Consider the following 72,089-nt stretch of genomic DNA (forward strand, 5'->3'; position numbering starts at 1 on the left):
CAAGGTTGCATTCAACTCAACGATTGCTCAGAGCTTGCGACCGACAGCGTGGAACGGCATTCAGCCGAAGGCAGAAGATCCTGATCCATAGGTTGTTCGGCAGCAGCTCCTGGCACCAGCGACCGGCCAGTTGATCGTCCACCAGCAGTGAGCCTCGCCAACACAGAAGACGGCCGAGGGTGGTTACCGCCTGGCAGTGCTGTAGAGGAGACACGCCGTGGCGGAGAAGGAGAGGAACTGGGTTTCTTATTAGCCTACTTGGAAACAATGTTTAGATGAAGGAGGAACTGATGGTTGTGAAGTTGGGGTATGTAAAATATCTTCACGAGTAGGCTCTTTTTTTTGGAAGTCCGGGTGTCTGTTTTTGGGGCTCGGGATTTAGCAGAACGCGATGACAAGTGAGCCATAGAGTGAGCAGGTGAGAGTGGGGAGGTTGAATGGGCGATCTTTGCGCTGGCTGGTTGACGGTCGTGGCACTACAGGTGAGATCACAAGTCTGCATGGCTGCCTCCCTTGTTGGCGGAGGAGAGGCAAGGACAGTGGTGTATTTACCTGTGTGAGGCACAGTGGGCTTTCAACTGGCGAATAACTTTCGAGCAGCAAAGGTCGACACCTTTTCCTTCACTCTGATTTCCTGAATGAGCCGCTCATCTTTAAAAATTGGGCAATCTCTAGAGGAAGCAGCATTGTCACCCATACGGTTGATGCAACGAGGGGATGGAGGTGAATAAGCACTCTCATGGGCATCCTTGCCACACGTAACTCATTTGGCTGGATTGGAACAGGACTGGCTGGTATGACAGAACCGCTAGCAACGTGTAGGGTCTGGAATGTAAGGGCGAACCGAAATTCTCATAGCCCACATTGATGTTCGATGGGAGTTGAACTGTCAAATGTCAAGAAGACAGTACAGGTTGGAACGATGTTTGTGTCAACCCTTTTCATGACTGAACAGCCGTGACGCCATGGTCAGACAGGTAGTTTTGAATTTCCTCGTCGGACAATCCGTCGAGGGGCGTGTATAAACGACCCCACGTGATGAATTTAAGGTGTGGTGCGCTTCCACCTAGACAGAGAAGTCGTGTAGCAGTGCAGTATACAGCAAGTTTTGTGCCTGGAGGGCACTGACTTTCTAACAAGGTGCCATTTCGTTATCTGGAACAAGACTTTACAGGACCTGCAGTTGCGTCGACACCTTTCTGAATAATGAGAGGGTTGACCGTGGAGAAGTCGTGACCTTCGTCAGACCGCAAACCAACAAGGAACTGTGGCAACAATGGAAAAAACTGTCTGTGGCTGAGATTCATTGAACTTATGGTTGTGAGCAGACATAGTAGATGAGGAAACCATTGCAGAAGTATCCCCCATGATTACCAGTGTCTCCAATGGCGCACTCCTCCCTTGTGGGGGCCCTCTCTGAGGGCACTCCCGCCTTAGGTGATTGTTCACACCTCAGGTCACACCTCAGGTCACACCTCCCGAGAAACGGTTGTAGAGACAAATCTGCAGTTTCGGAAGGTATCAGCTCCTCCCTGGGCCTGGCCATTTCCAGGGGGTATGTACGTGTCCTACCTGTCTACCCGGGGCATGGAATTGTGTGTTACCCCGTCACCGGCTACGCATGGAAATGCGTGTGTCGGCCTTCAGACATGCACAGGGGGGAAAAAAGGGGAAACAAAGAAAGGGAAAGGAAAGGAGAGTTCTGAAACGCCGCAGCGGAGAAAAGGGTAAAGAGAAGAGGTAAGGAAAAGAGAACGGCAAAGGAAGGACAAAGACTTGCCAGCAGAGAAAGCGAAGAAGATACTTACATTTTCGAGCATCCATCTCCGGATGTAGGCACAAAACATACTCCCAGAGGGGGAGATAGGTAAGATAGGTAAGGAAAGAGGTGGAGGTGAGGGGGGGGCGAAGATGGGGGATGGGGAAGGATGCAGAAAAGGAAGGTATGCAGCCCAGAAAGGAGGGAGGGCCACATTAGCTCGGGGTCCCGTGCTCGCTACGCACATATCCACATAGAGTTGTGTAACCCCTGAGGGGGGGGGGGGGGGAGATCAGGAGGGGGAACACAGAGGCTCCCTCATGTAGTGGACGCCCAGTCACAACAGAGTTGCCTGCAAACAGCGGGAAGACAGACGTGTGTCCAAAACACCTCATAGAAGGTGGGATGTACAGCTTCACATCACATCGATAAACCATAATCTTTACTTTCTCAGGAAGGGTATCCCCTTCAAAGGCCAGGATAGAGGGACCAGTATCAATGCGATTGTCCTTAGGACCATTATGAATACGCCGAACAAACTGAACACCCCGCCGTCCGAGATTATGCCGAAGTTCCTCATCGCTTAGAAGGATGAGGTCTCTGTGAAAAATCGCACCTTGAACCGTATTTAGAGACTGGTGGGGGGTAATGGACAAAGGAATTGTGCCAAGATGGATACAGGCACGAAGGGCCGCAGACTGGGCAGCTGAAACAGTTTTGATCAGCAACAAACCCGACGACATCTTGCTCAGGGAGTCCACCTCACCAAACTTGTCTTCAATGTGTTCCACAAAGAATGAAGGTTTGGTATTGGTGAAAGTATCTCCATCAGTCCTGGTGCAAACCAGAGAGCGGGGGAAAGGCTTTCTTCATAGCCAACGGGCCTGACCCTCTTCCCACAGCGTAGCCACGGAAGGGAAGGCTGAAGGGACAGAAGAAGCAGCACTAGAACAATCAGTTCCACGCAGAGATTTTTTTGGTGGGGTTTAAGGGCGCTCAACTACTGAGGCCATTAGCGCCCAGTCACTGTTAGAGCACATGGAATCTAGTAAAACTCAAGGGGATGGGGGGACACCAGAAGGACCTGACAAAGATGCAGATAAAATAAGTAAAAAGGTTAGATGTCTTTGGACAAGCCAGTCAAAGTTATAAAACGCAGAATACGAGCAGCTGCTCGAGCGTCATCATCTCAAACATCTGGTAAAGTAGATGGCAGGGACAGGACAACACGAAATTGACTAAAACGGGGACACGACAATAAAACATGGCGCACTGTTAATGCCTGACCACAAGGGCACTGCGGGGCTGGGTCACCGGAGAGCAGGTAGCGGTGGCTAAACCAGCAATGCCCAATCCGCAACCTGGTCAGAAGGACCTCCTCTCGTCGAGATGGTCGGGAGGAGGTTGTCCAAGCAGTTGGGAGCGGTTTTACTGCCCGGAGCTTGTTTCCTTGGAGGGATGACCAAGCATCCCACCACAACGACACAAGCCTCTTACATACATCCCCACGAACGTCAGATGACGAGACACAATGGGAGGCTGGCTGAGGCAGGAGGACTGCAGCCTTGGCTGCAGCATCCACAGCCTCATTCCCAGGCACTCCTACATGTCCGGGTACCCACAGAAAGCTGACAGGAGAACCATTATCAGCGAAAGAATGGAGGGACTGCTGTATCCGTTGAATCAAGGGATGGACCGGATGGGGAGCTCCAAGGCTCTGAAGAGCAGTGAGTGAATCAGAGCAGAGGACATACTATGAATGGCGGTGGCGGCGGGCATACTGAACGGCCTGATGGAGAGCAAAAAGCTCAAACATTGGTCGAGGAGCCAGTATTTAAAGGTGGCGGCCCCTACGACAAAGGCACAGCCGACACCCTCGTCAGTTTTGGAGCCATCGGTGTAAATAAAGGTGTGACCGGCAAGTCGAGCACGAAGTTCGACAAACTGTGAGCAATACACTGCAGCCGGTGTACCCTCCTTCGGGAGTGAGCTGAGGTCGAAATAAATATGAACCGGAGCCTGGAGCCAAGGTGGTGTCGGGCTCTCACCCTCTCTGAAGGTGGTAGGGAGGGCAAAGTCCAATTGTCGAAGCAGGCGACAGAAGCGGACTCCAGGGGGCAGCAGGGCACACACATACAACCCGTACTGACGGTCGAGAGAATCGGCGAAGAAGGACTGATAAGAGGGGTGGTCGGGCATTGACAACAGCCGCCAGGCATACCGACACAGCAGTACGTCGCGCCGGTAGGTCAATGGTAATTCGTCAGCTTCAGCATAAAGACTCGACAGGACTAGTGTAGAAGGCTCCAGTCGCAAGACGGATCCCCCGATGGCGGATGGAGTTGAGCCAGCGTAAGAGGGACGCCGAGCGGACGAGTAGACGAAGCTCCCATAATCCAGCTTCTATCGGAAAATGGATCGATACAAGCGAAGCAGGACAGTGCGATCCGCTCCCCAAGATGAACCGCTAAGAACTGTGAGGACATTAAGGGAACGTGTACAACGGGCCGCCAAATAAGAGACATGTGGAGACCAACACAGTTTCCTGTCCAACGTGAGCCCTAGAAACTTAGTTGTTTCCACGAATGGGAGAACAACGGGACCGAGATGTAAGGATGGCGGAAGGAACGCTTTATATAGCCAAAAGTTGATACAAACCATCTTCTCTTCAGAGAACCGGAAGCCATTTGCCATGCTCCATGAGTATAGGCTGTCTAGACAACGCTGAAGGCAGCGCTCCAGGAGGCATGTTCTCTGGGCACTGCAGTAGATCGCGAAGTCATTGACAAAGAGAGAGCCTGAGACATTAGGTGGAATACAAACCATAATTGGATTGATCGCGATGGCAAAAAGGGCTAACGCTCAAAACGGAGTCCTGAGGCACTCCATTCTCCTGGAGGAAGACGTCGGACAATACGGAACCCACACGTACCCTAAACTTCCGATCCGTTAAAAAGGAATCAATAAAAAGGGGCAGGCGACCGCGTAGGCCCCACCTGTGCATAGTGCGGAGGATACCTCCTCTCCAACAGGTATCATAAGCCTTCTCCAAGTAGAAGAACACGGCTACCGTTTGGCGCCTTCGCAAAAAGTTGTTCATGATGAATGTCGACAAGGTCACAAGGTGGTCAACAGCGGAGCGGCGGCGACGAAAGCCGCATTGGACATTAGTAAGTAGCCGTCGAGATTCAAGAATCCAGACTAAACGAGCATTAACCATGCACTCCATCACCTTACAGACACAGCTTGTAAGAGAAATGGGGCGGTAACTAGAAGGAAGGTGTCTATCCTTCCCGGGTTTGGGTATAGGAACCACGACGGCGTCACGCCAACGCATGGGGACCTGACCTTCGGTTCAGATGCGATTGTAGGTACAAAGAAGGAAGCTTTTGCCCGCCGGAGAAAGGTGTGCCAGCATCTCAACGTGAATGGCATCTGGCCCCAGAGCAGAGGACCGGGACAGTGCAAGCGCACGTTCGAGTTCCCGCATAGTAAACGGGGCATTATGGGTTTCCAGATTCAGCGAGTGGAAGGAAGGTCGCCGAGCCTCTTCTCCCTCTTTCCTGGGAAGGAAGGCAGGGTGGTAATGGGCGGAGCTTGAAACCTCCGCGAAAAAGCGGCCAAAGGCGTTGGAGACAGCCACAGGATCAACAAGGACCTCATTACCTGAGGTCAGGCCAGGTACCGAGGAGTGGGCCTTAATGCCCGACAGCCGGCGCAGGCCACCCCAAACGACGGAAGAGGGAGTAAAACTGTTAAAGGAGCTGGTGAAAGAGGCCCAACAAGCTTTTTTGCTGTCTTTAATGACTAAGGCATTGCGCTCGGAGTCGTTTGTATTCAATGCAATTCGCCAACGTAGGATGGCGGCGAAAGGTGCGTAAAGCACGTCGTCGAGCACGGATAGCGTCCCTACAAGTCTCGTTCCACCAGGGGACGGAAACGCGATGTGAAGAAGAGGTAGTACGAGGAATGGAATGTTCGGCAGCATTGACGGTAACAGCCATGAGGTATTCGACCTGACTGTCACAACTGAGATAATCGTGGTCCGGAAAGGTCGCCAGGGAAGAGTAAAGCCCCCAGTCAGCTTTCGGTATGTCTCAGCGCGAAGGACGTGGGGATGGGGTGTGGTGCAGGAGACGAACGACACAGGGGAAGTGGTCGCTCGAATAGGTGTCAGAAAGGACATACCACTCGAAACGACGGGCAAGAGTGGTAGAACAGATCGAGAGGTCCAAGTGGGAGTAGGTATGAGTAGAGTCCGAGAGGAAAGTCAGGGCGCCAGTGTTGAGGCAGACAGGATTGAGATGGTTGAAGACATCCGCCAAGAGGGAGCCTCTGACAGGATGCAGGAGAGCCTCAAAGGAAATGATGGGCATTGAAGTCGCCAAACAATAAAAATGGCAGGGGAAGCTGAACAATCAGGTGCATCATGTCAGCCCGACTAACAGCAGATGACAGAGTGTAGATGGTACAAACTGAAAAAGTAAAAGCAGAAAGAGTAATACGGACAGCTATTACTTTGAGTGGGGTGGTCAATGGGGTGGGATGGTAATAGACATCGTCCCGAACGAGCAACATGACCCCACCATGAGCTGGGATACCGTCCACAGGGGTGAGGTCATACCGCTCCGAGGTGTAGTGGGTAAAGGCAATATGGTCAGTCGGGCGCAACTTGGTTTCCTGGAGACCAAGGACAAGCGGACAGTGCAGGTGGAGGAGCAGTTGTAATTCCTCCCGATTAGATTGAATACCTCTTATGTTCCAATGTAACAAGGCCATCGCTAGTCAAAAGGTTGGGGGAACGAGACGGGGGAAGAGCTCGTCACCTCGACGGCCGCGGAGGGCCAGGTTGCGAGGGAACAACGCTACAACCGGCGGGAGGCGGATCCGGTTCCATCGAGTCGTCGCCAGCTGCGGCCGCTGTCCCTGGTTGTGTAGGAGGGGCAGCATCATTTGCAGACGAGGCCAGCTGAGCGCCTGGCAGCAGAGCATCCCGGCGAAACTGAGGATGGCCGAGAGCAGCTACTCACGGATGGAGCGTCAGATGAAACGCGCCGGGGTGGAGAGGGGGACAGAGACTACTTCTTGGAAGGCCGAGGAGGCCGAGGAGGCACAGGGATGGTGGGCTGGACCCGAAGAAGGTCCTCACGCGTGGGGTCCGTTTTGGAATGCCGGACCTTGGAAGCTGGGGTCCAGAACGTTTCCCCGATGGACTCCTGAGAAGAGGATCGCTTCAGGTGGCGGGGGGAGAGGAGGAGGAGGAGGAGGAGGAGGAGGAAGGGTGGCCCCTGGGGCAGAGGGGGTGGGGGCCACGGAGAGGATGATTTAGAAGGGAGGGATTTGGGAGGCGGAGGCAGAGCCCCCTGATGGGCGGAGGAGGCAGAGGGGGGACAGGATAGGGGTGAAGATACCACAGAAGGAGTGGACACAACCGAGGCAAACGAAGGGGTCAACGGCACGGGATGGAGGTGGTCATACTTCTTCCTGGCCTCAGAATAAGAGAGCCGATCCAAAGTTTTGAGTTCTTGTCTCTTCTTATCCTTCTGATATGCGGGGCAGTCTGAAGATCTAGGCGAGTGGATGCCAGAACAATTAATGCACCGAGGTGGTGGGGTGCATGTATGTTCCTCACGAAGAGGACGTCCACAATCGCCACAAAGGGGCTCAGCCTCACACCGTGACGACATGTGCCCAAAGCGCAAACACCTAAAACAGCGCATAGGAGGCGGGACGTAAGGTCGCACGTCGCACCGGTAGCACATCACCTTTACCTTCTCCGGGAGAACGTCCCCCTCGAAGGCGAGGATAAAGGCCCTGGTGTCGATGCGACGGTCTTTGGGGCCACGCTGGACTCCCCGGACGAAATGCACGCCTCGGCGCTCCAGGTTGGCCCTGAGCTCATCATCAGATTGTAGCAGGAGGTCACGATGAAAAATAACCCCTGCGACCTATTTAGTGCCAGATGCGGGACAATGGACACTGGGATGTCCCCTAGGCGGTCGCACGCATGGAGCGCCGCCGACTGTGTGGCAGAGGTGGTCTTGATAAGAACGGACCCTGAACGCATCTTGCTGAGAGCCTTGATTTCCCCGAAGATGTCCTCAATGTGCTGAACAAAGAACATGGGCTTGGAGGTGGCGAACGTCCCCCCATCGGTTCGAGAACAGACCAAATAGCGGGGGAAGTACTTCGGCCCAAGCCGGCGGGCCTGTCCCTCCTCCCAGGGAGTGGCCAAGGGGGAAAGGGCAGGAGAACCAGAACTAGAAACGGTACCTGTTCTTTTGAAAGACTCGCCCGCAGAGCGACCTGATACGTGTTGACGTTTCATCTGCGAAACGTCTGCCCCGATACCACCCACTCCGACCAGGGGCTCTCCCCACGGGCGCCACCCAGCCTCAGCAAGGGCAACCTGGCAGGAGTCCTGATGCCCCAAGGAGACGGGCATCTACTCCTTGGTCGACGTGGGGAGGGTGCAGCTCAGGAATCGGCAGTACGATCCCTGTGTTGTCAGGGTGCTACAACCTAGAGGGTACATGACGACCCCACCACAACGGGCTGGCTACCGTGCTGGATTTCTGGTGCCATGGAAAGTCCATCATGATCGCTGGTGCAGATGGGGATGCACTATGGGCGTAACTTGTACAACCCATCAGGCATTTAGGCCCAATTTGAGGAATAGTGGGTATGGTTACAACGCCGGTACAATGCTGAGTGCCAAGGTCTTAGTGCACTTAGGACCAGTGGTACACCACGTAAGGTGTCCTTCCCCAGAAGGCTCGTACTTCTGTAGAATTTTGAAAAATGGAGGTCAAACCCCAAGAGGAACCATCACATGGAAGGCCAAAACGGTTGAAATTCCTTTTAGTCGCCTCTTACGACAGGCAGGAATACCTCGGGCCTATTCTTACCCCAGACCCGCAGGGGGATCCACGCAGAGAGATGGCCGCAGAAGAACAGCCAGAGTTCTGGACCTGTATGCGTTTCATTTGCATAGTGTCCGCCCTGATACCACCCACTCCGATTAGGGGCTCTCCTCATTGGCACCGCCCAGCCACAGCAAGGGCCGTCTGGCACAGTGGCCATTGCCGGGAGTTCCGATGCTCCAGGATGACGAGCAAAAGTTCAGGGGGCTCAAAAGTGTACATAGCGATCTCACCACACGGGCTCGCTACCATGCTGGCTATGCACCCTAGCATCAGATGTGAAAGAAAAGGTGGAATGAACTAGAAAGGCACATGTCAGACACTAGATAAGGTGCTCTTCCCCAAATGGCTCCCACTACGGAAGAGAAATTTAGTAATGGAGATCAAACCCCAGAGGGGGACAAGGGAGTGACAAAAGGAGGTGGTGATTACGCAACAAAGCAAAATAGCAAAACCAACATAACCAGGAGGATAGCGAGGGCCAACATAAACAAGGACACCAAGAGAGGGTTGGTTGGTTGTTTGAGGTTTAAGGGACCAAACAGCAAGGTCATCAGTCCCTTGTTTCACATGTGGACATTCCGCTAATGTGACATCTCAGAAAAGTCAGAACAATAAAAGGGAAAAGGCTAAAAACGTAATGGGGCAGTCATGTTGTCAATGGTAAAAACAAAACGAGGGAAGTCAGCAAGAGAACGAACCCAACGCTGTGCTGAAGCAGTATAGGCAAGACCACCAGTGACTTAAAAGGTACAACCGCTAGAATGTAGGAAGTACGTATGGGAAAAGGGGACTAACCAAGCCTTAAAGGGTAAAAACAGTAAAAGTGGAAGAAAATAGGTTTTCGGTCAGGGAGGTGAATCGGGAATCTCCAAACACTGCTTACAGTGGGAGACACCCAAACACTCATCGCCCTGCCCCAATACCAGAGAGATTAAAAACCTTAAAACTGAGAATAAAAACCACTTTCCCAGAGGAAACTGAGAACCGGAGAGACCATCCGGGAATCGTTAGCCAACATCAAAGGTAAAGTGTGGGGGAGTCTGTACTTAGCATGCAGATCCGAAAGAGGGGTGCATTCAACCAAAATGTGGGCTACCGACTGGAAGGCTCCACAACCACAAATTGGGGGTGGCTCATCACGCAAAAGAAAACCATCGGTCAGCCTGGTATGGCCAGTGCGGAGACGACACAGTGTGGTCGAGTCCTTTCGGGAGAGGCGGAAGGAAGAACGCCACGGGTCTGGTGTCACCTTAATCGCACGAAGTTTAGACAGGAAAATAGCTTCCCATGTGTTGGCCCATGATTGTGCGAAGTGGGATTTGATGTGAAGCCGTAAATCCGCTGCAGGAGGGGTTACAGAAAACAGGGGCTAAGTGACTGCTGCCCCAGCCAAACGGTCAGCAAGCTCATTACTCGGGATACCCACATGGCCAGGGACCCAAAGGAAGTCAATGGAACAAGCAGCACGGTGAGTATCAGCGAGATGGTCATGGATGGCAGAGACCAAGGGATGGCGCAAAAACACCGGTCAATAGCAAGAAGGCCACTCATCGAGTCCATACATAACAAAACGCGGTTGTGTTGGGACTGTTTAATAAAGGTAAGGGCCCGGGAAATTGCCATCAATTCCGCAATAAACACCCCACACGTAGGTGGCAGATGATTTTCCGTTCCGACAGAGGATGTGAAGGCATACCCCACGTGAGCAGCAGATTTAGAGCCATCAGTGTAAAAAACAACAGCATCTCTAAACTTCCATAAAATTTGGCGGAAAAAGGAACAGAACACCACCGGGGGGATGGAATCTTTTGGACATCGGCGGAGATTCATCCGAATTCGAGGCCGAGGAACTAACCAAGGGGTGGTGGAAGGGAGGGAGCGAGGAAGGCAGGACAAAGAAGGAAGCTGAAAATCACAGCAAAGAGACGCAAGGTGGTGCCAACCGGTAAACCCGCCCAAGGGCGGAGGTCGGGTGGGCGACGTCCATGGTCTTGGAACAGGGTAGAATAGGAAGGATGAGTGGGAGAGGAACGGATAGTGAGTGCGTAAGACACCAGAAGCTGGGACCGCCGAACAGAAAGGGGGGGGGATCCCAGCTTCAACCAGGAGACTATCAACAGGGCTAGTAGGGAACGCACCGGTGGCCAAACGGATACCACGATGGTGGACTGGATCCAGCACGTGCAGTGTGGAAGGAGCAGCTGAACCATAAACTTGACAACCATAGTCCAAGCGAGACTGAACTAGAGCACGATAAAGACGGAGGAGGGAACGGTCCACACCCCAAGAGGCGTGGGCAAGGAAGCGAAGGATATTGAGTTCACAGAAAAATCCTACCTTCAGATGTCTGATATGGGGCAGCCAATTGAGCTTGTTGCGGAAAACAAGACCCAGGAAATGAAACTGTGGGACCACAGGCAATCGGTGGGCATCGAGATAGAGCTCTGGATCAGTGTGGATCGTAGTACAGCGACAGAAGTGGACCACCCGCGATTTTAGAGGAGAATTGGAACCCGTGTGAGAGGATCCATGCAGAGGCACGTCATATAGCTCCCTGGAGCTGCCGCTCTGCAGATGCCATCGAAGAGACACTGACCCAAGTGCAGAAATCATCCACATACAGGGCAGGGGTGACCAAAGGACCGACAGAGGCCACAAGTCTATTGATAGCAGTGAGGAAAAGAAGTACACTCAAGACAGAACCCTGTGGGATGCCCATCTCCTGGGTCTGTGGAGAACTAAATACAGTACCAACTAGAACTCAATGACCGATAGAACAGGAACTGGCAGATAAAAATCGGGAGTGGGCCACGAAGACCCCACTGATGAAGGGTAAGTAAGATGTGATGGCGCCAGGTCGTGTCAAAGGCCTTGCGAAGGTCAAAAACCACTGCAACCAAATGGCGGCACTGGGAAAAAGCCTGCCGAACTGCGGATTCCAAGCGAAGCAAATGATCGATGGGAGATCGTCCCTCTCGAAAGCCACACTGGTAAGGGGACAATAGATCCCCAGATTCGAGGACCCAATTGAGCCGACGTGCTACCATCTGTTCAAGTAACTTACGAACAACATTGGTCAAACTAATTGGCCAATAGCTGTCAGACAGGAGGTTCTTACCAGGCTTAAGGACAAGAACCACGATGCTATCCCTCAACTGAGAAGGGAAGTCACCCTGGAGCCAGATACGGTTAAGCACCTGAAGATGATGTTGCCATTGTGGAGCACAGATGTTTAAGCAGTTGGTTATGAATGGAATCTGTGCTGGGGCTGTATCATGAGAAGAAGAAAGTGCAGAAAGAAATTCCCATTCGTTGTAGGATTCTGACACACAAGGGGTAAAACATAAGGTGGAAGCTTCAGCCCGCTGTTTCAGGTGAAGGAAAGCAGCTGGATAGGAGGCCACTGCAAAATGGGTCGCAAGATGTTCTGTAAGAACTAATGGGTCCGTACAAAGGCCGTCTGGGAGGTGAAGGCCTGGGAGGGTGGACTGCCGATAGCAACCTTGGAGAGAGCGAAGTATAGCCCATACCCGTGACAGAGGGACAGTAGAACCAAGGGAAGAAACGAATCATTCCCAACATACCCGCTTGCTCTGTTTGATTAAATAACAGGCTTTAGCGCGGAGGCGTTTAAAGGTAGTAAGGCTGGCTACGGATGGGTGCCTCTTGAAGTGTTGCAAAGCTCGACGGCGATCACGGATTGCATTGGCCGTACTTCACCATGGGACTAGCCAGCGACGAATTGGTCCAGATGAGCGCGGAATAGCAAGGTTAGCAGCGCGAACAATCACGTCAGACATGTGACGTAGAAAGTCGTCAATATAACCCGACGAAGAGGGAGAACACAAGACCTGTGCAGTGTATAGAGGCCAATCGGCGCGTTGGAAAGACCAACGAGGTAACCTGTCCATTGGGGAGCGGGAAGGGAGCGAGAGAATCGACGGGAAATGGTCACTATCACAGAGGTCGTCGTGTGGCGACCAGTGCAATGAAGGGAGGAGAGAGGGAGAAGAAAGAGAAAGATCAATGGCAGAAAAGGTACCATGACCGGCACTGAAGTGAGTAGGGGAGCCATCATTAAGAAGGCACAAGTCGTGGTCTGCAATAAACTGGTCTATAAGAAGACCTCGTCTAGATGGAAAGGCACTGCCCCACAAGGGATGATGAGCATTAAAATCCCCAAGGAGGAGGAAGGGAGGAGGAAGTTGCTGAAGAAGGGCAGTTAAGGCACCAGGTGTAAGAGTCCTGTCAGGAGAGAGAGAGATTGCAAATTGTGACCGCAGAGTCTAGCTGGACCCTAACAGCAACCGCTTCCAATGTAGTTTGAAGAGGAATCCACGTGCTAGCAATGTCTGTACGAACCAATGTACCAACACCACCAGAAGCCCACAGGGGTCTGACCCGATTTCGACAGAAAGCACGGAACCCACGGAGGGTCGGCGAGTGAGAATCAGTAAACAGATTCCTGGAGAACCACACAAGCTGCTGAGTAAGACGAAAGAAGGGATTTCAATTCCGGAAGGTGACGATAGTATCCATTACAATTCCATTGCAGAACCACAGAACGATGATTTAAATGAGGTCTTAAAACGCTAAAGCCAGTCATACCACTGGATTCCCACCCGTCACCGACAAGGAGGGGACGACGTCCATAAACGACAGGTCAGAATCCGGTTGTGAAGTCGGGGAAGGGACCCCTGGTGACACCAGAGGCTCTTTGTCCCGGGACTTATGTTTCTTCTTCTTTTCAGGCTGAGATCGAGGAGGGCTGTGTGGCATAAAGGAGCCAGCTGCAGCAAGATCAGGAACAGAAAGAGACCAGGCGACCTGTGGGCCGACAGACCGCGGCTCTCGCTGTCGTGCAGTAGCAGACCTTTGGCCTGGAAGGTGCCAGGAGAGGCGCCCTTGACCGGCAGACGCCGAAGGAGTGGGACACTTCTCTGGCTGGGGAGGGGGAGCAGCGCCCAGAGGAGAAGGTGTGGGAGCCGCAGGGGAGGGGGGGGAGAAGGGACCGGGATGGGGGTAAGGAAGGGGGAGGAAGGGGGAGGAAGGGGTGAAGATGTAACCAAGGCGTAACTAGATGTCATGGACACAGGGTGAAGACGTGTATATTTCTTACGGGCCTCTGTGTAGGTTAAACGATCGAGGGACTTATACTCCTTTTTTCCTTCGTATATACTGGGTGTCCAAAACGCAAGCACTTAACACACCTCATGTGAGGTGGGATGTAAGGCATCACATCGATAAACCATAACGGTAACTTTCTCAGGGAGGGCATCCCCTGCAAAATCCAGGATAAAGGCACCAGTATCAATGCGATTGTCTTTAGGACCCTTCTAGACACGCCGAAAAAAGTGAACACCCGCTGTCCGAGATTGTTCCAAAGTTCCTCATCAGTTTGAAGGATGAGGTCCCTGTGAAAAATCACACCTTGAACCATATTTAGAGACTGGTGGGGGGTAATGTGCACATGAATTGTGCCAAGATGGGTACAGGCACGAAGGGCCACAGATTGGGCAGCTGAAGCAGTTTTAATCAGCAACGAACCCAACCGCATCTTGCTCAGGGAGTCCACTTCGCCAATCTTGTCTTCAATGTGTTCCACAAAGAATGAAGGTTTGGTATTAGTGAAAGTATCTCCATCAGTCCTGGTGCAAACTAAGTAACAGGGGAAAGGTTTCGCCCCTAGCCGACAGGCCTGACCCTCCTCCCAGGGGCTAGCCATGGAAGGGAAGGCCGAAGGGGCAAGAGAAGAAGCACTTGAAGAATCAGTTCCACACAGAGAGACGGCCGCAGAAGAACGGCCAGAGTTCTGGCACCATATGCATTTCATTTGCATAGCGTCCGCCCTGATACCACCCACTCCAATCAGGGGCTCACCTCACGGGCGCCACCCAGCCACAGCAAGGGCTGTCTGGCACGGCAGACATTGCTGGGAGTTCCGATGCTCCAGGATGACTAGCAACCTCTCCAAGGCATGCATGAGGAGGTCGCAGCTCAGGTATCAGAAGTGTGATCCTTTTTTTTTTTTTTTTTTTGTGGTTTTAGGGCGCAAAACTTCTATGGTCATTAGTGCCCAGCCCGTGACTAAGGAAACAGGAAAAAACCGAAATTTAAAACCAGCAGCAATGGGAACAAAGTCATAAAATTTGAGAAACAAAGCAGAAGGAATGCTTAAAAATCCACTACAGAAAGGGGTTGGTTGTCCCCAAAAAAAGCTTCAAATAACTGAAGTCATTTCACTGTCACTAATAAACTGGAGAACGTGGTCGGCTGAGCGTGTGTCATCTGCTAAAATCGACGCTAGATCAGGCGATAGCTGTAGACGGGAGCGTAACTGATTAAAATAGGGGCATTCAATTAAAAGGTGTCTGACCGTCCACAGCTGAGAGCAGTGGGGACAGAGTGGGGGAGGATCGCCACTTAAAAGATGTCGATGGCTAAAAAGACAGTGCCCTATCCGGAGTCTAGCTAAAATTACCTCCTCCCGACGACTCGTTCGGGAGGAAGAGGTCCAAGCGCAAGGAAGGGCTTTCACTTCCCGCAATTTATTATGGGGAAGTGTTGACCAATGCGCATGCCATAAATGAGCAACTTGGCGACAAACCGCTCCGTAGATCGGTGAAGGGAAGCGACTGAATAGCTGGTCCAAGAAGAGAGACTGCAGCCTTGGCCGCTATATCGGCCGCCTCATTCCCACAGAGACCAGCGTGTCCCGGGAGCCAGAGGAACGCCACCGAGACGCCCCCCAGGTGGAGCAAGCGCAGACAGTCCTGAATCCGGTGGACCAGAGGGTGCACAGGGTAAAGAGCTTGGAGACTGAGGAGAGGGCTGAGAGAATCTGAGCAGATTACGCACTGTATCCGCTGATGGCGGCGGACGTAGTGGACAGCCTGGAGAATAGCGTAAAGCTCCGCAGTATAAACCGAACACTGGTCGGGAAGCCGAAAGTGATTTGGGGTGTCGCCAACAATATAGGCACTCCCTACACCTAACGATGTTTTCGAGCCGTCGGTGTAAATAAATGTGGCGTCAGTCATTTGTGCATATAGAGCAGCAAATGCCCGACGGTAAACAAGTGTAGGGGTACCATCCTTGGGAAATTGACAGGTCACGGAGCAAGCAGATCCGGGGACGGAGCCAAGGTGGTGCTGTACCCCAAGTTGTCAAGGTGGTTTTAGGAAAGCGGAAGGAAAGAGAATGGAGCAGTTGACGGAAGCAGACTCCCGGGGGTAGTAGGGAGGAGGAGCGGCCTGCATACCCTACATCAAAGGAGGCGTCGAAAAAAAGGTCATGGGCTGGATTAGCAGGCATGGAAGACAGATGGCTAGCATAACGACTCAGAAGGACTGCCCGCCGATTGGACAGCGGAGGTTCAGCAGTCTCAGCATAAAGGCTTTCCACAGGGCTGGTGTAAAAAGCTCCAGACACTAAACGTAATCCACGGTGGTGGATAGAGCGAGACGCCGAAGAATAGACGGCCGAGCAGAGGAGTAGACTATGCTTCCATAATCCAATTTCGAGCGCACTAAGGCGCGATAGAGGCGGAGAAGGACCACTCGGTCCGCTCCCCAGGAGGTACCATTCAGGACACGGAGGGTGTTAAGGGAACGCAGACAGCGAGCCGAAAGATAGGAACCTGGGAGGACCAGCACAGTTTTCTGTCAAACATAAGACCCAAGAATTTAGCGACATCGGAAAACGGAAGGTGGACAGGACCTAGCTGTAAGGAGGGCGAAAGAAACTCCTTACGTCGCCAAAAATTAACACAAACGGTCTTACTGGGTGAGAAACGGAAGCCGGTTTCGATGCTCCACGAGTGGAGGCGATCGGGACATCCTTGAAGACATCGTTCAATAAGGCTTGTCCGTTGAGAGCTGTAGTAGATCGCAAAATCGTCCACGAAGAGGGAGCCCGAGACATCAGGAAGGAGACAATCCATAATTGGATTTATGGCGATGGCAAAAAGTACAACACTTAGCACGGAGCCCTGGGGTACCCCGTTTTCTTGGGAGAAAGTACGGGAGAGAGTAGTGTTCACCCACACCCTAAATGTGCGCTCTGCCATAAATTCGCGAAGAAAAAGGGGCAGCCGGCCTCGAAAGCTCCAAGAGAACAGCGTGCAGAGGATGCCTGTCCTCCAACAGGTATCGTATGCTCTCTCCAGATCAAAAAATATTGCTACCGTTTGGCGTTTCCGGAGAAAATTGTTCATGATATAAGTGGAGAGAGCAACAAGATGGTCAACTGCAGAACGATGCTTTCGGAATCCGCATTGGGCAGGTGTTAGAAGACTGCGGGATTCCAGCCACCAAGCTAAACGGTAATTCACCATACGCTCTAAAACCTTACAGACATTACCCGTGAGAGAAATGGGGCGATAGCTAAAGGGGAGATGTTTGTCCTTTCCAGGTTTCGGAACGGGAACGACGATAGCTTCCCGCCATTGTCTGGGAAAAGTACTGTCGGTCCAAATTCGATTATAAAGGCGAAGGAGGAAACGCAGACTATGGGTGGATAAATGCAGCAACATTTGGACATGGATACCATCCGGTCCTGGGGCGGAGGAGCGAGAAGAAGAGAGGGCATGTTGGAGTTCCCGCATGGAGAAAACAGTATTGTAGCTTTCGTGATTGAGAGGAGAAAGCAAGATGTCGCACTTCCGCTGCACGTTTCTTCGGGAGAAATGCTGGCGGGTAATTGGAAGAGCTCGAAATCTCAGCAAAGTGCTGACCCAATGAGTTAGAAATTGCGACAGGGTCCACTAAGGTATCATGCGCGACAGTGAGCTCAGAGACCGGGGAGAAACTAGGCGCGCCTGAGAGCCGTCGAAGCCGACTCCAAACTTCCGAGGAGGGAGTGAAGGTGTTAAATGAGCTAATAAAGAATTTCCAGCTTGCCTTCTTGCTATCGCGGATGACGCGACGGCATCGCGCACGGAGCTGCTTATAGCGGATACAGTTGGCCAAAGTAGGATGGTGACGGAAAATGCGAAGAGCACGTCGCCGCTCACGTATTGCGTCACGGCATGCCTCGTTCCACCAAGGAACTGGGGGGCGCCGGGGCAATTCGGAGGTGCGTGGTATTGAATGTTCCGCAGCTGTAATAATAACAGCGGTAATATGTGTGACCTCATCGTCAACGCTGGGAAAGCGACGGTCATCGAATGTCGCTAGAGACGAAAAAAGTGTCCAATCGGCTTGGGCAAACTTCCAGCGTCGCGGGCGCATATATGGCAGTTGAGGCTGCAGTCTAAGGACACATGGAAAGTGGTCACTCGAGTGTGTATCATCAAGGGCAAACCATTCGAAGCGCCGAGCTAGCGGAACAGTACCGACCGCAAGGTCCAAATGAGATGAATGTGTCGTGGAGGCAGACAGAAATGTGGGGGCCCCAGTGTTGAGGCAAACTAGATCCGCTTGGTGGAAGACGTCTAGCAATAGGGAGCCACGTGGACAAGGATGTCGAGATCCCCAAAGCGGGTGGAGGGCATTGAAGTCCCCAACCAGCAAATAGGGGGGTGGAAGCTGACCAAGAAGATGAAGGAGATCAGCTTGTGCCATTGGTGTGGACGATGGAATGTATACAGTACAAAGAGAGAACGTGTATCCAGAAAGAGAAAGACGGACAGTGGAAGGAACTGTTTAAGGGGATTGGGTGATAATGGATAGTTTCATGGAGAAGAATCATGAGTCCTCCATGTGCTGGGGTGCCTTCAACAGAGGGGAGGTCATATCGGATGGACTGAAAATGAGGGAGAACAAAGCGGTCATGGGGACGCAGCTTAGTTTCCTGAAGACAGAAGATGACCGGCGAGTAGGATCGTAAGAGGATCGACAATTCATCCCGATTGGCTCGAATGCCGCGGATATCCCAGTGGATAATGGACATAGGGTGAACAGAAAATGGAGAAACGTGACCAAGGGTGCTGTCAACTCAACGACTGCTCAGAGCTTGCGACCGACAGCATGGAATGGCATTCAGTCGAAGGCAGAAGATCCTGATCCATAGGTTGGTCAGGAGCAGCTCCAGCCACCAACGATCGGCCAGTTGACCGGCCACCAGCAGTGCGCCTCGGCGACACAGAGGACGGCCGAGGGCGATTTCCGCCAGGTGGTGCTGTAGATGGGACACGCCTTGGCGGAGAAGGAGAGGAACTGGGTTTCTTTGTAGCCTTCTTGGAAGTATGACGTTTAGATGAAGGAGGAACCGATGGTTGTGAAGTTGCGGTACGTAAAAACTCTTCACGAGTATGCTCTGTTTTCGAAGACTTCGTGTCTGACTTGTGGGCTCGAGATTTAGCAGAACCCGACGAAGGGTGAGCCATAGAGTGGGCAGGCGAAAGCGGGGAGGTTGAACAGGCGATCTTTGCGCTGGCCGATCTGACGACCGTGGCACTAAAAGTGAGGTCGCAAGTCTGCGTGGCTGCCTCCTTTGTTGGCTGAGGAGAAGCAAGGACAGTGCTGTATTTTCCTTTCTGAGGCACGGTGGGCTGTCGACTGGCGAATAATTTTCGAGCAGCAAAGGTCGACACCTTTTCCTTCACTCTTATTTCCTGGATGAGCTTTTCGTCCTTGAAAACGGGACAATCTCGAGAGGAAGCAGCGTGGTCACCCATACAGTTGATGCAGCGAGGGGATGGAGGTGGACAAGCACCCTCATGGGCATCCCTGCCACACGTAACACATTTGGCCGGATTGGAACAGGACTGGCTGGTGTGATTAAACCGCTGACATCGATAGCAACGCGGAGGGTTTGGGACATAAGGGCGAACGGATATGATCTCATAGCCTGCTTTGATTTTTGATGGAAGTTGAACTTTGTCAAATGTCAAGAACACAGTGCGGGTTGGAATGATGTTTGTGTCAACCCTCTTCATAACCCTACGAACAGCCGTTACGCCCCGGTCAGACAGGTAGTGCTGAATTTCTTCGTCAGACAAGCCATCGAGGGAGCGTGTATAAACGACTCCATGCGAGGAATTTAAAGTACGGTGCGGTTCCACCCAGACAGGGAAGGCGTGTAGTAGTGAGGTAGGCAGCAATTTTTGTGCCTGGAGGGCACTGACTGTTTCTAACAACAAGGTGCCATTCCGTAATCTGGAACAAGACTTTACAGGACCTGCAATTGCGTCGACACCTTTCTGAATAATGAAAGGGTTGACCATGGAGAAGTCATGACCGTCAGACCGAGAAACAACAAGGAACTGTGGCAATGATGGAAGAACTGACTGTGGCTGAGACTCAGTGAACTTACGTTTGTGAGCAGACAAAGTGGAAGGTGAGGAAACCATTGCGGAAGAGTCCCCCATGATTACCGGCGTCTCCGATGGCGCGCTCCTCCCTTGTGGGGGCCCTCTCTAAGGGCACTCCCGCCTTAGGTGATTGTTCACACCTCAGGTCACACCTCCCAATAAACGGACGGAGGGACCAATCGGCACTTTCGGAAGGTATCAGCTTGGGTAATCACCCCTCCCTGGGCCTGGCCGTTACCAGGGGGTACGTACGTGTCCTACCTGTCTACCCGGGGCGGGGAATTACGCGTTACCCCGTCACCGGCTACGCATGGAAGTGCGTGGGTCGGCCTTCAGACACGCACAGGGAGGAAGAAAGAGAAAGATAAAGGGAAAGGAAAGAAGAGGGGTTCTCAAACGCCGCAGCGGAGAAAAGGGCAAGGAGAAGAGGGAAGGAAAAGAGAAGGACAGAGGAAGGATGAGGACTTGCAAGTGTAGAAAGCAAGGAATGTGGAACAGTTTCGAGCGTCCGTCTCCGGACGTAGGCACAAACCATACTCCCAGAGGGGGAGAAAGGGAAGGAAAGAGCCAGAGGTGAGGGGGGGGGGGCGAAGATGGGGGACGGGGAGGGATGCGGAAAGGGAAGGGAAGGTATGCAGCCCGGAAAGGAAGGAGGGCCACATTAGCTCGGGGTCCCGTGCTCGCTACGCACGTGTCCACAAAAGAGTTGTGGACCCCCTGGGGGGGTGTGATCCCTTTGTGTTCAGGGGGCTCAACGAAAAGGGTACATAGCGACCCCAGCACACGGGCTGGCTACCGTGCTGGCTATGCACCCTAGCATCAGACAACAACGTGAAAGGAAAGGTGGAATGTACTAGGAGGGCGCACGTCAGAGACACTAGGTAAGGTGCTCTTCCCCAAATGGCTCACACTATGGAGGAGAAATTTTCTAATGGAGGTCAAACCCCAGAGGGGGACCAAGGAAAGCCAAAAGGAGGAGATGATTACTCAACAAAGCTGGATTGTAAAAGCAACAGAGCCAGGAGGATAGCAGGGGCCAACATAAGCAAGGACACCAAGAGAGGGAGCGGACAGGGTGACGGGAAAGGAGCAAGGAGAGGAAAGGAGGGGAAGGTGAAGGAAATGCAGCCCTGGAAAGAAGGAAGGCTGCAATAGCTCAGGGCCCCGTGCTCACCATGCACGTATCCACAAAAGAGTTGTGGACCCTCTGGGGGGGGGAAGGTCTAAGAGCCTGCACCAGTTCTCATCAGCGAAAGGTGCATTATTGGGGCCAACATGGTGTGGGATGAAATGGATGGGCCCTGTTCAACTCTGCATTTCTGCCAGAGGAAGGTAGTAGAGTAGGAAGAGTATTATGATGCTGTCACAACATGTGTTACGAGGCATTCTGTGAGAACCAGTGGGTCAGTGCACAGAACACCTTTGACATTCAGATGCTGGCGGCAGCCCAGAAGGCTTGGATCAAATCTGCGATGAGACATCGTCTCCAGGGAAGAAAAAGCGCTCCCAGCATTCCTTTTTACTCCACTTAAGGTAATGAGCATTAGCACTGAGACACTTAAAAGTAAGGAGGTTGGTCTGTGAAGGGTGTTGCTTAAATAACTGCAGCGCCTGTTGGCAGTCTGACAGCAACTGTCATCCTTTATCTACCATGGTATTGGTCGATGATGAGGGGGACCTGTGGCTAGGGGGACAGCAGTGCCAGCAGCATGAAGAATAGTGGCAGAGATGAACTGCCCTGCTGAATGCCCAGTTTGGGGGCCTGTCTGCCTGGCAGCAGCAACAGGGGAACGATGGAATCACTGGGAAGTGTTCACTGTTTCAAAAGTCATCTTGGAATGACCAATGAAGGAAGGCCACAAGGGCAGGTGAGGTGGAGATCGATAGCAGAGAAGGTACCATGAGTGGCACTGAAGTGGGTATGGGAACCATCATTTAGGAGACAAATCGAGATCTGATGACTTGTTCAGTTAAGATACCCCTACCCATTGAAGTGACACTCCACCACAACAGATGTTGGGCATTTAAGTCCCCAAGAAGAAGGGGGCCAGAGCTGCTGGATTAAGGTAGACAGTGCAACGTAAGTGGCCTACCTGGAGGGAGGTAAACATTGCAAATGGTGATAGCCAGAGTCGTTTGCACTCTGGCCACTATCACTTCCAAGTTGGTATGTAGGGGACCCAGTCACTAATATCAAAAGGAAGCAATGTGCAGACCCCACCAGATGCTCCCCCAGGGCCAGCATGGTTCCAACAGAAGGCCCGATAACCATGAAATGTTTGAGAGAATGGTCATCATGGAAATACAGAATCGGAGACAAGACATCGCATTTCCAGTAGGTGACGATAATATCAACTGCAATTCCACTGGATGATCGTGTGGCAAGAATCCAAGGTAGACATGAAACCAAGGAGGTGGTCAGGTCACTCAGTAGTAGTCACTGTCAAGGATGGGGCGACATCAATAAATAAGGTTTCAGACTCAGGTTGTGAGGGGGAGATGGAACCTCCAGGGCACCAGGTGCACCTTGTCTTGGTATTTATGTTTTTACTTTTTCTGAGATGGAGGAGGGCAGGGCACAGGAGGAGTACAGGCTTCTGCAAGGTCTGGAACCGAAAGAGAGCAGGCGACAATGGGATGCACAGATGGTGAGCCTCGTTGCCCAGTGGTGGCAAGAGTCTTCTGCCCTGAGAGACTGGGGAGAGGAGTCCAGGAGGGAACCGTATCACCGCCAGATGTCGAAAGAAAGGGTTCACTTCTTTGACTGTGGAGGTGTGGCTTCCTGATGGGAGGTCGTGGGAACTGCAGTAGAGGGGGAGGGGGAGAAGGACAGGACTGGGGCACGGACGAGGGAGGAGGAGGAATTGAAGTAACAGAAGCAAAAGGTAGTGACACAGGACTGAGTATCTCACTTTTGGCGAGACTCAGCACAAGAACAGGTAATCCGGCGAGCGAGGGTAGTGGCAGTCAGCACAATTGATACCCAAAGGGGCTTCCATCGTTAAGTGGGTGGCCAGCCACCACACAAAGGGTCCACTGTACAGTGGGAAGACATGCCGAAAATGCAAGTGTCAGAAGCACTGCATAGCTTGAGGGATGTACAGCTTCACCTCACATCTGTAGCACATAACCTTGACATTCTCTGGGAGGGTATCCCTCGAAAGCCAGAATAAAGGCGTCAGTGTCTGTGCAGTTGTCTTTGCAACCCCTTTGCACACGTCTAACAAAATGAACGCCACGCCAGATTAGCCCTGAGTTCATCAGTTTGCAGAATGAGGTCCCTATGAAAAATAATGAATAAAAAATAGGGGTGCAGGTAAGCTACTACGAACAGCATAGTGAACGTATTATTGTGGCCAAGATAGACTAAGCCCACACCTACCACAGAGTACAAGAGAAAAGAAAAAGTTCCCAATGCGAATACCAATAAGCACAAAATATCAGAGTGGCTAAAATCTAAAAACATCGATTTCGAAGACGGTATGTTGAAGAAAGAACTTTTAGATATAGTTAAAATCACAGAACAGCGCACAACAAATACGCAATAGATGAAATGGCAAAAATGCAGGGAAAATTGTTCACAGAGTTCCTCCATACCACTGAATTAAACGCCATGGAGTTAGTGTGGGCCAGAATCAAAGACTATGTTGCAGCGAAAAACAAAACATACAAAATGCCGGGAGTTAAAGTACTGCTAGAAGAAGCAGTAAGAACAGTGACTGCAGAGGATTGGAACAAGTGCGTCCTCCATGTCGTAGAAAAAGTGGAAACTCAGATGTGGAAATTAGACTGCATTATAGAGGAGAGAGGAGCGGTTTGTTATAAACCTCAATGGAAACAGTTCAACGTCGACAGAGTGAATCTTGTTTCGTCCTTTATCATTATTACTGGTATTGTTATTAAAATTAACAATTACTTGTATTTGAATGGAGCGTTTTGTTCGCAACCTGAATGAAAATAAATCTGCTTCGACAGAATGAACTCAGTTTAACATTATTTTAACATTGTTAAATTTATTTCGTACATTGTTGACCAGGTTTCTCACGGTCCGCTGCGACAGCTCGGCAGCCAGCCTAACGCCGCCAACTGCAAAGCGTGCGCCAAGGATTTTCCACACACCTACGTATCACGTTAACACCGAATGCTTTCTCTGGAAACGAGCGTAGTCGCTCACGTGACACTGTTTGGTCCCAGCTCTCGGTGAACAGACTTTAGTGGTAAGATAGATACCACCTACAAGAAAATTAAAGAGACCCTTCGAGGAAAGAATCACTTGTATGAATATCAAGAGCTCAGATGGAAACCCAGATCTAAGCAAAGAAGGGAAAGCAGAAAGATGGAAGGAGTACATAGAGGGTCTATATAAGGGCGATGTACTTGAGGACAGTATTATGGAAATGGAAGAGCATGTAGATGAAGAGGGAGATGATACTGCGTGAAGAGTTCGACAGAGCAGTGAAAGACCTAAGTCAAAACAAGGCTCCAGGAGTAGACAACATTCTATTAGAACTAATTATAGTCTTGGCAGAGCCAGCCCTGGCAAAACTCTACCAACTGCTGAGATGTATGAGAAAGGCGAAATACCCTCAGACTTCTAAAGGAATATAATAATTCCAATCCTAAAGAAAGGATGTGTTGACAGATGTGAAAATTACTGAACTATCAGTTTAATAAGTCACAGCTGCAAAATGTGAACGCGAATTCTTTACAGACGAATCGAGAGACTGTTAGAAACAGACCTCGGCAAGGTCAGTTTGGTTTCCGTGAAAATGTTTGAACACATGAGGCAATATTGACCCTACGACGTATTTTAGAAGATAGAGTAAGGAAAGGCAAACCTACTGTTATAACATTTGTAGACTTAGAGAAAGCTTTTGACAGTGTTTACTGGAATACTCTTTCAAATTCTGAAGGTATCAGGGGTAAAATACAGGGAGAGAAAGGCTATTTTCAATTTGTACAGAAACCAGATGGCAGTTAAAGTCGAGGGCATGAAAGGGAGCAATGGTTGTGAAGGGAGTGAGACAGGGATGTAGCCTATACCCACCCTGATATCACCCACTCCAAGCAGGAGCTCTACCCTTGGGAGCCATCTGGCCACAGCAAGGACGATCTGGAGCAGCAGCCATTGCTGACTGTTCCGATACTCCAAAAAGATAAGCACCGGCTCCTTGGCATACATAGGGAGGGAACAGCTCAGGTATCCATAGGGTGACCCATGTGTTTTCAGGGCTTAGCCATATGGATATATAACATCCTCACCACACATATTGGCTACACATGCTGGTGAACTAGCAGGGTGGAAGGGGTCTGCAGTGGGGTAGGGAGGGGAGAAGGTAGGGAGGGGGGAGAGGAATCCACACCGTAGATGCTAGAGAAGGAGTTCGTCCCCATAAGGCTCACACCAAAAAGGATGGAAGGACAGGCAAAAGGAACGAAAGTGCAACCAATACAGAAAACCAGGTGGATAGCCAGGTAGACGTAAATCAGAACACCGAGAGACAGGAAGGAGGTGGCAACTGGGAAGGAGCGATGATAGGGTGGGAGCGCAGGGTGAAGGAAATGCAGCCAGAGAAGAAAGACTCTGCTGCAATAGCTTGGGGCCCATATGAACCACGCACTATCTCATGAAAGTAACCGCGAGCCTCCCCCGGGGGAGGGGGGGGTGAGAGGGGGAACGGGGAAGAGAAGGGTTGAATAATCAACGAAAGGATAACGTTCTACGAGTCGCAGCGTGCAATGTCCGGACCATGAATGTGTCAGGGAAGCTAGTAAATCTTAGAAGGGAAATGCAAAGGCTCAATCTAGATATAGTAGGTGTCAGTGAAGTGAAATAGGAAGAAAATGATTTCTGATGAGTATAGAGTAATACCGACAGAAATAGAAAATGGTATAACGGGAGTAGGATTCATTATAAATAGAAAGGTAGGGCAAAGAATGTGTTACTGTGAACAGTTCTGTGATAGCGTTGGTCTTTTGTCAGAATTGATAGTAATCGGACACCGACAACGATACATCGGGCATATATACCGCTGAAGAGCAAGTATGAGGAACTGAAAGGATAATTCAGAACAAAGGAGGATGAAAATCTAGTAGTCAAGGGGACTGGCATGCATTTGTAGGAGACGGAGTAGAAGGAAAGGTTACAGGAGGATATGTTCTTGGGACAAGGAATGAGAGGGGACACAGATCTGTAATAAATTTCAGCTAGTAATAGCTAATACTCTGTTCAGGAATCACAACAGGAGGCGGTATACTTGGAAAAGAGGAAGATTTCATATAGATTACATCATGGTCAGACATTCCGAAATCAGATACTGGATTCTCAGGCGTACCCAGGAGCAGATATACTCATATCACAATATAGTAATACTGGAGTTGGCTGAAGTTCAAGAGATTAGTAAGGAAGAATGAAGATGCAAAGGAGTGGGATACAGAAGTATCTAAGAGGTGACTAGACAAGCATGAAGTTCTGAGGCTATAGATATAGCAATGAATAGCTCAGTAGGCAGTATAGTTGAAGAGGAATGGAGGTCTCTAAAAAGGGCCATCACAGAAGTTAGAAAGAAAAACATTGGTACAAGGAAGGTAGCTGAGAAGAAACCATGGGTAACCGAAGAAATACTTCAGTTGAGCGATGAAATAAGAAGTACTAAAATGTTCAGGGAAATTCAGGAATACAGAAATACAAACCAATGAGGTATGAAATAAATAGGAAGTGCAGGGAAGCTAAGACGAAACGGCTGTTTGAAAAATGAAAACAGAAAAAGAAATGATTGTCAGATGGACTGGCTCAGCACATAGGAAAGTCTTAACCTTCGGTGACAAAAGCAAGGGTGGTAGCATAAAGAGTGCAACGAGAATACCACAAATGCAGATGAGAGGGTGCAAAGAGTACACTGAAGGCCTCTAATAGGGTGAAGATTTGTCTGATGTGACAGAAGAAACAGGAGCCGATACAGAAGAGAAGGGATTTAAGAATTTAATGGAGCTTTGGTGGACTTCAGATCAAATAAGGCAGAAGGGCTAGATAACATTACATCAGAATTTCTAAAATCGTTGGGAAAGTGGCAACGAAAAGATTTAGAACGTATTAGTCTGGTGACGTACTGACTTTCGGAAAAATGTCCACAATTCCGAAGACTGCAAGAGCCGACAAGTGCAAGAAGTATCGCAAAAATCAGCTTAACAGCTCATGAATCGAAGATTCTCACGAAATTAATATACAGAATAATGGAAAAGAAAATTGGGGATGTGCTAAATGACTATGAATTTGGCTTCAGAAAAGGTAAAGGTACCCGAGAGAGAATTCTGACGTTGCGGTTGATAAGGGAAGGAAGACTAAAGAAAAATCAAGACACACTCATAGGATTTGTCAGCCTGTAAAAATATCGACAATGTAAAATGGTACAAGATGCTCGAAATTCAAGAAAAATAAAGGTAATCTATAGGGAGAGTCGGGTAATATACAATATTTACGAGAGCCAAAAGGGAATGATAATAGTGGACTACCAAGATAGATGCGCTCGGATTCAGAAGGGTGTAAGAGATGTAGTCTTTCGCCCCTACTGCTCAATCTGTACATCTAAGAAGCAGTAATGGAAATACAAGAACGGTTCAGGAGTGGAAATAAAATTCAAGAAAGGGTATCAACGATACGATTCGCTGACGACATTGCTATCCTGAGTGAAAGTGAAAAATTACGTGATATGCTAAATGGAATGAACAATCTAAAGAGTACAGAATACGGATTGAGAGTTAATAGAAGACGAAAGTAATGAGAAGTAGCAGAATGAGAATAGTGAGGAACTTACCAGGCTTGATAGTCACAAAGTTGATGAAGTTAGGGAATTTTGTTACCTAGGCAAAATAACCAAAGACGGACAGACCAAGGAGACATCAAAAGCAGACTACCGCTGGCAAGAAGGACGTTCCTGGCTAAGAGAAGTCTACCAATATCATACATAGACCTTACTTCTGGTGCAGAGCATTGTATGGTTGTGAAACGGACTGCAGGATAACCAGAAAAGAAGAGAATCCAAGCATTTGGCATGTGCTACAGGCGAATGTTTAAAATCAGGTGGAGTGATAAGGTAGGAAATGAGGTTCTGTGCAAAATAGGAGAGGAATGTGTAAAACACTGACAAGGAGAAGGGACAGGATGATAGGACATCTGCTAACAAGGGAACCTCCCCATCGCACCCCCGCTCAGATTTAGTTATAAGTTGGCACAGTGGATAGGTCTTGAAAAAACTGAACACAGATCTATCGAGAAAACAGGAAGAAGTTCTGTGGAATTATGAAAAAAAAAGCAAAATATACAAACTGAGTAGTCCATGCGCAAGATATGCAACATTTAGGGTAATGTGAGCTCAGAAGCGCCGTGGACCCGTGGTTAGCGCGAACAGCTGCGGAACGAGAGGTCCTTGGTTCAAGAGTTTCCTCGAGTGAAAAGTTCAATTTCTTATTTTCAGTTTATGTGACAAACTTATGTTTTCATCGCTTTTTTGGGAGTGATTATCACATCCGCAAGAAAACCTAAATCGGGCGAGATAGAAGAATCTTTTTACCCACTCGCCAAGTGTACAAGTTAGGTGGGTCGACAACATATTCCTGTCATGTGACGCAAATGCCGTCACCAGTGTCTTATAGAATATATCAGACGTTTTCCTGTGGAGGAATCGGTTGACCTATGACCTTGCGATCAAATGTTTACGGTTCCCATTGGAGAGGCACGTCGTTTCGTCTACTAATCGCACGGTTTTGCGGTGCGGTCGCAAAACACAGACACTAAACTTATTACAGTGAACACAAACGTCAATGAACGAACGGACAGATCATAACTTTGCGAAAGTAAAAATAGCAAACTTTTCACTCGAGGTAAGACTTGAACCCAGGACCTCTCGTTCCGCAGCTGCTCACGCTAACCACAGGACCACTGCGCTCCTTAGTTCACCCTGTCCTAGATGTTGCCTGTCTTGCGCATGGACTACCTAGTTTGTATATTTTGCTTTTTTTTCATAGTTCCACACAACTTCTTCCTGTTTTCTCGATTGATCTGTGTTCAGTTTTTCAAGGCCTATCCACTGTGCCAACTTTAAATCAGAGGGGTGCGATGGGGAGGTTCCCTTGTAAGACGTCAGTAAATGACTTCCATAGTATTAGAGGGAGCTGTAGAGGAAGACAGATTGGAATACTTCCAGCAAATAATTAAGGACATAGGTTGCAAGTGCTACTTTGAGATGAAGAGATTAGCACAGGAGAGGAATTCATGGCGGGCCTCATCAAACCAGTCAGAAGACTGATGAGCCCAAAAAATGGGTAATGGTACTGGACAGGACGGTCGTTTTAAGGACGGTCGTTTTGACAGTGACTTCACGTTCAGGAAGACCTTCGGGGTCTGATGATCGTTTAAACGCATTAATACACAATGCTACACTTCATTGTATTCGAGAAGCGGCAAATCTAACTGATCATTCCATCATCATGCGACATTTGAATGTCATGGCGAAGGTTCAAAAATCGCGTATATGGGATCTGCATGATCTAGGGGAAAAAAAAAATCAGATGTGTATCACTGCTTGCTCGTCATTAATTGGCGCGTTACCAGCACTGACCATTCTAACCCTGTGTTACCGGAGACGAGAAATGGTGCGTTTACGCTAACAAAGAAAAGGAATGGCTGAGCCCAAACAAAGCAACTCCCCGTACGGAAACCTGTACATATTCACAAAAAAATGTTATGAATCTAGTGCAACAGCGACCATGAGTTGTTTCCCTGATGTGTAACCATCACTGCTGACATTTACTATGAACAGCTGAGACGTCTTGCGGATGCAGGAAGACTACCTCTGAATGCTGCTACTCCACGATAACGACCGATCGCCCCCCCCCCCCCCCCCTCAGGATTCTGCTAGACTGGCGGGAAACACTGTACAGTTAGGGCGGGGAGTCATTCCGCATCCATCTTACCTTCATCTTGCGCCCTCATTTTCACGTTTTCCGCTCTAACAATCTTGCTATGAAAATGTGCTCCGAACGTAGCTAACAGTTCTTCGCCTCAAAATAACCGATTTCTACAGCCACAGAATTTAACAGCTAACCCACATCTGGAAGACAAATAGTGAAGCAGAATATATTATTGATTACTAAAGGCTCATATGTATCTTTTATTTAAATTATGAAAAAAGCTACGAACTTCTGCGCCATGATTGAAGGTATTGCTACTCTGAACTGGTGCTTCTTACCTTACTGCCGGGTTAGCGTGTACAGCACACACAAGTTAAAGGAGACCAACTTTACTACAGCTCTAGAGCTATAGATCTATCATCATAACCAAATAAATTGAGATTAAACGAGGTCAGATTTCTGTTGCTCTATTACGCTAATATTTACATCTACATACACACTCCGCAATCTACCATACGGTGCGTGGCGGAGGGTACCTCGTGCCATAACTAGCATCTCTCCCTGTTCCACTCCCAAACAGAACGAGGGAAAAAGACTGCCTGTATGCCTCTTACGAGCCCTAATCTCTCTTTGTGGTCTTTCCGCGATATGTAAGTTGGCGGAAATAAAATTGTACTGCAGTCAGCCTCAAATGCTGGTTCTCTAAATTTCCTCAGTAGCGATTCACGAAAAGAACGCCTCCTTTCCTCTAGAGACTCCCACCCGAATTCCTGAAGCATTTACGAAGACTCGCGTGATGATCAAACCTGCCAGTAACAAATCTAGCAGCCCGCCTCTGAATTGCTTCTATGTCCTCCCTCAATCCGGCCTGATTTGGGATCCCAAACGCTCGAGCAATACTCAAGTATAGGTCGTATTAGTGTTTTATAAGCGGTCTCCTTTACAGATGAGCCACATCTTCCCAAAATTCTACCAATGAACCGAAGACGACTATCCGCCTTCCCCACAACTGCCATTGCATGCTTGTCCCACTTCATATCGCTCTGCAATGTTACGCCCAAATATTTAATCGATGTGACTGTGTCAAGCACTAATGGAGTATTCAAACATTAAAGAATTCTTTTTCCTATTCATCTACATTAATTTACATTTATCTATATTTAGAGTTAACTGCCATTCTTTACACCATCCTGTCCAAGTCATCTTGTATCCTCCTGTCACTCAACGACGACACCTTCCCGTACACCACAGCATCATCAGCAAACAGCCGTACATTGCTATCCACCCTATCCAGAAGATCATTTATGTAGACAGAAAACAACTGCGGACCTACTGCACTTCCCTGGGACACTCCAGATAATACCCTCACCTCCGATGAACAGTCACCATCGAGGACAATGTACTGGGTTCTATTACTTAAGAAGTCTTCGAGCCACTCACATATTTTGGAACCAATCCCATAAGCTCGTACCTTAGGAGTCTGCAGTGGGCACCGAGTCAAACGCTGTAAGGAAATCAAGGAATATGGCATCCGTCTGATACCCTTCATCCACTGTTAGCAAGATATCATATGAAAAAAATGGTGAGTTGCGTTTCGCAGGAGCGATGCCTTCTAAAGCCGTGCTGATGCATGAACAGCAACTTCTGTCAAGGAAATTCATTATATTCGAACTGAGAATATGTTCGAGAGTCCTGCAACAAACCTATGTTAAGGATATTGGTCTGTAATTTTGAGGATCCGTCCTTCTACCCTTCTTATATACAGGCGTCACCTGCGCTTTTTTCCTGTCGCTCGGGACTTTACGTTGGGCAAGAGATTCGCGATAAATGCAAACTAAGTAAGGAGCCAATGCGGTATGTTTGTACGATCCTCCTGCGTGAAAGATTTCTCAAATGCTAAATTTAAAATTTCAGCTTTCGTTTTGCTGTCTTCCGTTGCCAGGCCAGACTGATCAGTGAGTGACTGGATGGAAGCCTTCGATCCGCTTACCGATTTTACGTAAGACCAGAATTTCCTCGGGTTTCAGCTACATATTTTGCAAAGGTATGACGGTGGTAGTGGTTGAATGCTTCGCGCATCGCTCTTTTTACAACAGCACGTATCTCAACTAATTTTATTTCAGTACTAATACAATTTAGCTTTGCAGTAGCGAAATATTCAGATCACCAAACAGGTAAGCATCGCTGTTCTAGAGCACTATATTCAAGTTCTTTCGACCTGAAGAAGATATCAATGTACGTACACACAGGAGAAATAAGAGGCACGGGAATATGGCATATTGGGAAACTGCAAATAAAACTCGCTGAATGTGCCTCCCGACCACTTTCTAAGAAGTTTCGAATACAATCCACCTGCACCGACAAGCTAGGAAGACATGGGGAACCAGATTATGGATGGATGACCTGCAATGAAGATAATCGTTTGTGAAATTCAAGCCTGTAATGTGTTTAAATATGTTTAATTTCTTCCAAATGTTACTCTATTACTGATGAGACCTCGCTGAACAGCTTTATACAACCACACACGGCAACACACTACCCTCCCAAGGAAGAAATCCACATGGCAAATACGAATATTCCTACGTTCTACTGCGATTTGGTAAAGCAGTTTATTCGAAACAAGTGTTTTGTTAGAATCAAATGTCGTTGCTGATTTAATGTATTGTGAAATAAATATCCTTTAGATCCTTCTGTTTTGTTCTGCAGAGATAGTCAAATATCTACCTCAGTGTTCTTACGACTCTGAATATTTCACTTTCCTTAGCGTAATGACCTTTAACTGAGGTAACTCAAGGCATATGTATGATAATACACGGGCACGTTTTTCTTTAACGCTACCAGGTAAGATTTTAATTGCGTAATAGTACGATAGGATCGCACGGGATACTGAATTTTACAGGATTTCGTTCAATATGTGTTTATGTTCATACGAACATATATTTGAAACTGCTTTATGAGTGAAACTTAGCTTTTTAACTACTTTTACCATTGTTCAACTTCTAGTGCTTTTTAGAGTCCGAGATGTCACGGCTGTGATCACTTTCCTCTCTCCACACATTAGCAGTTCAAGGATGACATAGCTGCTCTGGTCCAAACCAAGAATGACTTAAGATCTGCTTAAAGTCATGGCCAGCGTAGTTAGGAGATACGGACTGGGAATAAAGAATATCAAGATGAAAGTTACAGTAGGAATAGATATTATTAGCGAAGTAAATAATGAAAGCTAAATTTTTCGTGAACTACCGGTGCTACGGAAAAATTAGCATGTACAATAATTGCTACTAAAAACAGCAACGAATGGTCCTACTCAACGCCTGAAGACAAAACTTCAGAGCAATGCTTTATCACTTTGATCTGCCACTATTTTAACCCGTAACAAAAGCCGAGCAGGTCTGTACAGAACCTGAATGTGTTCCACATCAATCCATAGATAGTTCGGAACATTGTTTTTAAATAATTCTTTAAGGCGAACTGGTTCATATGTTGCTGTATGTACACTGTTGAAGCAATGCAGAAATTATTCTAAATGTTTCACAGACCTTTAAAAAGAGTGGTGATTCAACACAAACCCTTCGAAGAAAAAAGTTACGCGATAAACGCTAATCCGAAGGTGAATGTCTAATATAGTTTCCCACTGCCAAGTAAACAAATAGTGCAAGCGAGCGGAAATTAGCTGGTCTGCGCCTTCACATTTAGTAAATTTTCCGTATTTTTCCGCTGAAGGTTTCATTATACCCATGAAAATACCCCGAAAGCAAAATATATTTTATTTTAAAAACATAGCTTCATGTATATATCGCTAGAAAAGTAAGATACAGGTGGCATCAATAATAATGAAACACATATTTTTGCATAGTATTATGTTCACCAAATTCTGCTGCCGTGTGAAACAGAATGAAGGAAAAGAAGCAGTTACCTTTCGCCCCACATCCTCCCTCGTAGCTGCTACCAAGGCAGGTACTTACGAACATAGGTTAAAACATATTGAGGATGAACTACCGATTTCTACACTAAGACCAATCTCAAATTACCAAAGTACGGTTTTAAGAAATGACACGCGAAGAATAGTACACACATTCGAACAGGATTACGTTGAATAATGTAGATTCTAGAAAAACAATTTTTGTTTCACAAGAGCATTAGTTTACCGATCACAGAGAACTACGCCAAGGTTTGAAACACTAAGAAACGTACATGAGAATTACTTGCACGTGAATTCAGCCTGGACCTCTTGTAACCACACATGAACACTGAGAGAATGGCCTCGCAGATGCGCTTAAGCGTTGTCCATAAGCAGGTCATGTTATGTCAGCAACACGCTCGTGCGGCCCTCTTCTCTGAGAACAGACTGTAAAGTGCGCTACACAATCTAACAGCTGTTGACAAGTGTACTAGCGACTGCTACACTATCTTTGCCTAGAATGGTATCAGGCAACATCTTTGCTGCACTGTTCAACCCTCGACAAATACCCGCGGCCAACATTTTCCTTCATGTTAAACATGGTGAAATATGACTTACGGCTACTTTTTATGAAACGAATAAAAAGGCAGGCTTTACATATTCAAGTGTCACATCATGTGGTTTGAGACGTAAGTCTCATAACCGGTTGGAATTATATTCTACAATCGTTTCAGGTTCGTTATTTGCGTCTGCACCAGGTCCACAATTGCTTTTCTCCAGAACTGTTTACTTGGATTATTAATGTGAATAAATGTAAGATCGTCTTGTGGAAATTGTAATTTCGCCACAGCCTGAATTTGCTGAGTTGTTCATTGCAGTTTCAAAACTGTGTGTTCTCAGAGGTCTGCTACCTCTGCAGACAATACATATTTCGTAAGCCAGTGTGAAGCGCATGGTGGGGGTACTTCGCACTAATATTAGTGACCTTCTGTGCAGTTTCATTGTGGTGCTGTGCGAATGAAAAATTTCTACACGTATTCTCGACGCCTTACGTGAGATATGCTGTGGAGAGAGCAAAACTGTTATCCAGACTTCCTGGAGTACTGGTTCTCTAAATTTGCCCAATAAGGCATCGAGAGGACAATATCCTATTTTTTCTGTAACAGTTGTCTCAGTAACTTTTGTCTCAGATATGGGCTACACCAGCCTGCGACGACCCTGGCAGCGCCTCTCGATTGGTTCGATGTCAGCTCTGGCGCTTCCTCAACTGACGCTGGAGCTGGCTACAATGCCTTGAATGGATTTCTTTACACGTGCACTGAGCTTTCCCAGAAGCAACAAGTCTAAATCTCAAATTTGTCATTCACGATACTGACATCACATGTTCATAGAATCCCACATCGGTTTGCTGTACTATCATAAGACATTTAAACGGAATGATGGGAGCAAGAAGTTAGTCACTGATCTTTTAATCGGACACGGTCGGGTCCTCTCTCTCTCTCTGTTTTGGGCGTAATCAGGCATTTATCCACGTTTAAAGGGAAGTGCCATTCAGTTAATCTTTTGAATAAACATCTAAGTAATTGTGTCAAATACTGATCGTTCTCATAAAGGACGTAAGTTAACGCAAAGTACTATACCTACATAAGGTGATCAAATCCTCCGAATCCTTGGAGTCACCTAACAGTTTTATTAATTGCTCAGTAACTAAATACACTCCACCCCAAAAATTAATAAAAAAGGAATTATTCGAATGCGACGCAAGTCGGTAGATGTAATATATATGTACAGACAAACAAATACACTACTGGCCATTAAAATCGCTACACCAAGAAGAGATGCAGATGATGAACGGGTATTCATTGGACAAATATATAATACTAGAAATGACATGTTATTACATTTTCACGCAATTTGGGTGTATAGATCGTGAGAAATCAGCTGCCAGAACAACCACCTCGGGCCGTTATAACGGCCTTGATACACCTGGGCATTGAGTCAAACAGAGCTTGGATGGCGTGTACAGGTACAGCTGCCCATGCAGCTTCAACACGATACCACAGTTCATCAAGAGTGGTGACTGGCGTATTGTGACGAGTCAGTTGCTCGGCCACCATTGAGCAGACGTTTTCAATTGGTGAGAGATCTGGAGAATGTTCTGTCCAGGGCAGCAGTCGAACATTTTCTGTATCCAGAAAGGCCCGTACAGGACCTGCAACATGCGGTCGAGCATTATGCCGCTGAAATGTAGGGTTTCGCAGGATCGAATGAAGGGTAGAGCCACGGGTCGTAACACATCTGAAATGTAACATCCACTGCTCAGAGTGCCATCAATGCGAACAAGAGGTGACCGAGACGCGTAACCAATGGCACCCCATACCATCTCGCTGGGTGATGCGATGACGAATACACGCTTCCAATGTGCGTTCACCGCGATGTCGCCAAACACGGATGCGACCATCATGATGCTGTAAACAGAACCTGGATTCATCCGAAAAAATGACGTTTTACCATTCGTGCACCAAGGTTCGTCGTTGAGTACACCATCGCAGGCGCTCCTGTCTGTGATGCAGCGTCAAGGGTAACCGCAGCCATGGTCTCCGAGCTGATGGTTCATGCTGCTGCAAACGTCGTCGAACTGTTTGTGCAAATGGTTGTTGTCTTGCAAACGTCCCCATGTGTTGACTCAGGGATCGAGACGTCGCTGCACGATCCGTTACAGCAATGCGGATAAGATACCTGTCATCTCGACTGCTAGTGAAGTGAGGCCGTTGGGACCAACACGAGCAGTAATGTCGCGATACCATAACCCGCAAGTCGGAAACGTGATGATACGCATTTTTTACTCCTTACACGAGGCATCACAGCAACGTTCCACCAGGCAACCCCGGTCAACTGCTGTTTGTGTATGAGAAATCGGTTGGAAACTTTCCTCATGTCAGCACGTTGTAGGTGTCGCCACCGGCGCCAACCTTGTGTGAATGCTCTGAAAAGCTAATCATTTGCATATCACAGCATCTTCTGTAGGTTAAATTTCACGTCTGTAGCACGTCATCTTCGTGGTGTAACACTTTTAATGGCCGGTAGTGTAATTACGATTTCAGAAAAAAAAACTGAGAAAGTGAATAACGTTTTGGTCCATCTCTGGCCCCTACGCAAGCAATTATTCTAGTTGGTATTGATTGATAGAATTGTTGGATGTCCTCCTGAGGGATATGGCACCAAATTTTGTCGAACTGGCGCGTTAGAACGTCAAAATGACTGACGGACCTTGCCCATAACGCTCCAAACGTTCTCAACCGGGGAGAGATCAGGCGATCTTGCTGGCCAAAGTAGAGAGTTTGGCAAGCACGAAGACAAGCAGTACTCTCGCCGTGTTCGGGAGAACAATATCTTGCTGAAATGTGTGCCCAGGATTGGCTGCCATAAAGGGCAACAAAGCGCGTCCTAGGATATCGTGCCGGCCCGTGTGGCCGTGCGGTCCTAGGCGCTTCAGTCTGGAACCGCGTAACCGCTACGGTCGCAGGTTCGAATCCTGCCTCGGGCATGGATGTGTGTGATGTCCTTAGGTTAGTTAGGTTCAAGTAGTTCTAAGTTCTAGGGGACTGATGACCACAGATGTTAAGTCCCATAGTGCTCAGAGCCATTTGAACCATTTTTTAGGATATCGTTGAGTACCGTTGTGGTGTAAGAGTGGCGCGGATGACAACCAGAGGTGTGCTGCTATGAAAATAAATTGCACCCGAGACCGTCACTTCTGGTTGTCGATCGGTATGGAGGGCGACACTCGGGTTGTATGCTACAGCTGTCCTTGCCGTCTCCAGACACATCTTCGGCCTGAAATGTCATTAACTGGAGTATCTGGGAGTATGCGTGCGGAACGATTTGAAGGGGAATGATCATATAAAATTAATTGTTGGTAAGGCGGGTGCCAGGTTGAGATTCATTGGGAGAGTCCTTAGAAAATGTAGTCCATCAACAAAGGAGGTGACTTACAAAACACTCGTTCGACCTATACTTGAGTATTGCTCATCAGTGTGGGACCCGTGCCAGGTCGGGTTGACGTAGGAGATGGAGAAGATCCAGAGAAGAGCGGAGCGTTTCGTCACAGGGTTATTTGGTAAGCGTGATAGCGTTACGGAGATGTTTAGCGAACTGCAAGAGAGGCGCTCTGCATCGCGGTGTAGCTTGCTGTCCAGGTTTCGAGAGGGTGCGTTTCTGGATGAGGCATCGAATATATTGCTTCCCCCTACTTATACCTCCCGAGGAGATTCCGAATGTAAAATTAGAGAGATTCGAGCGCGCACGGAGGCTTTCCAGCAGTCGTTCTTCCCGCGAACCATACGCGACTGGAACAGGAAAGGGAGGTAATGTCAGTGGCACGTAAAGTGCCCGCCGCCACACACCGTTGGGTGGCTTGCGGAGTATAAATGTAGATGTAGATGTAGAAATGAGAAAGTTAGGAGCATTACGGGCAGGGTTTCCCAACCAGTTCGGGATTTTGACGATCTAACGCGCCAGTTGGACAGAATTTGGTATGATATCCCTCAGCAGGATATCCAACAACTCTGTTAATCAATACTAAAGCGAATAACTGCTTGCTTAAGGGGCAGAAGTGGACCAACGGGTTACTGAATTGCTCAATTTGTAAAGTTCTTCCTCTTCAATAAATCATACAGATTTTCTTAAATCGGAATCAGTTGTTTGTCTGTACATGTACATCCCGTCTACTGATTTCCGTACCATACGAATAATTCCTTCGTGGTGCGTCTTTTTTTGTCACACTTTCTGGGATGGTGGAGAAACTTGTACAATTCTTAGGCTAGTGATCCAGGTAGGCAAACAACCGAGTCGACGATTATAAATGAAAATCGTTGTGATGCCTCTGACAGTGGACGTCTTTTACTGCGAGCTCGCCGGTCGCTGTGGCCAGGCGGTTCTAGGCGCTTCAGTCCGGAACCACGCTGCTGCTACGGCCGCAGGTTCGAATCCTGCCTCGAGCATGGATGTGTGTGATATCCTTAGGTTAGTTAGGTTTAAGTAGTTCTAAGTCTAGGGGACTGATGACCTTAGATGTTAAGTCCTATAATGCTTAGAGCCATTTGAACCACTGCGAGCTCTTTCCTTTTCGTATTTTGGTTAAGATAGTATGGACCAAAACTAGATAAATATGTCCAGTAATCATGGGCTTTAAGGTGCATACCTTAAGAACTATGATGACTTGTTCATCTTTGCTTCTGTGAAACATATCTCTTGTACTGAACAAGTACTCGTAGCTCTTACGATACGCGTTTTAGAACCGATATTTTGTAGGCAATATTTTCTTGTTTTGTTCCATATTGTCTCCTTCCACAATATGGAAAACAAATAGCTTGCATTAGAAAAGATCCATTGTCAGGATATCAGAACGATATTCGCTTGTAACTTTCTATCCGGTCGTTTCCGGACCGGCATCCTTTATCTCAAATTGATACATTTATCCCTCTCCAAGGAAGTTTGTAATACCATCAAGGAATCACCCTGTCTATCTGAATAATCTCAAATTTCTTTAGAACGTAGACTGACATGCGTTGGTGTTTCACATCTTGCTGCACCATTCGATGCACCATTGTCGATGTTCTCAATAGTACCTACGGTGCATTAATGGCTTTGTGCGTCGCGCTTCCCCATCGATTTCTTCAGCAGCCATTTTTCAGTACTTGTGCAAGGATGTATTATTTACTACATGTACTTCTAACTAGTGGTCATGATATACGAGGAGCTGCTGAGAAATAATACCTCCGAATTTTTTATGTGAAAACTCTAAAAGCTTTTGTAGTAAAACAAATATTATTAACATTCTACTACTTTATTATTCACGTCTGCATATTTATTTTCAACATAGTCACCTTGGCGGAGTACTCATTTCTCCCAACGATAGGCCAGTTTTTTGATACGGTCACTGTAAAATGTTTGTACAAAAATGGTTTAAATGGCTCTGAGCACTATGGGACTCAACTTCTGAGGTTATCAGTCCTCTAGAACTTAGAACTACTTAAACCTAACTAACCTAACGACATCACACACATCCATGCCCGAGGCAGGATTCGAACCTGCTACCGTAGCGGTCGCGCGGTTCCAGACTGATGCGCCTAGAACCGCTATGCCGCTCTGGCCGGCGCTAAAATGTTTGTCTTTGTTGACGGCGCCACTACTTCGCTTGCACCGCATCATTAAAGTGAAGGTGTTCTTTAAGTTTTGGAAACAGATGAAAATCGGATGGGGTCACGTCGAGACTGTATAGAGGATCAGCGATGGCAGCGGATTGTTGCAGATGTCGCAGCGCTCGTGTATCTTCTGCATTGTGATGCTGGAGCAGGTGCTGCTCCATGTGCGAAAGAACACAGAATTCGAAATCCGATTACAGCACGTCGTTTCTTGCGCAACCAAGTAATTAACGTTAGATACCGCCATTTTACATGCTACAATTCGCAGCGCTCTTGTGGCAGAGGCCTGCAAGTATATAGACATGAAGGATAAAGATGTAGGTTGTTAATAAAGTTTGTTTTATTTTAAAAAAACTGTGAGATTTTTTACGTAGAAAATTCGAAAGCATTAGTTTCCATCACGCTGTTGTTACCCTTTTGTAAAAGGTTAGCTCTTCACCACCTTTCTTTCCCGAAATTTAATGTTAAGAGGACTAGTTTCTTGGTGCTAGTTTGAAGTAATTCGAATGAAGCGAAGTCTTTAGTTCATGATAGAAATTTGCAGAGCCCCTTCTCAAATAGTTGGCTGTGGACAGTCATCATAGGATATTTACTGATTCGATTTGTATACGTGTCGAAATGTTTCTAATGATCGCTGCTTGTAACCTATCCGGAATAATTATTGCTGTTATCTTCTGTATTTTCTGAATTGATTGCGCCGAACCTGAATTCATCTTAGATCGCAAATATGGGTTCTTGCTGTTATCTGAGGGGCATTTTAATATGCATTACAACTACTGCTAACGATGGGTGCATATTATCTTGCCATGTACGTTACTTCGGGTTTGCATTTACGGTCGCAACTGCTACAATCAATATGTGCTTTGTCGTCAGTAATTTTAGCACCGTCCTCTCTTTTATATCAACATCAGTGGGAAAGAAGAAGCAAGGTAGTCTTGTCGTTATCGCTCCGTCGACAGCGAGTTCGTAAGAGAGCGACCACGGTTTTAGCCACAAGTGACTTGTGGGCGTCGGGACAGGGCTTGGAAACGCACTCCTTTCAAATTTTAATAATGCGCCTTGACCAGCATCTCTCTTTCTTTTGAATATTTGTAATATACATTGTGAACAAACGAAACAAGAATGGTAAGTTCACAATTTCACGATAAGACTTTCTCTGATACAGAACACACACGTACTCTCTCTCTCTCTCTCTCTCTCTCTCTCTCTCTCACACACACACACACACACACACACACACACACACACACACACACACACAGAGAGAGAGAGAGAGAGAGAGAGAGAGAGAGAGAGCAACAGCACCAACCGTTTCCATAGATTTCGATTCATTGGGCTACTGAGGTTCTTCCATTTCTCAATATTTCCGTTTTTTGGGTGCACTGCGCAGCGCACCTCACACGATTGTCTCCCTTTTTCACTTTTACTGCACTTGCAGAAACAACTTCCAAGTTCAAGCAGGGGTGTCGAATGGACTTTTCTCTTGCTTTCTGATCAAACGGCATTCTATTGAATAAAAAATCTTCAGTAGTTTCTGCCACAAGAAGAGCTTTAGGACTTGGCCAAGTTGTATGCTCTTCAAAATGAATGATAATGAAATGGTAGCTTGCTATGTCACAAATTTCGACAGGTGTAGGTATGTTCGAGCACCAGAATCAATATTTTGATGATAAATGTGTGTCATAAACTGCACTTGGGGTTGTTAAAAAGTACTCGAATTGACAGTAATAGAAAAGGAGAAAGCTCTTATGCTGTACCTTCTAACAACCCTACCACAACAAAGGTGAAAATTTAATAATGATTGCGGTGTTGCTCACGCTGCTAAATACTGCATTTTCGGGCAACAACAAAGTTATTATGTGGCAGGTGTCATTAGAGCACAATTAATAAAGTTATTTCATGTAATAATGAATAAACCAGGCACTCATCTTTTCGTGTTTCCCACGCTGGTCTCGTTGTAAAATCATGTCTCAATCGTCGAAAATCTAGGTGGTGATGATTCCAAGCTCGGATGCAAAGAGGCATAGGTTTTATTCTGCTATATTCAAAAGTTTTATAGATGTGTTTCACAAACCATTCTAGAAGATGAAACCTCTGAAAGTTAGCACAATGGTGATGTAAAGAAATAATCAGCACTCCGAATTTAAGTTATACTTCCTTTTTATTGCTTTTGCTGCAAAATCACGTAACACACAAAACATCACTTCACAATACAAAACATACTTGAAAACATCTTCCTCACTGTTAAAGTTCACATTTTATAAGCGGACTACAATATGCGTCTTTCCAACATGACGTCCAAGACTTGACCTTCTCAAGGTCCGACACTCTGACTCTAACTAATAATCGCTTACGCGCCCAAAAATCAGAGTTACAAGTATGACAAAGATCATAGTGACAAAACAAAGAATACACATAAGAATAATATCATTGCAACATAAACATATCGATGTATCAAAGTATCTCTACATTAATGAAATCAAATCTGAATGTTGTCTCAGAAATATGTCAACTACTTTACAGAAACACAGTAGAATATTGCTGGTATCGAGAGGTTCAGGTGAGCAGTCGTAATGGTCACGTAATTCAAGTACCATTACAACCTTCCAAACCAACACTCGCGCCGGGAAAGTGAAAGTTATTGCCATTTAACGTAGGTGAAAGACCAGACGGAGAGTTATTCATCATAACTTTTCATTTTAACCTTGAAGATTTTATTATACGACCAATATGGCGTAAGACAATTACGCAACAGAATCAAAGGATTACTTCTTCTAAATCGCAAGATTCCCATCCATCAAGGCTCTTAAGTTTGAAATCTGGCTCAAAGGTGCGAACAGCCATCCTCTGTGGAGCGCTCCGACGTTCCCCTCGAGCTTGATGACGCTTCAGACAGCGAGATGTCGACACTTGCGAAGAAAAGCTCACAGATAAGAAGTTCATGTAATGTGTAAGGTGGGTTAATGATGCCACATTGGCACCAAACTTCACCACAATTCTACCCAACGCCACCATGGCCGTGCAACATGATTGGAAGATCTCACCCAGCCTCTCTTACCCACATTTCTCCTCTTCATTTGACGCCTCTGTGATGGAGGTTATTACCTGGAGTCCGAGTGTTGAAATCACTCGGTTTTCTTAAAAGTATCCGAGGAGAAAATTCTAAACATACCGCCGTTCAGAATCGGCATGAAAAGGCATCAGGGGTTGGCATAAAGGGGGTCAATAAAACCGGCCCTTTCCCTTGGGCGTTGATTCCCACACACTTCGAGTCGAGAACGACATTCGTGGTGCGATGGGCAACAGGAAGGCGTTGTTGACAATCTCCAACACCGCTGACACCATCTGATGTTTCAAGGCTTCTCTTAAGAACTCTGTGGGGGCGCATCCCCATTAAAGGTGATCAGACCCCTTTGGAGCACCGCACGACCACAGTTTTTCAAAATGCTCAGATGTGTGTGAATTCCTAAGGGACCAAACTGCTGAGGTGATCGGTCCCTAGACTTACACACTACTTAAACTAACTTATGCTCATAACAAGACACACACGCTCATGCCCGAGGGGCGACTCGAACCTCCGGTGGGAATGGCCGCGCAATCAGTGTCATGGCGCCTCTAACCGCGCGGCCGCACCGCGCGGCCACAGTTTACCCTCTCATGTGTAGGTTGGAAATACCAGGGACTGTTCAACGCCATTCGACGAAAGCTGAATGCGCTCCGAAGCGACTATGCTTTTATACTTTCGCTTTTTCAGCGCTGCTATTTCGCTTCCTTCTATGACGTGAATATGACGGAGGGGTACGGGGAGTGCGACATTGACACGCATGAATGAAACCTCAAAGGGTCCTCCTAAGACTTGCCTCCCCCCCCCCCCCTTTCTGTTTGACAAAACCGTCTATTGTGCTGTTGCGCCACCCACCCGACTTTATTGAGTACCTTAAAAATGTACCTGCACAGGCAGAACCCGTGTCGTGAGCTTAAGGCCGATACGCTGCTGCCCTTACGTCTGAGAGTGTCGAAAGGCTTGCCGGCCGGTCTGCAGGTGCGCGGACATTTGTCACGCCGGACATTTGCCACGTTTTTACCTGCTCCGAAGTGTTGGGTCCCTTGTCTCCCCCTCCTCCTCCTTATCGCTGTCGCGCAGTAAAGGTACTTACTGAGCCTTTCCGCTGGTTTACTTAACATAGCACCAGAATCTCTTTAGATTTTCTGCCACATTTCTAGAGAGACCTTCGTTGTGGAAACTATTAAATGTATCTCTCATTGAAATCCGCACCAAATTTCGAGCCGCAGTAAAACTTCGCCAATCTTGGAGGTTTTGCGTTCGTCTAAATTATACGTGCCTTTTTCGGTGCTCCTGCAGCAGCTTTCTGTCGTGTTTTGTGTACCATGCGGGAAGAGTTCCGTCTCTTATTAATTTATTTGGTATGAATCTCTCCAGTGCTGTTGATACTATTTCTTTGAACTTAAGCCACATATGGTCTTCACTTATGTAGTTTGGAAGGATTGGAGACTGTCTCTTAGAAAGACGTCAACCGAATTTTTAGCCGCTTTTATAAATAGATATATTTCGCGTTTAGTTTTGGTGAATTTCTTTGTTACGGAATTGAGCCTCGCTACGACTGTAATCCCTGTATCCGTCGTGATGCTCAGGATTATTTGTGGCTAAGAGGTCAAGTGTGTTTTCGTAACCATTTACAATTTGAATGGCCACGTGAACTAATTGTTCAAAATAATTTAACAAAGCATTTAGAACAATTACGGAAGTTGTTTCATCACTACAATAGGGTCTGAAAATGTATTTTTGTCAACACACGGAAGGTAGATTGAAGTCACTGCCAACTATAACTGTATGAGTAGCGTACCTATTTGTGATGAGACTCAAGTTTTCTTTGAACTCTTCAGCAACTGTTTCATCTGAGACCGGGAGTCGGTAAAAGGAGCCAGTTATTAATTTATTCCGGTTGTCTAATATAACCTCTGCCCATACTAAGTCACAGGAACTATCTGCTTCAGCGTCGCTTGTGAGCTGAAACACACATAACATTATTTTTCCTTAAGTTGTGCTTCTTGTTTCTGTTGTAGTGCAGATCATTACAATTACGGCTTCTCCCTCCAAAACCTAGGATGCTTTCTCTGTGACCCTGTAAATATCAGAGCTAAACAATGTAGAGCAACAACGTACGTTACAAGCATAGCATTCTGTATTACTTCATTTCCTTATTTCTAACATTTTAAAATTGTACATCGACTTTAGATGACATGTCAATCATAGATGTTCTTACCTCTATTTAATGAACGTATTTTCAGTCATGTTTTGAAGATTGTCCCGCTACACATTATTAACTAATGTTTCGCCGCAAGGGAATCGGATTTTAGAGAGTAAATTAATGTGGAGTATGTCGTTCTTCTTTTCAAACATTCACATCCCCATTTCTTCTTTCCTTATTGCCTTTTGGTCATGCAGTTGTAGTAATTAAAGTAGGCACAAATGCAGTAATCAAAAAGAAATGATTAGTGTACATTCGTATTCTCTTTACATCGTTCCTTTCTTCTTGCTCCCATGCCGATGGACTGTTTCTATCGCAATCAGTAAGCGTGAAAGGAAGCTACCCTACAGACAGAGGGATCTATATTTATACTTGGCAGTACTAATTAGATACTGACTAATCGTCGGTATTGCTTTCGTTTCCAAAAAGTTATAAATACACTCCTGGAAATTGAAATAAGAACACCGTGAATTCATTGTCCCAGGAAGCGGAAACTTTATTGACACATTCCTGGGGTCAGATACATCACATGATCACACTGACAGAACCACAGGCACATAGACACAGGCAACAGAGCATGCACAATGTCGGCGCTAGTACAGTGTATATCCACCTTTCGCAGCAATGCAGGCTGCTATTCTCCCATGGAGACGATCGTAGAGATGCTGGATGTAGTCCTGTGGAACGGCTTGCCATGCCATTTCCACCTGGCGCCTCAGTTGGACCAGCGTTCGTGCTGGACGTGCAGACCGCGTGAGACGACGCTTCATCCAGTCCCAAACATGCTCAATGGGGGACATATCCGGAGATCTTGCTGGCCAGGGTAGTTGACTTACACCTTCTAGAGCACATTGGGTGGCACGGGATACATGCGGACGTGCATTGTCCTGTTGGAACAGCAAGTTCCCTTGCCGGTCTAGGAATGGTAGAACGATGGGTTCGATGACGGTTTGGATGTACCGTGCACTATTCAGTGTCCCCTCGACGATCACCAGTGGTGTACGGCCAGTGTAGGAGATCGCTCCCCACACCATGATGCCGGGTGATGGCCCTGTGTGCCTCGGTCGTATGCAGTCCTGATTGTGGCGCTCACCTGCACGGCGCCAAACACGCATGCGACCATCATTGGCACCAAGGCAGAAGCGACTCTCATCGCTGAAGACGACACGTCTCCATTCGTCCCTCCATTCACGCCTGTCGCGACACCACTGGAGGCGGGCTGCACGATGTTGGGGCGTGAGCGGAAGACGGCCTAACGGTGTGCGGGACCGTAGCCCAGCTTCATGGAGACGGTTGCGAATGGTCCTCGCCCATACCCCAGGAGCAACAGTGTCCCTAATTTGCTGGGAAGTGGCGGTGCGGTCCCCTACGGCACTGCGTAGGATCCTACGGTCTTGGCGTGCATCCGTGCGTCGCTGCGGTCCGGTCCCAGGTCGACGGGCACGTGCACCTTCCGCTGACCACTGGCGACAACATCGATGTACTGTGGAGACCTCACGCCCCACGTGTTGAGCAATTCGGCGGTACGTCCACCCGGCCTCCCGCATGCCCACTATACGCCCTCGCTCAAAGTCCGTCAACTGCACATACGGTTCACGTCCACGCTGTCGCGGCATGCTACCAGTGTTAAAGACTGCGATGGAGCTCCGTATGCCACGGCAAACTGGCTGACACTGACGGCGGCGGTGCACAAATGCTGCGCAGCTAGCGCCATTCGACGGCCAACACCGCGGTTCCTGGTGTGTCCGCTGTGCCGTGCGTGTGATCATTGCTTGTACAGCCCTCTCGCAGTGTCCGGAGCAAGTATGGTGGGTCTAACACACCGGTGTCAATGTGTTCTTTTTTCCATTTCCAGGAGTGTATATCGATTTCGGAAAAGAAACTCTGTATTTTGCCAAGATGTCGAAGAAGAAAGTTCCTTATGTACTGGTTGTATCGAGTAAGATGTGGAGACGGCGGTTCGAAAGCGGACAGAAGTAGTACGAGGAAGGGCGTCCCTTACCTGAGGGATCGCTACTCAAGCTACCTGGCGAAAGGGCAAGTGTGGCAAATGTCTGGCGTGGCAAATATCCGGCGTGGCAAATGTGCGGCATTTGGTCTGCAAAGGCCTGCGACTTCGTCACGAGTTCTGCTTCTGCAAGTATATTTTTAAGATTCTTAGCAAAGATGGGTGGGTGTCACCGAGGGTTTTGCAGAACTGAGGGACCCTCCGCAGTTTTATTCGTGCATGTGTCAATGACGTGTCACCACATGATCACGCCACAGGAGGACATAAAATAGGAGCGCAGAAAAAGCGTAAGGATAAAAGCTTAGCTGCTTCGGATCAAGTTCAAATTTTGTCGAATGGTTTTGAACGGTCCTTAGTGTTTCCAACCTGTACACGAGAGCAAAATAGTGGTCGCGCTGCGATCCAAACGAGTGCGATCACGTTCGATGGGGATTCTGCCCCATAATGTCCTTAGAGAAGGCCTGAAATCCCCGGGGATGCCAGCAGTGTCAAAAGCTGTGAACAATGCGTTCCTGTCGCTCATCGCACCACGAACTTTCGTTTACGACCGCGAAATGTGTGGGAATCAGCGCCCAAGGGAAAGGAGTGTTTTCACTGACGCCTTCTATGTTACTCACTGATGTCTGTTCGATCCGATTCTGAACAGCGGTGTGTCTGGAATATTCTCCTTGGCCACTCGTAAGAAAACTGCGTGATTTCAACGCTGGGAGTCGCTGTTGTGACCTCCCTCGTCAAAAGAAGGGAGAAATGTGGGCAAGAGGGGCTGTGACCATCTTCCCAAAGAAAATGGTTCAAATGGCTCTGGGCACTATGGGACTTAACATCTGAGGTCATCAGTCCCCTAGAACTTAGAACTACTTAAACCTAACTAACCTAAGGACATCACACACATCCATGCCCGAGGCAGGATTCGAACCTGCGACCGTAGCGGTCGCGTGGTTCCAGACTGAAGCACCTAGAACCTCTCGGCCACACTGGCCGGCACAATCTTCCCATCGTGTGAGACGTCCTCTGCGGCATTAGGCAGAATTGTGGTGAAGTTTGGTGCCAATGTGACGTCATTAACCCACCTTACACGTGACATGAATTTCTGAGCTGTGACCTTTTTTTCCCATGTGTTGACGCCTTGTTGTCGGAGGGCTCCACACTTTCGCACTATTACAGAGGAAGATTGACCACACATTTGCGCCAAACTTCAAACTTAAACGTCGCACTGGGTGGGAATTAATATTTTTCGAGGAAGTGATCCTCTAATTCACTTGTGAAATGTCTTACTATCAGTTTCTAACGTGCTACCTTGCTCTGTGTCCCACATAAGCATTTGAAAGCCGCTGGTTCTATGTCTTCAAGGTATTGGATACCATAAGAGCTATGAAGTTGATGTTTTAATGTCACGATCGAGTAAGGGAAGGCGATTAAAGTTTCGTTGGGAGAGGATGTGGAGAGTGTGAAGGCGTAGCATTGGGGGAATGAGGTGGTAGAGGCGCGGCAGAGTACCAGAAGTAGTGAGCAGGGGGGAAAGTAGGAGGTGGGTGTGTCGACTTTACTCCTAAGCTCGAGTAACGTAGGATATTGAGAGGTGTTCAACATGGAAGAAGAGGGAGGGGAATTTGGTATGTTGGTAGAGGATGTGGGTGGTGAAGGGTAAGCGAATTCGAAAGGCTGAGCGGAGTCCGTGGCGTGCGAGGATCTATTGGGCGTGATAAAAGGAGGGAGGAGCGGAAGTTATAACGGTACTTTGCGGGTACGCGTGTCAATTAGCATCATATTAATTAAAATCGGGGATAAATAGACTTGATTATGGAAGAATTAAAAAGAAGAAAGTATACGAAACTTTAATAACTGCACATTATTACTAAGAAGCAATATAATGAAAATTAATGAAAGAGCAAAGTAGCAAAGACCAAGCGGGACAGAAAGGTACGCCGGCCGAAGTGGCCGTGCGGTTAAAGGCGCTGCAGTCAGGAACCGCAAGACCGCTACGGTCGCAGGTTCGAATCCTGCCTCGTGCATGGATGTTTGTGATGTCCTTATGTTAGTTAGGTTTAACTAGTTCTAAGTTCTAGGGGACTAATGACCTCAGCAGTTGAGTCCCATAGTGCTCAGAGCCATTTTTGACAGAAAGGTATAGGGGCGCGTTTCTTTTTTAATACATATAAAAGAACATGTAACACATTATTGCGCTCTCTAGCTTCAGTTATCGCGATCAGGCTAGTCGATGAAAAAGTGGTACGCGACTGCGAAATTCGTTATGGAGATTATTTAAAGACTCTTCAAGCACGTTTAAAATGCATTACGTGTGACGAAGTGATCAGAGACGTTTATTGTCGGGTGAAGTGAAAATGATTCCGACAACATAATTCGAACTTTGTGTTAGCTGGAAAAAATACTCTTGGGAAACTATTATGGTTGTGGAACCCACGAAAGTTGTACGCAACGGAAAGCTATAGTTTACGTAATTCTGCATTTTATAAAATTGAGAAACGCGTATGCGCGGAACATTAAGAGAATCTTATCCTTGGAAGGTTGCGGTGGCAACAGATACAAACAACGAACCAGCATAAAAATAGTTCGCTTACTAACTACCAGATATTAATTAACGGGGCCGGCCGGTGTGGCCGTGCGGTTCTAGGCGCTTCAGTCTGGAACCGCGTGACCGCTACGGTCGCAGGTTCGAATCCTGCCTCGGGCACGGATGTGTGTGATGTCCTTAGGTTAGTTAGGTTTAAGTAGTTCTAAGTTCTAGGGGACTGATGACCACAGATGTTAAGTCCCATAGTGCTCAGAGCCATTTGAACCATTAATTAACGGGGACCTAAAATACCAAAAACAATGCATACACCGTTAAATTGAACCCTGCGTGTGAAAGACAATCACATCGAACATTTCGAGAGCGAAGAATAGACATTTAAGTGCCGAATTGAGAGCCTGGGTCGTGTCGATATTTGGACATTATGTGACACGCGTTATTCAGAACACGATATCGACCATTCTAATACTGAAAAGAAGGATAGGATCATCACCTCCAATCCCGATTCACATTGCATATTTAGTTAGTGAAAGGAAAAGTGTTAATAAACAAACTACATTTCAATTTTATCCACGATTTTGGCTTCATTACGTAGTCTTGACTACATGGTAAACAATATCTGTGGAAGTTGTATGCAACGTATCGTCATAATATTTAGGCAAACAATATTGTGGGACACCAAAAACGTAAATGCATGAACTTGTTCTTACAGCGGATGTATAATGTGTGAGTGCGACGTACTATATTGAGAAACTGAACATCCATTATGTACTTGCATGTTTATCTGCGAAAATGGTTCAAAAATGGCTCTGAGCACTATGGGACTCAACTGTTGAGGTCATTAGTCCCCTAGAACTTAGAACTAGTTAAACCTAACTAACCTAAGGACATCACAAACATCCATGCCCGAGGCAGGATTCCAACCTGCGACCGTAGCGGTCTTGCGGTTCCAGACTGCAGCGCCTTTAACCGCACGGCCACTTCGGCCGGCTGCGAAAATGGTCCTTGTCGGTATATCAGCGTAGAGTTCGAATAGAATCGCTGGAACATTGCAAACCATTCAGATTAATCGAACATCTAAATACGCATAATGCTGGTATCAACAGGATGTGTTCTTTCTCTTCACCCCCGTGGCAGTAATTGAATTAAGAGTCAGCCCGGGATAACATTTAAATCAATTGACGACCATTGAGCTAGCGTCACGAATTTTCAAACGTCCACTGCCATGTATGGAGGCGAGTGACACCACGAGTGCTATCGTCGATCGAGGGGTGTCGTCGTGATCGTACTGAATGACACTGAGCGGTCACAAAGTCAGTGCCACGTTTGCTTAGCAGACGATGGATCGAATCAGGAATTTATAGGCGTGGAGGCTTTTGGAAGGCTGCAATCCCTATGTGCGGCCAATTAGTAATTTTAGCAGTGGGTTTTCTGTTGAATGTTTTGTAGATGGGACTTCCACGTCAGTAGGTGATCAAGTATTAGCCCGAGATATTTTAGTATGTTAGTCAACTGGATACGACGGTCTTAAATGGTAAGGTAAAAATGTGGGGAAAGAAGCTGCGGATGGTCCGGCCTATAATTATTGCCTGGGTTTTGGTAGGGTCGATTTTGAGGAACCACTGGTTGCACCAGGAGATGAACTAATAGAGATGGAACTGGATGCATCGCTGGGATTTCTGGAAGGTAGGGTAGAGGCCGAGGAAAGGGTATTACACATCATCAAAATATTTCGTCGTAGTTCCTTCACTGCGTAAGTCCAAAATCACGTGTGCTTTGATGTCATGTTTACATTTAAAACCACATCAGACGGCAAGCAACTGAAGCGATGCTAGCGCTCCAAGCGGTTACATTTCTCCATGCAGTAACCAGAAGACTAACGCTTTCTTTAATCAAATCTAAAGGACCCTACACATGCACCAATACACTGAATGACCGACTGTAGGCGTTTTGACTGACCGACTGACGAACTTTCTTTGTCAGAGTGTCGAGTTGGTAGGATGCTCCCCACCCATCACCATTCTACCCCATCAGAATGTGCCGGGCGTTGCTCCTTTGTGCCAACCGCCCGACAAAAGTCCCTCTTCTATCATTGAACGGATGACAGGATGCGCGGAAGACGAAAATCTAAGGATAGAGCTCTTAGAGAAATTTAAAGACTGGTGATGTTTGTTGGACACATCGTGGGAGGAGTATAACAACGTAGATGTAAGAAATGGAGCGGTATTTTTTACATTTTTTAACGAATCCATAATGGTTTCGTGAGCGCACAAAAAGAATAAAAGTCGATCGAATTTCTGCATTTCTATTTTTAAGTTCCATTTCGGATACTTGTCGGAAATGAAGTCTAGAATCCGAGCTATCAACATTCAATGAACGTTGATTCACAAAATGTACTTCCCTCATTATTATAAGTGTTAAAAAAAGCCGGCCGCGGTGGTCTAGTGGTTCTAGGCGCGCAGTCCGGAACCGCGGGACTGCTACGGTCGCAGGTTCGAATCCTGCCTCGGGCATGGATGTGTGTGATGTCCTTAGGTTAGTTAGGTTTAAGTAGTTCTAAGTTCTAGGGGACTGATGACCACAGAAGTTAAGTCCCATAGTGCTCAGAGCCATTTGAACCATTTGTTGAAAAAAGTCCAGCCTTTAATTTAGCCCTCTGCTATTAAGGGCGAGGTATAGTACTTTTTACAGTTATGACAGTTGCTAAATACTTCACTCCTTATGTATTTGTTGTTGTATTTATTAGACGATGTATGGTATCACCTAATGTAGTCTTTCTTCCTAGAATTTGAAACGAATTTCTTAAACTCACTGATTATCTTTTATCTTAAAATCAAACGGTTCAAATGGGTCTGAGCACAATGGGACTTAACATCTATGGTCATCAGTCCCCTAGAACTTTGAACTACTTAAACCTAACTAACCTAAGGACATCACACTACACCCAGTCATCACGAGGCAGAGAAAATCCCTGACCCCGCCGGTAATCGAACCTGGGATCTTTTATCTTAAATATATAAATAAATTAATAAAGTTTGCTTGAACGTCTGTTGTTTAATTTGTTTATTTTACCATTATATATTTCCTCAGTCAACCATAAATCACACTGAGTGCTTCAGCAAGCATTATAGTCAATAACTGAGAGGATACAACACTGAATCTGAGGTCCTCTTAACTTCTGCCAATAGGCAGAAATCGTAACGCTTGTAATAGCCTCTACTCGCAGCTTACGGCTTCTCTCATGACTGTATACGTTTCCGTTAAGGTGATGTTTAGCAGCTCCTAAATGTATGATACATTCATTCTTAGATAATTACGGAAATAGTCGGCTCACAGTTGCTTAAGTAAACGAACATGTGTGAATTTCTTTCCTTGCATTAGCCACTTCTTTGCCTACGGCTTCCTCTCGGCCTTTAAGACCTTGTTACCTCTGAAACAGTCAAGGCAAACTCCCGTTTTTGTTTCTGTGTGCAGCTAAGCGGACTCTCGTAGAACATACAAACAACGAACCTAAGATAAACAAATCACAACACAGGGCGGCACTGCAATCATTGACTGCAGTAGGTCGGGACGTTTGTAGGCTGCCGCGGAAGTGGTCGGTCATCGGTCGGTCGGCCGATAAATTGTGTGTGTGTGTGTGTGTGTGTGTGTGTGTGTGTGTGTGTATGTGTGTAGGGGCCTTATAGCGAGGAGCAGGATTTGCTCGTAGAAAATTTAACAAATGCGTGACAGAGTTCCTTATTGCACCGTCGAATTTCTTTGGAAAAGAAATTTTGTCAATGAAAATTTGGTAGTGTAATACCAGTCACACCTGGTTGCCGCCAGATTTAGCCAGATACGCCCCCTATATATAAGAGCGCAGACTGGGCTTGCTACGATGTGAGAGAGAGTTCATTGCATAGGCAAGCGGCCAGAAACAGTTATGTCACCGCTTGATTATATCAGGGGCTACAGAGACTTCTGGATAAGGATGTTCTGTTTCTGGTGTTGTAGGAGGCCTGATTATGTCCCATTCCGCCACCGGACGCCGGTACGTTACCAAGTATAGTATCATTATGTTTCGAGTAAGTGTAACATTGTAATTAAACAGAAGCTACTGGAAACTATTTAGCAGTGTCAAAACGTTTGCACACAAGTTTCTGATGTTAGTGGAGTATAGAACAGTAAACATGACACAGCAGCTGGTGGTATTGCCATCATCGAAATGTTTAATACGCAGGAAATCGTGTTACTGAAATGCTTCGTCTTTGTGTTACGAATTAACGTAAAGGACACGAATTATACTCTATAACATGTTCCGTGGTGTAGTTATGAGATATCTTTGTCTTTGTGATTATAAGCACAGTTATGTTCTTTTTCCAGTTTGTCTTCGCTTGTAATGATTAACACTCATTTGCAATATTACGTACAGGAAATAATGCGAAAGCATCATAGACTTGATATTTCACATGTCTCTGAATGGGTGATATCCACGATATCGACGTGGCAAGCTTTAATACGAAGCAAAAGTTAGGGATTCAAAAATTTACGTTACTAAAGTAATGGGCTTCGAACCTAATCGTTGTCAGAATAGTTTTTCCCAAAAGTTGGCCCAGAACATGCAACTATTGGTAGTATAGGGTCTAGTGCAGCAGGGGATACAACCCGTCGGCTTTGGACAATGACGTCACAAATCGCCAGAGAGCAGTTTACCATTTTCGCTTTTGCTGTTATGTTTGTTTCGTTTTTTTACTGATTGCTTAATAAAGTGGATCTGTTTATTCTATCTCGTGAGATTTTTTTTTAAATCCAAAAAACGCTTATCAGCCACTGAAGGGAGCTACAACACTAAGAAGAATCGCTTCTCGATTGGCCACTTGTGACGTCATTGTCCAAAGCCGACGGGTTGTATCCCCTGCTACACTAGTCCCGTAGTATACGCTATTTGAAAGTATGACTGCATGAAATTTAATGCTGCGTTTAGGAGTTTAGGACCATAGGGAAAGAAATTCGATTAGTAATTGCAAGAAGCTCACTATAGCTCTTCCGCTGCAATGCTGTTTTTTCTTTAAAGTATAGAACATGTTTTTCTATTTTCAGTCGCCTCGACGACGTAAGTAAAAGTAATACTACAAATATTCACAGAAATTAATGGCTGTGCCGATTAGATTGACTCATTACAAATTACCCATAAATATATATTGGTGGACGCCTACAGCAAAGAAACTCCTAGAATGTTTTGCCGCAGTCATCAACCAGGAAGTATTCATGGGCTGTTTGTAATGTTTAATCAGCCTTTAAACATTTGACGTGAGGATATAGTCTTGATAGCTAAAAAGTTTTGGGGTCGACAGAAGCGTCCGATCCCACACGTCGGCTTTGACCGTGACATAAGGGTGTTGTCGTGTGTGACGTCATGACAGCGCGGAGTTTGGTTTCTGAGAGTGGCGTGTTTGTAGATGTCGTCGTGCTGTGGTTTGTTGTGATCTCTGGTGGTATGTTCATGGTTTTCGTTTGTGTGCTGTAATGGGCTCATTTTGCTTTTGCTCATTATCTAGAATTATTAGTGTCGGCTGTGTTTGTAGTGGAATTCGCTTCAGTGAGTTAACGATTTTGTGTGAAGGTTAATTTAGTGTTGTTCGCTGTACATCGTGTGGTAATTTTAGTAAAATTAATCGGTTGTTGTTTTTGTTCAGGAATGGATATGACGGATAAAATTAAGTGCGCAGGTTAAGGGAAGTGTTCGATCCCAATGTGTGGCTGTGTATCTTGTTATTGGTATCGGGAGATGTTTTTGAGCTATATAGGCCAAGGGAAGTGTTTGATCCTAATTTATGGGATCGGGAGCTGCTGTTGAGCTATATAGGTCAAGGGAAGTGTCCGATTCCAGATGATATTGTGTTTAGTGGGATTTGAGGAGTTTCGTGATGTCGGTTTTTTCGTTTTGTGTGGCTTTGTAGGGGGGTGGGTGTCTAAATTTGTTTATATTTAGTTTGCCACCCCACCCAAAAACACATTTCCCGCGCTTGTCCCGTTAGTGTCATTAGGCTTTTTGTGGAAAGTGTGTTTGTTTGTTTGTTTGTTTGTTTGTTTGTTTGTTTGTTTGTTTGTTTGTTTGTTTGTTTGTTTGTTTGTTTGTTTGTTTGTTTGTTTGTTTGTTTGTTTGTTTGTTTGTTTGTTTGTTTGTTTGTTTGTTTGTTTGTTTGTTTGTTTGTTTGTTTGTTTGTTTGTTTGTTTGTTTGTTTGTTTGTTTGTTTGTTTGTTTGTTTGTTTGTTTGTTTGTTTGTTTGTTTGTTTGTTTGTTTGTTTGTTTGTTTGTTTGTTTGTTTGTTTGTTTGTTTGTTTGTTTGTTTGTTTGTTTGTTTGTTTGTTTGTTTGTTTGTTTGTTTGTTTGTTTGTTTGTTTGTTTGTTTGTTTGTTTGTTTGTTTGTTTGTTTGTTTGTTTGTTTGTTTGTTTGTTTGTTTGTTTGTTTGTTTGTTTGTTTGTTTGTTTGTTTGTTTGTTTGTTTGTTTGTTTGTTTGTTTGTTTGTTTGTTTTTCGATGTATTTTCGTCCTCATAATGTGTACCTACCGACTTTATATGCGCCATATTGGAATCATGGTTTATGGTCGTTTCCGCCATATTTGTGACGTCATGGGTCAAAGCAGACGGGCGGGATCGGACGCTTCCGTATTTCCCCAATTTCATGTACAGCCTCCACGTATCTCGACCGACTTTACTTAGCGATTACTGCGCCGCAGTGACATACGAACTTTTGTCGGGAAGTTGACAAGACAGCGCTACTCCTTCGTTCGCTGCCTGTCCAGTTCAGATGTATAGCGGTCATGGATCCTATTCTTCTCGTGTTGGTAGCAACACAGAATAATTCTGTTGAAGACATACTGAACCACTAACTAACGTTGTCAAAGAAGTTGGTATTCTTCCAGGGCCTCTTTCGTTGTTTTCCCCTGAAGTATATATTTTTTAGCAAATATCTACTTGTGTAATACATGATATGTCCTAAATAAGCCGGCCTGTGTGGCCGTGCGGTTCTAGGCGCTTCAGTCTGGGACCGCGTGACCGCTACGGTCGCAGGTTCGAATCCTGCCTCGGGCATGGATGTGTGATGTCCTTAGGTTAGTTAGGTTTAAGTAGTTCTAAGTTCTAGAGGACTGATGACCACAGATGTTAAGTCCCGTAGTGCTCAGAGCCATTTGAACCGTTTTTGTCCTAAATATAGGATCTTTTGGTGTTTCACTATCTCGATTAATTTAGGTATTGATTTATGCTCAAACCTACTAAATTTCTCACTCTAGGTCCAAAGTATTCTCAGGATCCGACTATAAAGCCACAAAGGCCTCAGTTTTTATTTAAGGTCAATGTTTCTATCCCATATGGGACGACAGACTATACATAGAAGTGCAAAAATCTGATTTTTTAGTTCTTAGTTAGGTTATGGCTTTCAAAAACGGCACTCATTTTCTGAAACACGATTCTTGCTTTCGCAGTTCGTACACACGGCCTTTCTTGCGAGTTACCGTAATTTTCATTTATTATGGTTCCATGACATGTATATTGTATCACCCTTTCTATAGTTCTTTGGTTTGACTGTTTACTCCTGTAATATTTTCCTTACTTACGACCATGAGCTTTGCTTTGTTTATTTCAAGCCTATAACGACTGCTGACTCTTAAAATTCTGTCCATTAATAATTGTAACGCCTGTGTAGTGTCAGCAAATAAAATAGTATGAACAGCATATCGAAAGTTGATTAATCTTGTTCATCAAAATTACTTCTACTTCCGCCAGGGCATCTCTAAACATGAATTCTGAATATATATGAAATAGTATACGTGACGAGATATATCCCTTTCTCAATCCCCTGAGAGTTTTGACTGTTTCCGTGTGTTCTCCATCAATACGCAACATCGCTGTCTGATTCCAGAAAAGGTTCTTGATTCGGAGATCTTTCCTCCATTCCAATATTTCTCAAAATCTCCATCAATTTTCCGCGTTTTACTCTATCAAAATCCTTCTAGTATTCTATTAGGCAAGCAAATACCTGTTAGTTACATATCCACACCTCGGAAACAATACTTGCGCATTGGACAAGGCTTCTCTCGTACCCACGGCACTAACAAACCCAAACTGATTAGGGGCTATCTGTTTCTCACATAGTCATATACCCTCAAAAACAATTTAAAGATATGGCTCATTAAGATTAACATACGATAATCTCTGCATTATTTTGCATTTGGCTTTTTGGGCGGAGTAATGTACTGATTTCAGCCACTCCAATAGAATGGTTTCCAGATACATAAATTTGATTGAAAATTTGGGTTAATCATATTACATGATTTTCATGCATAAATGTTAAGAACTCTGCTTCTGCTTTATCTGGTCCCACAGCCTTTCCGTTCTTAAACTCACTGATGGCTGTTTGAACCTCCACTTCTAGAATATATGCAACACTTATTCATTTGTACTTGAATTAAAAGCGCATCTAGTGTCATGAAATTTTCTATATATTTTTCCATGTCTTTCTTGTATTTTAATTCAACCATAAAGTTCTCTGCTTCATCCACTAGTTTCTACTGATGCTCTTCCTGTTACTTCTTTGACTTTCCTGCGTATATCATATTTACTTAGATAAAACTCGATTTCTTCGCTTTGCCCCACACACGCCAAATTTGTTGGGTGAAGTGGTACCGCGTCGGCTGTCGGGCGGTCACAATCACTGTCGGGTGGTAATACCCAGTCGATCGCTCGACAGGAAATATTGGTCGATTGGTCGATGCGTGAGTAGAACGAAGACGGAAATGGTTATGGTTTTCTCAAAGGTTTTAGCATCTTTAACTGTACTGTCTTGTTGAAAGCAACGTACAGAGTCTAATCTTACCGGAAATTAAAAGCAACTTGGCAGTTTAGAAACTCTGCACATTTCGTAACGCATTCATGAGACTCTCGGGAGTTTAATGACGCTTATGACGTCATAATTACGCTGCAAAATGAGCCCGAGGACAAAACGGAACGGAAACTCAATAGTCATGTGGCAGTCTCTAAGCGAGTAGCATGTTTTCAATTTGTACGAATCTGTAACATCAGTTTGGTCATGTCACTTGAATTTTATCAATTGACTCGTGGTAGGGGGGAAAGAACTATACTAAACGCAGTAATTGTAGTGCACATTTACGGCGACGAGTGTGAAATCGTTAGATGTAGGGATATTTAAAGAATGTTCCAGAAAATAAAGTGCAATGTCGTGTTTGTTTCGATAGCTAAAATACAACGGACACCATTGGTCATTTGAAGAACCGTTGAATATTTAAAGGACGTCGGACCTCTTTCCTTTGTAAGTTAATAGTGATTTGAGTAAAGACAGGTTAATCTTCTTCTGGGGATGACCAGGTCTCTTCACGTATTTCTGTCGCCATGAGCATGGTATGCATTTAATATTTTTTGTAATAGCATTATGTAATTGTCATACTTTCTGCTCTCTTAAAGTGCACTAACAAGGGGAAAGTCTGACATGTGGATCGCAGATTTTGATCATCTGCCAGAACATTCTATATTGAAAAAAGAAGCGTGTTTAGGCTTTTTGCTATACACTGCCTAGCTTCTGAAAAAATCACGGTCAGAGTTGAAGACAATTGGTAAAAGGCGAAAGATCGTCTAAGGAAAAATATCAATATGGTATGGGATCCAAAGTTAGTAATGTTATTAACGTTGTTGTGGTTCCATGCTGTAGCTTGGGTGTCAGTCATTTAATGTGTCAATTAGAGTGAGGTCGGTAATCTATCGGCGGTGACGCGGTAGCTCAGTGTGTTCGGTCAGAGATCTGGCTGCCCTACGTAATACGAGTGAAGTATTAAACGACGCACTTGAAGGCGTACCATGTCTTCCCACACAAGCTGCCGAGAACGATGACGAACAAAATGAAGGTGAAAAAGCAGTCATGGAGATAGAGTACGAAACTACTGCTGCGTGTTAGTCTTGGTCGTGGCCGTCTTTAATCAGATATTTTTCGGTGAATCTAATATTTTCATGATAGGAATACTTTTCTTTGCCTTTTGTTTTTGAAGTAAAATACCGGATGTGTGATTAATAATCACACATATTGTACAAGAGTTATTTTTATCGTGGTACATAGTGCAAAAAAGCACCAGTACTATATCATGCGTAATCCCAACTGGTAATCTATTCGTGAGCGTTCTCGTAATTCGTGGTGTAACGTTTATTATAGAAACAGTTAAAACATAAATATTTTCCGCATCATGCATAACACATGAACGAAATCTCACGGCATTGACAAAACTTGTTGGTGGAAAGCATACGGATTTACGTTGCTGAAAACAGGTATCGACTTGGATGAATACTGAGCGTTAAAAAGCATATCTTGAAAGACAGGCGTGGACAAATAGTTATGGACCAAAGCATAAATTTTGATGGCATCCAGTCTGTTGTGATTATCTGCTGTGATGTGGCACGATTTTGAGGTCGTGCGATGTAATTCTTTACCTGCTGGGTAAAGAAACGTAAAATGTTGAGAGGTATATTTCTGTGGTATCACTTACGGTACAGGTTAGCTAAAGATTACCCTAGTCCTATCGTAGCGCGTTATGTATCAGTATGAAAATGATCTGGAAAGAAAAGTACTCCCATTACCAGAATGTCACGGCAAAAAATCAAATGAAAAGAGAACGACGACCAAGTATCGAAAACGAAGCAGCTGTTTGGTAATGTTCTGACTACTCGACCACCTACCACTGTAGACTAGAAATGTCGAATGACTGGTACCCAAGTTATAGCATGAAAACACAAAAAACATAACTCGAACATTAACTTCTGATCCCACATTATAAGAGTATTAAAGGATTTTTAGGTCTTTCTATGTGTAGCATTGAAAATGATTTTCAGTCAATAACTTTGACCTAGATTTTTCAAAAACAGGTGTCTAGCAAAAAATCGGAACGCCTCTTTTCACAAGCCTTTGAAAACTAGATAGAAATCGGTGACTCTCACGTCAGACCCTACCCCTGAAAGTGTAAAACGTATTGGACAACTGGATATTTCGGCGTTGTAGCTAATCACGGCGTTAAGAACATTTTCTTGATTATGGAAGTTGTAATACTTTGTACACGTAATATGTAACAATTGCAAACGAAACAGTGACAATGTTTCAAGTAGTCGTTAATTTTAGACGAGTAATCAGTATGCAGTCATTCCAGGTGCTAAAATTCTCGCGCAAACTTCGAATATTTCTGGAAAATTAGGCAATTTGACGTTGAACTCAGAGTGGGAATGAATTCCTGAGACAGAGAAAAGGTACAAAAACGATATTATTTTCTAGTAACGAAAAAATATGAACAGAATACTAAAAGCGCATAGATTACATTCACACTAAGAACCATAGTAGAAATTTCTGCGTAAGTAATCTTCAGAAATGTTTATTGCTTAGCTTACACCATTAGCGATATTTTGCCCCAGTCACCTGTAAACGACTTAATCATATCGCTTTTATTTGGAATACAGTTCATAGGGCAGGATTCACCCTTTGCACCAAATATTCCCTCCCAACTTTCTTGTCCCAGGTGTTAACAGATGAACCTCGCATGGTTCTTCAAAAGCGATTGGTATCTCAGTTTCATGTCCTTGAATTTTCCTCTGGAATTGAAATTAACATTGGTTATAGAGGTCTTGGCCTTGCCTGTACATCAGCCAGGTCCTCCATGACTTCTCCCTATGTTTTGTCTGGTCTTTTGTGCAGTTTTGTTTCCTGTTTTCTTGTCTTTTTTTCCACTGGTGATGTCCCCAATGTACCATGATCATGGTAGGCTGTGGAACTCGGCATGGGTAGGCGAGAGTGTTGACGTCTCACTATACTTAACGTTTATTGGGACACACATGCTCTGCCAGTTTCCCTCCACCCCGTCGTGTTTTCCTCTTCCTGCTGCGCTGAGGTCCCTTTTACTTCTTAGATTGCCCGTTATCACTTCCCCTTGATTGGACCATGCTGTTTTCGTTGTTCCTCCCTTGACATCTGCCATCCTCGATTATGGGAGTGGTGACTTCGCTGTTTGGTCTCCTCCCCCAACCAACTTACTTCTGTATGTCTTAGAATCTATGATAAACTACATACCACGACATTTTTCAGCGATGTTAACACTTTTACTAAGAGATAAACAGAGCTGTTATCAATGTAATGTCTGTGTATGTACGTATATTGTATTAAATGAGAGCTCCATGATCCTTGTCAGGTAAATGATTAAAAGTTAGGAATAGCGAATCTAGCCAACGTATTACTTGATCGGGTAACCCATGGTATGAGTAATAGCTACACAGAAAATGAGTCTCAGACAGGGAGCGCAGTGGCTAGCACACTCAATTCGCTTTTGGGGCGGACGAGTCAGATCCCAGTCTGGCCATCCATATTTGCGTCTTCAGCAATTTCACTAAATCTCTGCAGGCAGGTACCGGGATGGATCCTTTGAAAAAGGCACGGCCGATTTCCTTACCCATCCTTTCGTAATCAGAGCTCGTGCTGCATCTCTAACGACCTCGCACTAGACGGGACTTTTCTTCCTTACGCATCGAATAAAGTACTTCCTTTGTAAGTTAGCTGTAAATACATTAATAATTTGACACCTCCCGTTGGAGAAAGTCTGCTTCAAGAATTTTCAGTGAATTTGTCTTCAGCTGTAGGCATCCATGTTTCCGAATGTCTACCCATATTCCATTGGTTGACGTCTGTCATTTACCATGGAATCTGATAAACAACTTGCTCCACTATTTGACTCTCTCCTCTCTGAAAGACCTGAATATTTCTATTTAAACACCGCTACAATCAATTACATTCGCACGCCAGTCTGCCCCCTGACCTAATGTTTTGCTGTCGCTTGGTAACTCTTATAGGAATGCGTGCATCTCTGTAATCCTCAGTTTCTGAGTAAGTCTCGCCTTAAAATTCCTATCGTACCTCTAAAGTGGCAATGCACACATGCTATCCAATTCAGTACAGTACAGACTGCCAACGCAAACCAGTAGCATTCTGCATGTATTGTAGGACTGAGCTGACAGCGTTTGTTTAGGGTGAAAAGTGATTTACTGTATGGCCGACAAGCAACTGCAATGGAAGCTGCCAAGTAGATAACCACTAAAATGTTATCCGTCTCAGAATCATGCTGCAGAAGTAAAGACGTAACTCCCATTCGAAGATGACCCAGAAAATGTCTGAAAACTAGTTTGCAGGAACAAGCAAATATTTCAGAAGGACTGGTTGCATTTATTTGTGTATGTTCGACGTTTGCTGAAAATAGGTTCCGTGATACATTTCCTTGTCTCATCCCTCTCAAATTCTGAATGACGAAGTAGCTTAACTGAAATTTGCTGTGCGTTTGGTTGTAATTTCAATGAATAGACATTAACAGGCGGAGACTGGCATAACTGTATGTAAAACTTTCTGGCAGATTAAAACTGTGTGCCGGACCGAGACTCGAACTCTGAACCTTTGCCTGTAGCGGGCAAGTGCTCTACCAACTGAGCTACCAAAGCACGACTCACGCCCCGTCCTCACAGCCTTACTTCTGTCAGTATCTCGTCTCCTACCTTCCAAATTCTACAGAAGCTCTCCTGCGAACCTTGCAGAACTAGCACTCCTGGAAGAAAGGATATTGCGGAGACATGGCGTAGCCACAGTCTGGGGGATGTTTCCACACTGAGATTTTCACTCTGCGGAGTTAGTCTCGGTCCGGCACACAGTTTTAATCTCCCAGGAAGTTTCACATCAGCGTACACTCCGCTGTAGAGAGAGGATCTCATTCTGGAAACATCCCCCAGGCTGTGGCTAAGCCACGTCTCCGCAGTATCCTTTCTTTCAGGAGAGCTAGTTCTGCAAGGTTCGCAGGAGAGCTTCTGTAAAGTTTGGAAGGTAGGAGACGAGATACTGACAGAAGTAAAGCTGTGAGGACGGGGCGTGAGTTGCGCTTGGGTAGCTCAGTTGGTAGAGCACTTGACCGCGAAAGGCAAAGGTTCAGAGTTCGAGCCTTGGTCCGGCACACTGTTTTAAACTGCCAGGAAGTTTCATATCAGTGCACACTCCGCTGTAGAGTGAAAATCTCATTCTGGATAACTGTATGTAGTTCGTATTGTCTGCTTTAATGTGAATAGCGTTACGGGAGTTGTATTCCAAGCGCACACATGCTGCAAATAGTTTACCAAGTCTATTTTTACTTTTCCTCTATCTTTAAGAACTTTGGTATTCACTTGAAATGTATTTTGAAAGTTTTGTGGCAATACAGTGACAAAATTCGCTCCAGCGGTTGCATTGATCATATAGCATAAGAGCTTTATTCAAAATCTGTCGATTTGCGAGAGCAGGTACAGTCAAAGTTTCAAACTACATGTCAGTGGCTATAATGAAAACAAATATGAGTAAAGGTACACATAAGTTGTCTTTGTTGACTTGCAACTCCTTCGATCATGGTAAAAAATGTTTTGTATGTTTGCAGCAAAAAGCTCCCGAGTCATACGACGAAATATAGCGTCGGAAGATACACCTGGGCGAAGAAACAATATGCCAATGAGCTGATTCGGCGCGCAAAGGAATGTGGAGTCTTCACGTTTGTTGCAATTACTTATTCTAAAACGTTGGCATCCATTATTTTAATTATTTCAACGGACACAACGAAAATGTATTTTCTCGTTGAAAATACTCCATAACTAGTATTCAGTAACGCACGTGTTGACCTTGAAATAGCATGATAAACGAATTACTGTTGTAATCTTGCGCATATTTAAATGTTTTTACATAAAGTATAAATAGCTAGTGACAGGTCTAATAATTCAGATGTTAATCAAGAGTTGTTACTGGTATCATAAAACTGATGCTTGTATCCGTAATTTTAGTTCAAATATTTAAAAATGTTCTCTATGAAGCACTGTTTGAATAAAATTTTAAAATTCTAATTTTATAGCATGTTAATACAATTTGTGAAATATATTACATATCAATAGTCCTACTACTTTATTTCTATGTTTCGAAACGCCTTACCTTTTCGTCGGCTTTAAGACAAAAATTTGTGACACTCTCAGATTTAATACGGAGCTAAATCACTGAACACAGACCATTAATATTTTTTTCTCTCAAGAGTCGCTACAAATTAAGCATGTTGGTATTACGATGACACTACTACAGTTCGTTGAGTTCTAACGGATTAGAAATAGTTTAAAGTACTGTGAGAATACGAAGCAATGAGAATGTCTTGCAGCATGCTGACAGTTACCAGTTGGTCAAGAAATGCTGTGAAACAGTGAGTCTTCTGGTTGCTGTAGGTATACCGTAAAACTGTGCTACGAAATTAGCAATGTGCTCAAGTTTACACTACGGTAATCAAAAGGCATTATGCACTTAATACATTTGGCAAAGTACAATATCTTTGTGTTAAATCAGCTGAGAGAACGTAGATTGAACTCGTCACAGACACACTGTTAACGTAACGTCCCCATACCATGAACGACTCCTATTGCAGCAGCGGCGCTATGCTCTTAATACGGCCCTGCTTGCGGCTGGCTGCTACTTGTGGATTGTATCGAATTCAGATAAAAGCGCTCTCCCAGGAGCCATTGTACAGCACGTAGCTTTCTGAAAGCGCTGGACTGCATCTCCGCTTCCCCTCTAAAACAAAAAAGCTCTTCAACGAGAAACTGAGATATAACGAAACAAGCTTTGAGTTATCTGGAGAAATTTGGAAAGGGCTGTATCCCAAAATATGGCTGTCATCAACTCACTGTGAAATGATAAAAAGCACCACACATAATGACGCTTCCACTACGTATGCGTTCAAACGAAGCCCGTATCAGATGAATATTGCCAGTCCGCTAGGGAAACTTAATCCTTAGTCAGTTGATTACTACAGGATCCGTTTAAAACAGCTAATGCCCGTAGCACTGATTAATTGGGGACCACACATTCAGCAATATTCACTTCATTATTTTACTTCCATAGTATGTGGAGGAAACGTCTAATAATTTACTTCATTTGGGTAAAACATACAGGTGGTATGTATAGGCTGTTTGCAAATTATGCAAAAGTGACCTTCAGTTGCGAAAAAATTAAAAACCTAAAGAAATGTTTGGTACAGCACCGAATGCAGTATATCTTCGATTTACTTAAATTTTCATTGAGGCTACCTTCTGTAAGGCGACAAATGTTCCATCTGTAATCAATTTCCAGCCACATCCTATGAAGCAAGTGTCGAAGTATGGTGGCAGCTTGTCGACGTTTCCCAGAAGCGGAGCAACAAACGCTCTTCAATGTAACCCCCATACACACAAGTCCATTGGGGTTACATCTAGGTGATCCCTGTGACCAGGGCATTTTTTCACCTCGTCGAAAGTCGGCACATTCCTGCGATAAGCCACAAGTTCACAAAGATGTGGTGGTGCTCATCTTGCTGTGAAATAAATTTGTGCCAATATCCTGTTGTAATTGAGGTATTAGATAACGTTGGAGCATGTCTAGGTAAGATATGACATTTGGAGTTGCCTCAGTAAAAAAAAGGACCGTAAATCTTGTTAAAAGTTAGACATTTATCTTAGGCGAACCCAGTATGTGTTCGATTATGTGACATGGTATCTACTCACCCCCTATCCCAAAGCTTAAATTTCCAATGTGTATGGTTTGAATGACAATCGGTTCCGTAATACCTTCCACGCAGTAATGGCAGACATGTTGATTTCTAAGGTGGCACGTCTCATAAATTTACCAGGACTACAAATGTGAGACTGCGAAACTTGTTAAATAGCTGTCTTCCATTTGCTATTTTGAGTTCATTTCAGCCTACTACTCATCCTAGTCAGTGTTACCATATTTTAGTCTTTCTATGCCTATTTTTCCATTCTCCTGTAATTTCCAACATTAAACTGTTCCACGTATTCCTAGATGACGCAGATGTCCCCCAACCTGTCCCACCTGCTAACGGACTCCTACAGTTTCTCAACGTTCTTTTTTAATAGTTATACTGCTGCATCTGGCTGCTGGCAGATCTGACCTGTCATCCTATGTGATACGCAGCCAGTTTCCGTGAAATTACTGTATCAATTAATAAGTTTGTCCTTGAGGTGGTGGCTTGCGATACTTAGTCCTGGATTGTCCCTGAACTGTAGTAAAGGATTTGGATTCATGAAACTATAAACAAAACTGCGCACACTCTGCACCGTTAAGATTCCATGCTTGTTGCAATAACTCGCTCGCGCGTGTCACCTAGCGAGAACGTCGGGAACTAGATGTTAGTCGGGAATAGAACTTGAAGATACGATGCATTCAGTTCTGTACCAAACGTTTACCCTTTCCGCAATTGCGATTACTTTGTATAAATAATTAATACACTCTCAGTACTTAGTCTGGAAACCAGTCTGATCTACACAGTAAATATTAGCCCAGAAGTATCTGTCCAGATCTGACACATTAGCTCTATTTAGACACCAAAGGAAAGAAAAACTTACTTGCCAACCCGTATCTGGCGTCTCTCATAGGAACGTTGTTAACCAGGTGGTTTGGATCTGAGATAACGTATCAAGACTTAAATGGTGGATGCAAGGACTGTCTCACTTCAAACCCCAGGACCTTTAAAGTAGTTCCTGCTCATTAGCCCCAACAGTTTACAAGCATTGCCTCGCTTATCTTAAGGACTGCCGGACTCTGTAAGTGTTCGTCACGTTTACGCTTTAGCCTACCAGGAAAAATACGAGGAAAAACATTTAGTCAAAACAAAGGCATTCACACAAAATAAAAGGACATGTCGGATTCTGTGTCTCGGAATTTTACATTTCTCAGCGCTCCCATGGAGTATCATATTCTGCCACCAATCACCTAGTTTCCTCCCTGAAATTAACCTTCAAATTTTAAAGCCCCATCTTTAAACAAGTGGCCATGTCCTAATAATCCAGATTACTAAACGGCTAATATCAGTTCATGACAATCCCAGTTCCAGCTGCAAAAATAAATTTGAATGTCAGTATTTCATATTGACCGAATTAAAAAATTTAAAATGGTATCATACTCATTAAGAGGTATACAGTTGAATAAAAAGTTTAACTGAATATGACAAGTATTACTGTTAGTATCTATTGAGGCAGCGCAGCTCACGGCGTGCAAGTTTCCCAGTCTATATTCACCCATCATTTGAAAATATGAGAGCACTTGGCGACTTTCAACAAACTTTAAACACAATTTCAGACCTGTTCTAATCTTTCTCGCTTACATGCTTAATGTTAAATATTTAACACACAAGATCATTTGTAACCAGCTATTTGAGTCGTCTTATGGATGGGAGCTAGTATCTAACACAATGACTGTCGTACGTCCACGGGCGGCCATAGCGCAGCCTCCCACTCCTCGCCGCGTGCGAGGCCGGCCTGACGGTGAAACATCCATTGGCAGGCATGCGGCAGCCAATATGTTAGTAAACTGTCGTTAACCAGATGACACTAAGAGATATTATAAGGGCAACTCAGACGCCAGACTTGAGTTTCTTAAATAGAGAAAACAAAACTTAGCTCATCGCTCTGAATCAGTCACTTCCCCATAAAGGTGGTTTCACGTTGTCAATAACAGTGCAGAAATGTTCTGGTTTAAGAAAATAAGCGTGCAGATAACCATAGTGCCAAACGGCCAAATGAATGGTAAGACTGAGAAACTCCACATGTCAATTTTTTTTTTTACATTACTGCGCTGATTCTGTACTTTAATCGTCTAGGCTGATCATAAGGGTCATTATGTTATAGCAGTTTCTGTATTGTTACGCAGCCATTGTAACAGCTAAATGGAAGAGACCCTCCTCATTTACAATTTTGTCAGCATTTTTTAAAACAATAATCGATACATGCCTATACATAACAAAAAATGCATGGCCTATGGTGATTCCTACCTTTGATATGAAATCATCCATAACTTCTAAACTTACATGCAATTGGCCAACATGGGTCAAAGAATGAACCAAGAGAAGGAAAAACTGGCATGTTTCATTTTTGTATATACTTGAAGTAAAGTATGAGTTAAGTAATTAACTATGCTTATTTGTTACAAAACGTCAAGAAATTCTACACGTTGTAGTGTTTCCTTTCCTCGGGGTTCTGCCGTGAAAACACACAATAGAAAATCTGATTGGGTTTTGAATTTTGATGGAATAAGTTACGGATAAGGTGGACTTCGTATTACTGATTGAGATAGTGCTGTAATTTGACCGTGAATGGCAGACCGGGTCGGCAACACAAGAAGCGACTCTAAGGAAATAGCGTCAGAAATAAGTTGAAATTTATCTTATAATTCTGTTAGAAACGTAGTATTTACTGTAATATAGTCTTCGTGGCTGCGTTTGAAATACTTCTTAATTTTATTGTAGGATGTCTTTTTTTCCCCTCTCCATTGTTCGTTAGTCCTCTTGTTCTCCGTCTGAAGAAAATTTCTTGAAGTTGTCACTGTCAGGATCAACTTATAAATTTGGCGATAACCATTGCGAGTCACTACTGAAATAACTTCGTTTCGTAATATAGTTTTAATTTCCACTTAAAAGCATATCTAACACAGCGCCGAAAAATACACGTCTTGAACGTATGAAGACAAGAGAGTAATAAACTAGTTGTTAAAACAAACACCTACGCAAAAGTAAAAAAAAGATCAAAATTATTTATAAAAATCTGTTGCTGGTGCAGCGCTCTTCTGCATGCGCGATCGTAAATCATATCTTTGTACTGGTGGAGGCGCAGTAGTCAAAGTACCATTACAACGTCCACTAAATAAATTTTAACTTAACGTCAGGAAAATGTGTCAGGATTGTCTCGGGTACATTGGCATTCTTTTCTCTACGTTCATTTTAACGAGAATGAGAAGAAAACTTGAATTTCAGCAGTTTTTTTTGTATCTCCTGAAAAGTTTTTTGGACATGTGTTCATTAACCCTTCCATTCAAATGTACAGTCAGCCTTCGGTAGCTGAGTGGTCGGCGCTACTGAATGTCAATCCTAAGGGCCCCTGTTCGATTCCCGGCTGGATCATAGATTTTCTCCCCTCAGGGACTAGGTGTTGTGTTGTCCTAATCATCATCATTTCATCCCCTTCGACGCGCAAGTCGCCGAAGTGGCGTCCAATCGAAAGTCTTGCACTCGATGAGCGGTCTACCAGACGGGAGGCCCTAGTCACATTTATAGAGGCAGCCCGAAAGGATGAGGTAAAAGTTCTCTGAGAATGAAATCTCTACACGAATTTAATAAACTTTCTTGAAATTTCTATCCCAGAGGAGGTAATCGGTCAGAAAATAAGACGACCTGTGCTGCCAAGCAATATTCCCACTATGTGGGCAGAGCAAGGCCACGGCTGCTGTAGGTTTTTACGGCCGCTCGAATCGCCGGCGAGCAGTACTAACAGTTAAGGGGCTCCGGAACGCCCTATACTTGCAATGTTAAAATAACGCTTATAAATTGCATCTTTCCTCACAAAGTATTTGAGGTAGGAAGTTGAACTTTTTACAGATTATTTATTGGAGTATGGGCTACAACTTAACACAGGGATTTTACAAAATTTTAGTTCAGTTATTAAAGATGATTTTTTTCAATTGTAATGAAAATTCACAACATTTTTTTGCAATTTTTTATTTATATATTCAAAAATATACATTTTTTGGAAAAAGGCTGTGTTAAATTATGCAGAAGGTACTGTGTAACATTTACTGAAAGTTTGAAACAAATATGTTTGGAAGTTCCTTAGAAAACATGTAATTAGTATGAGAAAGTAGAAGTTTTGGGAATCGAGCGACAAAGATTGGATTAACTTTTTAGTGCATTCCAGGTCCATAGGATGGATTATCTTCATCCTCTGCAAACTCCTCCTCCAGCTTCCTCTTGTTCCTCCTCCTGTTTACTCTTGCTTGTATTTCTAGACTCTTTACAGCCCTGTCTGCAGCCCGAAGGCGTTCCTTGTCTAAAGCAAGCATCGCTCGTTGTTGTGTTCGTAGATTTTGCTACCATTTTCTTCAGTTGCAGTTACTGCAACACTGTTCCAAAAGGTGGTCATGTATGAACACTTATCACATTTCAGTTGTATTTCACTAGCAAGTCCTACGTGCTTTATTATGGAGAGTTCCAGACCAACTTCACTACAATGAATACATCTTACACAGTTTGAAAAAATTCCTTTGAGAACCGACATATCAAATATTTCATTCACATCCGATTCGCCCATAAAACATTCATAGTTTTCACTCATTGAACCAAGCTTCTTCTGTGAAGTATTTTCTTTCCCACTTTGACTGCTATGAGCAGGTGTACTTGAGAGGTTAGGTTCACTCACTTGGTTATCGTCTTTATTGTTTACAGTAATAACACATACCTTTGGCTTTCCAGCATTTCTCCTTTTCTTAAAAGCCTTCAGAGGATTTCTAATAACTTTACTTTTACTCATTATTATACTTCAACAAAACAGAGACTCAAGAAACAGAATTAATTACGAATATTTTCGAGATAACGACAGAGTAAATAAACATGAAACAATCGACAATCACACCAGCGATATATATTGAACCATAACAGGTTAGCCACAACACATACTTTATCTCACATCACTAAAATCTACCTGATGAACACGGACGTTAATAATAACACCATTTGACGGCAGTTTAACAGCGCCACAGTGGGTCACGCCCATGTAGAACACATTTCAAAAAAATTTAAAAATAGTTGTAGTCTTCGGAATTCAATAAATTATATATCTATTAAAAGGTAATAGTCTGCAGATTCAGAAAACGCAAAAAAATAAAAATTGAACTTTTCATGATTTTGAGCCTTACCGGAGCCCCTTAACAGAAGTTTTAAGCTCTGAGTTGTACAGACTGTCACGAAATTGCCGGCCGAAGTGGCCGCGCAGTTCTGGCGCTGCAGTCTGGAACCGCGAGACCGCTACGGTCGCAGGCTCGAATCCTGCCTCTGGCATGAATGTGTGTGATGTCCTTAGGTTAGTTAGGTTTAACTAGTTCTAAGTTCTAGGGGACTAATGACCTCAGCAGTTGAGTCCCATAGTGCTCAGAGCCATTTTTTTGTCACGAAATTATCTATAAATTATTACAACTCACGTTGACAAGTATCATATTACACACCTTCAGACATGGATAGACCAAAATTTCACGACACTCAAGACTCCAATCTTGGCGTTGGAAGCTGCGAGCCTCACTGCGACATTCGGCGGGAGTAACAGCACTAATTAAAAGTACTTCGTAATTCGTCAGCAATGTCTGTTCTTTCAGACATGCGAGTAAATAAAAGCTTGGTTACTAAGCCTAACTAAAACGAGTAACTGTTACATGTTGGCAGTAACCTTG

The sequence above is a fragment of the Schistocerca americana genome, chromosome 3 (genome assembly GCF_021461395.2).
Source record: "Schistocerca americana isolate TAMUIC-IGC-003095 chromosome 3, iqSchAmer2.1, whole genome shotgun sequence".
NCBI classification, from domain to species: Eukaryota; Metazoa; Arthropoda; class Insecta; order Orthoptera; family Acrididae; genus Schistocerca; species Schistocerca americana.